Genomic DNA, 62,685 nt, shown 5'->3' with positions numbered 1-62,685 from the left:
AATTATTTATTTATTTTAATATACTTATGCAAACGAAAACTTCTTACCTACTGCGGACGAATTTTTTTTTTTTAATAAAATAGTTACCAGTTATCCATTCTTCAATAATTTAATTGGTTAATTAAACTTGCATGTTCAAGAAACCATAACAAAAGTTGACAAAGAAAAAACTAAAAAGAATCAACAAAAAATAAAAAAAATTAACTAAATACTACAATAGTACAATCTACTCACCAATTGCTAACTCCTAAAAGTACATAAATGATGAAACAACTACAACTTAAAATAGGGTTGAATCAAGTTAAATTTAAAATGAAGTTCTTTTGACCCTTTGTTTCTGTAGAAGTTTATTATGCAAAAAATTTTTTTATTTTGTCTCTAAAATCAGAAATAAATAGAGAAGGAAAGAAGAGAGTGAAGCCAGTATATATCCTGATTCGATTTCTAAGTATAATGAAATCTACATCAAGTCTTTTCACCACAACATTGATCTAGTATCTACCACTAAACTTTTTAACACAAAGCCTAGCAACTCAAGTGTTGTCCTAACTTGAAAAGGGAACCTAAACAGATTCAAACACACCAAGTACTTTTTCAACTTGCCAAGAAAAACTAGTCCTAGTTCAATAATTCAAATACACAAAATTTTCAGTGGCTTTTTTATGCATCTCTCTTATCTTTTTTCTCGTGACTTTTTCAACTCACATATTCATCCTTTTCTCAATTACAGAAGATGATACTAAATAGCCATGACACTAAAAGTATGAATGAAGCACAAAATGAAGGAAAATGTTTAAGCTTAGATGTTATGAGGTGATGCTCAAGTGTGACTCTATTTTTCTTCTTTTCAAATGTTGAAGTGAGGCCGGTCTTTATAAAGGCAGCTTGCTCTTTCAATTCTTTTTCATTGTCTCTTCTAATTTTTTGTACCTTCTTCCTGTTGAAACCGTCTCTATTGACATATAATCGTTTTTTCATTCTGTTCCACTAACTCTCTTTATTGAGGAGCTGCTCTACTACTTTTATTGTTTTTGGATTTGCTGTCTTTCTTAGCATGCATAGCATTTCTATTTTTGTGCCATTATTGTCGTTGTACATTGCTCTGCAATTTTGTTTTGCTCTACCACTTTCTAAACTTTGCTTTAACAATATCCTTAGAGTAGTGGAATTGTCCTTGTGTCTTTGCTACTTTACTAGAAGTACAACTGTCTCATAATATTACTAAATGTTACTTTACCTTTTTCTTCATTTGTTTAAACCATGAATATTCGGATTTCTCTCTTGGCTCATATGTTTTGATTTGTTTTTCCTTAACATGTAATGTGCCTGCATCACTTAGCACATACATTAAACATATTTGGGCTTTAACCCAAAAAATATTTATCATCATTTCATATATCCAATATCAAACTTAATTCAACAAGGAGAATAGTTAAAACCTATACTATAGTTTCTCCTAAAGTCATCTTATCCTACCCACAAAAAGAATTACAATTTTGTATCTTTATATAAAATATATAGTAAAATTTATATAATTTTTTTAGTTATTTATTTATATTAATTCATTTAATATATTTTTCTATACAAATAGAAACAATTATTCTTCTGCGCATATATAAAGTTATAAACTATTTTTTAGAATGACATAATAATGTGAATCAAACAAAGCCTATATAATCTTATTTAAAAATACTATTTGTTACGATAGGTAACCGGAGATTAGTCCAATGGATGGCGTTCGGCGGCCCAAGTGTATGATGGAGGAGGACTCCGTGTGGGTCCGCAACTCGGGAGGCTCCGTCCGACTTGTGCTCGCGTGTGAATGGGGGGTGGTACCTGCAAAGACACTCCGATGCCTAAGTTAGCAAGGGTGTGAGCAGGTCTTAGAGAGTATTGGACTTAGGAATACCTGAGGCGTGTCAGTGTACTTATAGTGGTGAGCCAATAACCACCGTTGGAGTAGTGCCGTATCTTTAGGATAATAACCGTCCCATTATCTTAGGGAGGTTAAGATATGGCTTTATGAAGTGGTTGGAGAGATTTCAGGGGCGGTTACTCATTTGAATGAGTATTTATCTGCCAGCTAATCTCGCAACCGACTTCTTCATACCAAGTCGGGGTTAACACCGACCTCTTGGATGGAGGTGGGTGCTTCGATAGGCTTAACCTAGTGGATCAGGCCTTTCGATTGGTCCTGGGCCCTTAACATTGGGCCAGGGTATGAACAGTGCCCTACTTGAGCCCAAATCTTTTAAAGTTTGGGTTCAAGTATTTAACTCGGGTTCGTAGTCGACTTGTTTGAAAGAACACGGATCTTGGAAACCGACGTGATTTTCGCAACTTTTGGTTTCTGACAGTTACGTCAATTCAAGCGTCGTGTCCGTTGAGGGATTATTTAGGGATTTGAGGGCTTTGGTAACGGTGCAGTCTCATTAATGACTGCCTCGTTTTTACCATTATGCCCCTTAGCCTTTTTTATAAATACTTTCCCTCTCTTTCCATTTTCCGTTTCTGCAATCTTTCAAACTTTCTCCTTATCTTGTTCGTACTGTATCCTTGTGTTCGAAGACTTCCGTTCTTCTCCAACCTCCATTTTCGGATAAAGGTTAGTTTTGTTTTATTCATGCCATGCTTTATGTTTGCATGTTTCGCGAGTAGATAGGTTGACCTGTAGATTCTAGTTTCGAATCTCTCTCTTTAGTGGCCGTAATTTTTGATTTTCTTTTCTTTTCCTTTTTGTAGGTTTTCTGCCACTTTCTTCTTTATAAAAAATGGCCTCTGTAGACATTCTTTCTCAGTGGGTTGACGATACGGTCCTTGGGGAGGAACCGTTGGTTGACGCTGAGTTTATCACCCACCTTTGTACTCACCATAGGCTCTGTACTTCGGACGAGGACGAGCCCAAATATGAATTGATAATCCCGGGTCCTGAAGACCGGGTCTGCTTTGGGAGAGTTGCTGAGGCGACCCCTCACTTTTTCTTTATGTATGAATGCATGATCACCCGTTTGGGTGTTTTTCTTCCTTTCTCGGATTTTGAGATATCCGTTCTGCACCACTGTAAGGTTGCCCCTACTCAACTCCACCCCAATTCCTGGGGTTTTTTGAAGATTTATCAGTTTATAAGCCACGCTCTGGACTTCCCGACTTCCTTGAGAATCTTCTTTTATCTTTTCCATATGACTAAGCCCTTTAGTGGGCTAAACAATAAACAACAATGGGTATCCTTCCGAGCCATTCAAGGTCGGAGGATTTTCACCCTTTTTGACGAATCTTTCCACGACTTCAAAAATTTCTTCTTGAAGGTTCAAGCCGTAGAGGGTCACCACCCCTTTTTTCTGGATGAGCATTCCTCCCCTCGCTTTCCCCTTTACTGGCTGCCAGCCACCCCTTGCGAAAAGATTGGTCTAGATGACCTAGACGAGGTGGAGGCGGCCATTGTAGGGTTTTTCCGAGAAGCGTGGGGGAAGTCCCCATACTTGGATACCAGGAAAATTCTTCAGGGTACACCGACCTTCATTCAATCTCAAATAGGTAGTGCATGCATTCTTTATTTCCGAGTTGTTTCCGCCGACTTACATTTTGCCGACGAGTTGTTGACTTACATTTTACCAACTTGTAACTCGGTTGTTTATTTGTTTTCTTTTGTAGATATGGCAAAAAAGAATGCTCAGGAGGCCTACCAAAGGGTCTGGGAGGCTAAGGCGAAGTCCCGGGCTAGGTCCGGGGTAGTCATCTCTCCTCCCCCTCCACCTCCTCCTCCTAAGAACACTGGCACTCCTACTCAACCTATTGTTCTCTCTTCCTCGAGCTTGCCCCGACCACCCCCCTCTGCCCAAATTCTCTCCGAACCCGAGAAGAAGAAGCGCAAGACTTCAGAGTCTGGCTCTTCTTCCTTCGATGGTGGGGTTAAGGCGGATGCTATGGCATTCGTCCGAAAGAACATCTATCCTTTTATACATATGGATGATGTTTCTGTTCGGAACCACCTTACCACCATGGCCGAGGAGAGTTTTAGGACGGCGGGTGTTTGCGGCAAGCTTTTGGACATTTTTGAGAAAGCTCCCCTTAGCTCCTTGGGTGCAACCTCGAGGGTTGAGGAGTTGGAGGGGAGACTTCGTATTTTTGAAAAACATGAAAAGGAGCTGAAAGAGGAGAGGGATAGGTTGAGGAAGGAGAGGGATCACCTGAAGGAGGAGGAGGGTAAGCTACGGGCCCAATGTACCTTGGAGGCTAATCTGAGGAAGACGGCGCAAGACAGCTACCACAGCTTATTTCAAGATATTGTGGCCGCGAGGAAGGATTTGCTGAATTCTCGGAACGCCTACGCCGAGTTGGAGGACTCTATCGCCGATGGTGCCGAGGAGTCTTGGAGAATTTTCTTGGAACAAGTCAGAGTTATTGCTCCCGACTTGGACCTTTCTCCACTACATCCTGACAAAGTAGTTATTGATGGCGCCATTGTTGATCCTCCTGTTCCCGAGGTCGTTTCCGAATCAGACCTGAAGACTCGGGGACAGAGGATTATTGAGTCTCCTCCTCGTCCCCAAGATGCTCCGAGTTCTTCAATCCTCACTCCGACTTCCTCTTTAGCTCCTCCTCCCGGTCCTGGTGGTGTTCCTCCTGGTGATTCCTCTACTCCGTCCAAGAAATGACTTCTTTTTATTTTGTGGCTATATGGGGGCCCGGCCTGTGGGTCCCCCTTTTTTAAACTTCTATTTATTTGCTGGTGGTTTGTGAACAATTTTCTTCTGGCCTTTTAAGGCCGTAAACAAAATATTCTGTTCGTTGCCCTTTTTTGGATAAGGGTTTTTAAACAAAATAAATGCCCTTTTTTGGATAAGGGTTTTCTAATCGGAGTAGGCGCCCCTTTTTTGGATAAGGGTTTAAGTTACTTTGCGCGTGCGCATGCTTTTTCCTATTTTGGTATGTTTGATCTTTTCGGAAAAACCTTTTGTTGGCTTGCATTGTTTTTTTGAGCCTTTTCCGTGCGAAGGCTTGTATGCAAACTTTAAACTTTCTCAGGTTCTCATATCTCTTTTGTTATCCTTTATACTCAACTTTTGCTTTAGTGAGTTTTTATGACTTAGGTTATTTTTGTGATGCGCTTTTCATCTACTCGGAACTCGGTTTCCTTTTACTCAGAGTTCTGTCGAGTTTGCGTTACTCGGGCTCCTTTCGACTTAAGAGTCGGATAATTCCCGAGTTTAATGCGATCAACTCGTATAACCTCTTTACACCGACTTGTACCTCGTCGTTTCATCCTGACGACCATGTTAGGTCGGTTCATGGGATTTTCACGCTTTGTCGAGCTTAAGTCGGTGCGTTTCGTAGAAAGACTTATGAATATAGAGAAGGATATTTAAGAGAACTATAGTAATGAAAAAGATCTTTATTAATCGGGAAGGTACCTTTGTGCTACTAAGGGTCTTGACAGTATATTTTCCCTTAGCCTCTACTATGATGCCTCGTTAAAAACCCCTCTCCAGAAAAAACCCTTCTTTGGGAAAAAATCACGAAGCTGGGAAAAGAGTACATCAGGGAGTAGAGTTCGCTTTTAACTGTAGTACCTTTTCATATTACAAGCATGCCACGACCTGGGTAACTCAGTGCCATCCAGGTCGGTTACTTTATAGTAACCTTTCCCTAACACTTCTTTGATTTTGTATGGCCCTTTCCAATTTGCGGCGAGCTTTCCTTCTCCCGACTTGTTGACTCCAATGTCGTTTCTGATTAGGACCAAGTCGTCTACAGCAAATGTTCTTCGAATGACTTTTTTGTTGTATCTGGTAGCCATTCTTTGCTTTAATGCTGCTTCTCTTATCTGGGCGTTCTCTCGGACTTCGGGGAGCAAGTCGAGCTCCTCTTTGTGCCCCTGTACATTTCCGACCTCTTTATGAAGAATTACCCTTGGGCTTTGCTCACTGATTTCTATAGGAATCATGGCTTCTACGCCGTAGACTAATCGGAAGGGTGTTTCTCCTGTGGCGGATTGGGGGGTCGTCCTATAAGCCCATAGCACTTGGGGGAGCTCTTCGGCCCAAGCTCCCTTTGCTTCCTGTAATCTTTTCTTCAAACCTGCCAGTATGACCTTGTTAGCTGCCTCGGCTTGCCCATTGGCTTGTGGGTGTTCTACCGAGGTGAATTGATGTTTGATTTTCATGCTGGCAACCAAACTTCTGAAGGTGGCGTCGGTGAACTGGGTCCCATTATCAGTGGTGATGGAATAAGGTATTCCATACCTTGTGATAATGTTTTTGTAGAGGAACCTGCGACTTCTTTGAGCTGTGATGGTGGCTAGTGGTTCTGCTTCTATCCACTTTGTGAAGTAATCTATTCCCACGATCAAGTATTTGACTTGTCCTGGTGCTTGGGGAAAAGGACCTAACAAGTCCATTCCCCATTTTGCGTAAGGCCAGGGGGAAGTTATACTGATGAGCTCTTCTGGTGGAGCCACGTGGAAATTCGCATGCATCTGGCATGGCTGGCATTTTTTCACAAAGTCTGTAGCATCTTTCTGCAAGGTCGGCCAATAGAATCCTGCTCGGATTACTTTCCTGGCCAACGATCTTGCTCCGAGATGATTTCCGCAGATTCCACTATGTACTTCCTCTAACACCTCGGTGGTTCTTGAGGTCGGTACGCACTTCAGTAATGGTGTTGATATCCCTCTTCTGTAAAGGACATTTTTCACCAACGTATAATGTTGTGCTTCCCTTCGGATCTTTTTAGCCTCTTTCTCCTCTTTAGGGAGGATGTCGAATTTCAGGTATTCGACTAAGGGATTCATCCATCCGAGGTTTAGGCCGACTACCTCAAGTACCTCTTGTTCATCTTCCGTTTTTGTTACCGAGGGTTCTTGGAGAGTTTCTTGAATCAGGCTTCTGTTGTTCCCTCCAGGTTTGGTACTTGCTAACTTGGATAGGGCGTCGGCTCTGCTATTTAGATCCCGAGTTATATGCTTGACCTCGCTTTCCGCAAAGTGCCCTAGGTGTTCCAAGGTTTTTTCCAAGTATTTCTTCATGTTGGGATCCTTCGCCTGATATTCTCCACTTATTTGGGAAGTCACCACTTGTGAGTCACTGTAGATCATCACCTTTGTAGCGCCAACTTCTTCTGCTAACTTTAATCCGGCAATCAAGGCTTCGTATTCTGCCTGATTGTTTGAAGCCGGAAATTCAAATTTTAAGGAGACCTCTATCTGGGTTCCTTTTCCGTCTACCAATATTATGCCTGCGCCGCTCCCTGTTTTATTGGAGGATCCGTCTACATAGAGTTCCCATGTAGTCGGTTTCTCCTCTTGTTCTCCTGCATACTCTGCAATAAAGTCGGCAAGGCACTGGGCTTTGATTGCTGTCCGAGTTTCATATTTCAAATCGAACTCGGAGAGTTCTATTGCCCATTGAACCATTCTCCCTGCAACATCCGTCTTTTGGAGGATTTGCTTCATGGGTTGGTTCGTACGGACTCTTATTGTATGAGCCTGAAAGTAAGGTCGTAGTCTTCGTGAGGCTATCACTAAGGAGTAGGCAAACTTCTCTAGTTTGTGGTACCTTAGCTCAGGGCCTTGTAGAACCTTACTGGTAAAATAGACCGGGTGTTGACCGACCTCGTCTTCTCGGACCAGGGCTGAGGAGACAGCCCTGTTTGCCACGGATAGGTATAGGACGAGGTCTTTTCCCGGTATTGGTCGGGTTAAGATAGGAGGTTGGCTTAAGAATTTTTTTGAACTCTTGGAACGCCTCCTCACATTCCGGAGTCCATTCAAACTGGCATCCCTTCCTTAACAAGGAGAATAATGGAAGGGATTTTAGTGCCGATCCTGCCAAAAATCTGGAGAGGGCTGCAAGTCGGCCATTGAGCTGTTGAACCTCTCTTAAACAAGTCGGGCTCTTCATTTCTAGGATGGCTCTGCATTTGTCGGGATTGGCCTCAATCCCTCTTTGTGTTAGCATGAAGCCTAGAAATTTCCCTGCTTCTACTGCGAAGGCGCATTTTGCGGGATTTAGTCTCATCCCATGCGACCTTATAGTGTTGAAGACTTGTGAGAGGTCGGTTAAGGGGTCGACTTCTTGCTTGGTTTTTACTAACATGTCGTCGACGTATACCTCCATTAACCGTTTTGTTTTTTGACTAGCACTACATTGGCTAGCCATGTTGGGTATTTGACCTCTCTGATGAAGCCGGCTTCCAGGAGCGCCTGTACTTGCTCTTCTACTATGGAGGCCCTCTCTGGGCCGAGTTTGCGTCTCCTTTGCTGTACAGGTCGGGACCCTGGGTAAACCGAGAGCCTATGAGACATGAGCTCGGGATCAATCCCGGGCATGTCGGAAGCCTTCCAGGCGAAGAGGTCGGAATTAGCTTTTAGGAGTTCACCCAACCTTTGTTTCAGGGTTTCCCCTAGGTTGGCTCCTATGTAAGTCGTTTTTCCTTCCTCTTTACCGACTTGTATCTCCTCGGTTTTTCCTCCCGGCTGGGGTCGTAGCTCTTCTCTTGTCCTTGTCCCACCTAACTCTATGGTGTGGACTTCTTTGCCCTTTCCTCTCAGATTCAGGCTTTCGTTGTAGCACTTCCTTGCCAATTTTTGGTCTCCCCTCACCGTTGCTATTCCTCCTGGAGTCGGGAATTTCATGCAGAGGTGAGGAGTTGACACTACTGCTCCAAGTCGATTAAGGGTAGTTCTGCCAATTAAGGCATTGTAGGCTGACCCTTCATCGATGACTATAAAGTCTATACTCAGAGTCCTTGATTTTTCCCCTTTTCCAAAGGTGGTGTGAAGGGGTAAAAATCCCAGTGGCTTTATTGGCGTATCCCCTAACCCATATAGAGTGTCGGGGTAAGCTCTCAGTTCTTTTTCATCTAACCCTAGTTTGTCGAAGGCGGGCTTGAAAAGGATGTCCGCCGAGCTTCCTTGGTCTACTAGGGTTCTGTGGAGATGGGCGTTGGCTAGGATCATAGTTATCACCACGGGGTCATCATGCCCGGGGATTATCTCTTGCCCATCTTCTTTCGTGAATGAGATAGTGGGGAGGTCGGGTGTCTCATCCCCGACCTGATAGACTCTTTTGAGATGTCTTTTGCGAGAAGATTTGGTGATCCCACCTCCCGCAAATCCTCCTGAGATCATGTGGATATGTCTCTCTGGGGTTTGTGGTGGCGGATCTCTCCTGTCCATGTCATCCCGCTTTCTCTTTCCATGGATGTCCGACCTCTCCATGAGATATCTATCAAGCCGGCCTTCTCTAGCCAGCTTTTCTATCACATTTTTGAGGTCGTAACAGTCGTTGGTGGAGTGACCATATATTTTATGGTACTCACAATACTCGCTGCGACTTCCCCCTTTTTTGTTTTTAATAGATCTTGGGGGTGGCAGCCTTTCAGTGTTGCATATCTCTCTGTATACATCCACTATAGAAGTCTTTAGAGGAGTATAAGAGTGATACTTTCTGGGCCTTTCGAGACCGGGTTCTTCCTTCTTCCTGACTTCCCTTTCCCTCTCCCTAGGGGAGGAAGTGGGTCCAGGTCGTGAACCTAGGTCTCTTAATTTGGCATTCTCTTCCATGTTGATGTACTTCTCGGCCCTTTCTTGTACATCACTTAGAGAGACGGGGTGTCTTTTAGATATGGACTGTGAGAAGGGACCTTCTCTAAGTCCATTGACTAACCCCATTATTACTGCCTCCGTGGGCAGGTCTTGGATTTCTAAACATGCTTTATTGAACCTTTCCATATAGGCTCGTAGAGATTCTCCGACCTCCTGTTTTATCCCCAGGAGGCTCGGTGCATGTTTTACCTTATCTTTTTGGATTGAGAACCTCATCAAGAATTTTCTTGAGAGGTCTTCAAAACTGGTGATGGATCTTGGGGGAAGGCTATCGAACCACTTCATCGCTGCTTTCGACAAAGTGGTCGGGAAAGCCTTGCATCTCGTAGCGTCGGAGGCGTCAGCTAGATACATCCGACTTTTGAAGTTGCTAAGATGATGCTTTGGATCCGTAGTTCCATCATAGAGGTCCATATCAGGGCTTTTGAAGTTCGTTGGAACTTTTGCCCTCATTATGTCCTTGCTGAAAGGATCTTCTCCGCCTGGGGGTTGATCTTCTCCTTCGTCGCGGGAGTTCTTGAGAGAGGATTCTAGCTGCAAGAGTTTTCTTTCCAACTCTCTTCGCCGTTCCATCTCTTCCTTAAGGTACCTTTCGGTTTCCTTTTGCCTCTCCCGCTCTTGTTCCAATTGCTCCAGGCGGCTATGGACTAGTCCCATCAATTCTGTTACGTGGGATGGTCCACCCTTTTCTGATTCACGTCCATCTGAGGAGTTTACCTTTGGATTCTTCATTCCAGAGGTACCCTCTCTGTGTTGGTCGTTATCTTGATGTTGGGCTGTGTCTTCATTGTCGTTGCCCAGGCCTAGATTCTCTTGCTCAGAATCTGTTTCAACATGGCCTTCTTCATGGGATCTTTCTGCCATCAAGGGATGATCTCTCGGGTCCCCGGCAACGACGCCAATGTTACGATGGGTAACCGGAGATTAGTCCAATGGATGGCGTTCGGCGGCCCAAGTGTATGATGGAGGAGGACTCCGTGTGGGTCCGCAACTCGGGAGGCTCCGTCCGACTTGTGCTCGCGTGTGAATGGGGGGTGGTACCTGCAAAGACACTCCGATGCCTAAGTTAGCAAGGGTGTGAGCAGGTCTTAGAGAGTATTGGACTTAGGAATACCTGAGGCGTGTCAGTGTACTTATAGTGGTGAGCCAATAACCACCGTTGGAGTAGTGCCGTATCTTTAGGATAATAACCGTCCCATTATCTTAGGGAGGTTAAGATATGGCTTTATGAAGTGGTTGGAGAGATTTCAGGGGCGGTTACTCATTTGAATGAGTATTTATCTGCCAGCTAATCTCGCAACCGACTTCTTCATACCAAGTCGGGGTTAACACCGACCTCTTGGATGGAGGTGGGTGCTTCGATAGGCTTAACCTAGTGGATCAGGCCTTTCGATTGGTCCTGGGCCCTTAACATTGGGCCAGGGTATGAACACTATTCATACATCAAAATTAGACACTAAAATCAGTCACTAATATATTTGTGTGTAATTTAATTTATTTTCAATATGTATTTATATTTTAATATGTATTTTATACCATGGTTGACTTTGATAACTGATTTTGGTATACACCTAGCAAAGTAATTCAAAAATATTATCGAGCTCTATTTTGTCTTATTAGATTGTTTTACTTTAAAAATATTTATTATTTATGTGGTTAGTTATAATTGTCAGTTATATATATTGCATTTTAGTTAGAATAACAGTTGGTAGTTTTAGTTAGTTAGCAGTGATTGACACGTGGAAATTGTAGTTCAGTTAGTTAGCCTAGTAGCTCTCTTGTATAGAAGCTTCTTTCCTCTCTCTTCCAATGGAGATTGAAGCTTCTAGTTCTATGTTATCAATGCATGAATAACAGAAACTCAAACTCTCCCTCCTCTGTTTCTTCTTTTTGTTCCTTACACCACAAGCTTCTTGCTTTTCTTCCTTTCCCTCAATCAATGCAGATACATTACCTATAAATACCACTCTTCACTCTTCACTTCGGTTCTCTCTACTTTCACTCTGCTCTTCTCTCTTTTCGATAACACGCTCTGTAAGTAACCGCGTCTTCTACAATCTTTACTCTCTCTCTCTCTTTTTTGATTCTTCAAGTTTTTATTTCTCTTAGTTATTCAATTTCATTGAAACGCGAGCTTTTTTGCGTTGATTGTATATAACCTGATGTTTTTCGTTTCTTCTAGGGTTTGATTACTTCATGTGATGATTGTGTTACTGTAATGCCTAATTAATAATCATCGGTTGGTTTTAAACTGGAAACTGCATGTGCATGGAGTTCATTTTGTATTGTTTGATTGAATATGTTATTATTTGGAAGGTTTGAAAGTTGAAATGGAGGAGAAGCGGATTGATTTTGCGCAAGAATGCAAGCAAAAGGTGAAAGGGATTCTCAAGCTTATATGGATCCTGGAAGGTTCACCTGAACCACCTTTCAATTCAGAGGAATATATGATGCTATACACGTATCCATTTCTTTCTTTCTCTTTTCCCCTCTGTCTTGTACGTGTTTATGTGTTAATACGTTGTTATTTATGTCAAGATTTTAATAGCGTTGTTTAATTCATATAGCTGATAAGACTTTGATGATGACGGAGTATGAGTTGCATAGTATTATTTGCAACTGTACCTTGAAAAATTTGGATTGCATTAGACATTTGTTTTGCAACTTTTTGCATTTGCCGCCGTTGAATCATCTAGCTTTAGCTCATCAATGTATTTTGGTACACCATGACTGAAATTGCTGCTGCATCAGTAATGGATTCTTGTAATATTACATAATTAGATTAGCAACTTGGATCACAGCTGCAATTTAAAACAACTGGCTTTGGTTCTTGTTGTGTTTAATTGATTAGTCTTTGATTCTAGTGTTTGCAGCTGCATCATCGTGGCAATGCTTGTGATCATGTGATGTCAATCCTATATTCTTGTTCAATTTTTGCATGATTGTTAGAATTGCAATCCAACTGTGGAGAATATAATGTTTTTCCCGCCCTTGATTTTTTTTTTGTTTATGAAAAGAACAAAAATGTTTTAGATATGAGAAAGTCTAGGGACCAGCAACTTTTGTGTTTTGTGACCAGCACTTAACCATCAAAAGAAAAGTGAGTGATCTCCTACCATTGGATATAATCTCACACCATTAAAAACATCATTGATGGCCAATTGATGGTTACAAAACACAAAAATTGCTGGCCCCCTAGCACTCTTCGATAGATATTCCTATGGCTTTCCTTAAGTTTGATTAATATAGAACAATATAATATGTGTATTGAGAGGGATCTACAGATTTATGTCAAGTACAAGAAGGTTCTTGAACTATATCTTGAAAACTTTGTAAGGAAGCATCACCCCCTCACCTGATATTTTTCATTTATCATGATTTTTCTTTTACTTTGATCATGTGACTAAGTTTGATAAAATTAGCTTCTATATGAATTTAATTGTTCTTGTTCTAAAGGCTCTGCGGGCTATAAAAAATAAGCACGATGAGTACATGTTGAAGTAGCTTGCCCAAAGATGGTCAAACCATAAGGTCATGGTCAGGTGGCTTTTTCTGTTCTTCTCTCGTCTCCATCGATGCTACATCACGAAATACAATCTCCCTGGATTCAATGAAGTTGGGATATCTTGTATAAAGCCCAAAAAGTGTTTCCATGAGCTGATGATTAATTTTCATCAGTCATACTATTGACTATTTGGTACCTTGGAAGACAATATGATGTTTTGAGCATGATTTATCATTGTTTATTAGGTATTGGAATTAAGAAAATTACCTTTTTAATAATATTTTTAATTGATCAAAATATTCTTAGTACAGCAATGTTATGTCAACAATTATAAATAATAACATCTATTAACAATTACGGGCCAGCTACACATACAAGCCTACAAGCAACCAAGTTGGCCCAGCCCAAACACGAATCACGCGCATCAAAGAGAGATAAGATGCCGCGTCCAAATCACGCGCTCAGCATTCGAACGGTTACGTATGGGAGACTCTTCCACTTCTTCCACTTCTTCCATTTCTCAAGGCACTTTCAAAACAACGAAACCCTCTCATTTTCGAGCGAAAATCAAGTTTCAAAATATAGAAATCGTAGTTCGAAAACTGCATCAAAACACCATCAACCTCTCTGTGAAGAATCTGAAGAAAAAACAAACCAAGAATACTCAACGTAAGTCCATTAAAATACTGTATATTTTACTTTTCTTCTACGTCGTTCTTCTAGGGTTTACTATAACTCTTGCTTCTTTGTTATACGTCTTTCTTCTAAGTTATACGTCGTTCTTCTAAGTTATACGTCGTTTTTCTAAGTTCTACGTCGTTCTACATTGTTATTCTAAATTCTCCTGCTATTTTTGTTGATTTTTGGGGGTTTATTACGTAGATTCGGGGGTGTAAACTGCTTAACCTTGTAATGTGGCTTTATATTGAAGCATGGTTGAGTGATATCTGTCTGATATCTATATGGATGTATATGAATAATATCTATGGGTGTTTCTCACTGTAATCAATGGGTGTATCTTGTTTGACATCTTTGGGTGTATCTGAATAATATCTATGGGTGTATCTCACTGTTATGAATGGTGTGTATCTTGCGAATATCTGGCTGTATCTGACTCATATATATGGGTGTATCTTACTGTTATCAATGGGTGTATCTTAATTGTTATCAATGGGTGTATCTGAGTCATATATATATGGGTGTATATTACTGATATCTTTGGGTGTATTTTTAGTTTCAGAGAAAATGGCAGCAAGAAACCAAACCAAAGACCTGAAATGTGCCACACATCTCCTGAATGATAAGTTCAGAAACATGACTGAGGAGAAGAAGGCAATTGTGAGGGATCTTGGATTCGGTGGGTTGATGCACATCCCACCACTGAGGGTGGATCACCAACTCTTAAGGGAGCTGGCAAAAAATTTCAAACTTGGGGAGAACAAACTGAAGACAGGATATGGTTCTTTCCATATAACCCCAAAAAAAATAGGTGATGCGCTTGGCATCAATGCAACAGGTAATTAGCTCAAAATTATAGATGTATATTAAGTTGTTGCTTGGGTGTATATTAACCTGATGCTTGGGTGTATTTGAACTGACTTGGATGCTTTGTTGTCTTCCTTTTTGTAGGAGATCTATTTCCTGAGAAAGTTGACTATAAGAAACTTTCTGATGATGACAAAATAATTTATAGAAGATTCCAGGGTAAGACCCTCAAAAGTCTTACCGATGAAATGATGGAAATCGGCGTTGGCAACGAAGAGGAACGCCTGATGTTCAAGAGGATATTCATCCTCTACATACAGATGGCGTTCCTTTTGCCAACGACGATAAACAAAATATCGCCCGTGCACCTGGTCCCGATTTTTAATATGGACGGCATAGAGGAGAGAAACTGGGGGGGGGCATGTTTTGACCTTCATGATCAGGGGCATAACAGACTACCAGGAGAAGAAGAAGAAGGCAATCAATGGCTGCCTCTTCGCCCTGATGATAATCTACTTTCACCTTTCAAAAAACAAACGCAAGAACAGGGGTGAAAGACCACCAAAGCCATGGATTGCCAACTGGACTAAGGAGCAGTTGGTGAAAAGAATGAATGAAGAGAGAGAGGAAATTTTGGTGAGTAATCATAATAAGTTGGTGTACTTTATTTACCCGAATGGTGCTAACTAAAATATCTCATGTTTCAGGGGATTCTGAATTTGGCAGAGACAAAAGAAAAAATGAGAAAAAAAGAAAAAAAAAACAAAAAGAACAAGAAATAAAAAAAACAAAAAAAGGAAGGCGAGCTCAACATCGTTTTCGGAGACAGAAACTACCGACAGTGACACTTCTACCTCTGAGTCTGAGGCTCAAGAAGACTCGGAGGATTCGGGAATTAAACACCCCGTCAAAAAGGGGAAAAAGTAAGTACCATACTTGGGTGTAATTTCTTTTTGGGTTTGGGTGTATTTTGTTTGTCCACGTTGGGTGTATGTAGTTTATTAAGCAGGGTGTGTTTCGTTTGCTGCGTTGGGTGTATATTGTATACTCAGTTGGGTGTGTCTTGTGAATTCAATTGGGTGTATTTTTAGTATGTTCTAAATGATGATTGTTTGCCTGCAGAATGGACTCAAGAAAAAGAAAGCAGAGGGAAGAGGAGTCAGATTCTGATTCAGAATCTGAATCTGAACCAAGTGACGAGTAATGTCCTGAAATTATTACTCCTTTCTTTTGGCTTCGTTATAAAGATTTCGTGTATTAACTGAAGCGTCTGTTATTGACTTATAGGAGCGAAGAATCATCTCCTGCGGAGAAGGAGAAGAAAAAGAAAGAAACAAAAACAACTCCAAAAGAGTAAGCACTTCTTTGGATAAAATTCTGTGATAAAATTAATTTTTTATTTCTGATTGGTACTGTTTTTTTTTTCCACCCAGAACACCACAAAAAAAGAAAAAAGTAGTTGTGGAGGATTCACCTCCTGAAGAAGATCAATACTTTTACGGGTACAGTACCTCGTAAGCTATCCTACGGTCTATCATCGTAATTATTTTTATTAACGTCTTATTTTATGAATGTAGTGAGACATATGAAATATCGAGTGACGAACTCGATGAATTGCTAGGGGAAAACGTTCATAAATCTGCTGCAGAGGGGTATGTCTTGCTGTGCTGTGTATTTGAGATTTTGGTGTCTTTTGTTTGCTAATAATTGTATCTTGTTTCGCAGGGACAACCAGGCTGACCTGCGATCGACAGAAGGTCGCTATGTGTCCTCTGAAACGTAAGAAGCTTTATTATTTAATAAAATCTTGTTATCGTGATTTGGATGTATTCTGTGAAACAATATGGGTGTATTTTGTGCATCAAGTTGGGTGTATCTTGTTCACTAAGTTGGATGTATATTTCTTTTGAATAACATGAAATCTGTTTAGACTACCGGCTGTCAACTTGGGAAGTGATGATAATTCCTCTCAAAGACGCACAGAACAGAGTAGTGTAAACCAGCCGTCTCAGAGCATGTAATTTCTCTTTCAAATAACCGTTACTTTTCTTCTTCTAATAACTTCTACTTCTAATTCTGTATATATTTTTTTAGAAAAAAAAGCCCTTTATTATTTTATTCAAGAAAAAAAAGGCAGCAAAAAAAAGCAAAAACTGCAACTATGTAAGTTCTCAAAAAACAAAGCCCGTCTTCTTTTTGAATTGTTCGGGTGTATTTGTTGACCTTCTTTGGGTGTATTTTAGGTTGACTCCGGATGATTCGAATATGATGGTTGTTAGGGAACAAACGCCGTCGGAAGCGCTTGCAATGTGAGTTATCCAAGAATATTTCAACCTTATAACCTTATTATTTTCAAATACGTTGTTAACCTTTCATTTTTATTCTTGTTTAGAGTCCCGATCCAGTTTTTTGTGCCGCCATCCCAGCAAACAACAACTGACGCAGATTCCGAACCAACCCCTATGCTACAGGTTGAAGGGGCTAGAGAAACGTAAGAAAATAGTATTGGGTGTATATTTGTTTAGGGTTTGGGTGTATATTTGCTAAGAGTTTGGGTGTATACTCTTCCTGATCGATTTTGTGTAACTGTGCAGCACTCCTGAAACCCCCAAACAACTTCAAGAAACAACACCCAAGCTTCCCCCAGCTCCAACAAAAATGTAAGTTAATTAGACTAGAATCAATCTTGGCTTGTATATTCTTATTCTTACTCTTATTCTTATACATAATGATGCAGTCATCCAGACGCCGAGGACGCTGCTGCCCTGTTGATGATGGCACGGACAGCAAGCTATGTTCCTAAAACAGATCCGGGGATGCCATCATTCAGCCTCGGATTGACAGATTCAAGCCAGGAGGGGGCGTCGACGCAGGAGACAGAAATGGAAAAATCTCCAGCAACTGCAACTATGCTAGAACAATTGGACAGTTTGGTCCAAAAGTTAGCAAAGGGAAAAGACGAAAGTCCACAAATTCAGAGGGAGACTGGGGGAGAAAGTTCTGCAAAGTTTGAAACCCCGGGGGTAATAAATCAAATTCCGGATGATATGAAAGAAAAGTGCTACATCTGGGGGACGAGACTGAAGGAAGATGCAAAGGGCAATACTGACGAGTTTGAGGAGATATGCACTCTGATTGGCCAAGGAGAATACATTTTGATGAGAACGCACCTTGCATCCCTCCAGGCAAAAAGTGATATAGAATGTCAGGTAATTTTAGGCTAACATTAATGATTTTACACCAAAGTCAATTGCAATGTTTATTAATTTAAAATTGATTTCTAGGTTGTATCTGCCGTCTGCCTCATCCTAAACCAGAAAAAGTAAAAGAGGTTTTCAGGCACAAATGTACTGTCTCCCCCCCGATATTGTGGTAAGTGTTACTTCTACGAACTTTGGGTGTATTTTATGCATTGATTTGGGTGTATTTTTTAGCTTACATTGGGTGTAAGTTGTGTATTTTCATGTTTTTATTTCTTGTATTGCAATTCTTGCAGAGCATGGCACTTTCGGATCACCCAAGGGGGGAATTCATATCTCCGAAAATGAACAGAGAATTCATGGTGGAAGCCTACCCCAGTTTCATTCCCTTCATAGATAGAAAAAAATTAAGTTCGCATCCATATGTAAGTTTTTGTTTCGTAAATTTGTTAGTACGCTTATTTACTTATATGCCAAATAAAATAACAGACTGTTGAAATGTGGCAATCCTTCAGATTTTTGCTCCTGTTTGCCACTCGGGACATTGGTGGTTATGGCTAATAAATACAAGAACGCGGAAATGTCAAATACTTGACCCGCTACACAAAAAAGCTCCAAGCCATGAGAGAAAGGACATTAATAAATTCACTGTAAGTTCCCTCTGTCTTCTTTACTTTAATAGATAGGTCTATTTTGAAATTTGAGTTGGGTGTATATTCCATATTCGATTGGGTGTATCTTGCCCATTCATTCGGGTGTATTACTGACTTGTTTTGGTATTTAAGGGATATGTATTTTCAAGATTGATAGCATATGCCGGCGGAAAACCTCTCGAGAAAGGCGAGAAGGAGAAGGAAATTAAAGCACCATATGTTAAAATTTCAGGCCAAAAAACAAGGTATAGATTTGTGACTCTGAACCTTAAACTTTCCTAAATGAGATTTGTAATTTATTTTCTTCGTTTTCAGCTATGACTGCGCTATCTACGTAATGAAGTGGCTTGAGTTAATAGAGCCGGAAAACATTAAAAAGGGAAAGTATGAATGGGATAATTGGACACAGGTAACTGTCTTTAGAACTATATAACTCTGTATTACTTTACTGAATTAATATTTCTGTTTAAACATAACATACTTTTTAATTGTAGGAGGAGGTGGACCACTATAGAGTGGAGTATGCTTCCCGGATACTATTCAGTGAGATGAATACACAGAGAGATCGGGCAATTAGAGAGAGTAGTGCTATAAGGCTGTCGAAGCCATCCTCTGTATTATTGAGTCCGTTTTGTCAGATTAATTCTGCTGATATAGAAACTGGGTAGTTTGTAAATTGAACAAATGATGTAAATATTTGCCATTTATCAACAACTTCTATTCCATGTATATTTTTTTCCATAGCTAAACTATCTGTGCTAGTAAACTGTCTGTGATGTATTCAAAAACTGTATTACAGGTGGTAAAACATAAAGCAAAAAATCAAGGCATACCCATATTATAAACTGTTACACCCAACGCACGTCTAATAATACACCCGAGGTTGAATAAAATATACACCCAATTGTCTGTGCTGTATTAAAATATACATGTACTAAAATATGAAAAAAAAACATCAACTGAAATATATGCCCATAACCTGTGAATTTTTACAGCTTTTGTTCTATATGTATCTATATATGTGTCTATATGTAAATTGTCAATTAACAAAAATACACCCAAAAGCAACAGTGATTTTACACCCATACTCTTTATAACTATACACCCAAAGAGTTATCCCCTGCTGCTGGTACCCTGAACTGATAATTTATAACTTGTCCCTGATATTGGCTGCAACTTGAATGCGCCGCTGATGCAGCATCAAACAGGTTTATCTGAATATAACACTCACGCATTAGCTAAACTATTAACTAGAAAAATAAACTCAATCGCCACAAATTTAAAGAACATTACATTTACCTCGCTTAAAACTTTCGTCTTCTTCTTCTTTGTGGCATTTGCAATCTGTTTCTCCAGCTTTGAACCTAGCCTGTTTTTTGGACGTCCTCTTGTTCGAATCCTTGGCGGGCTTTGAAGCTCGTTAACGGATTCCAAGTTGGCGTCTTCGTGGGATAAAGAAGATGTCCCCTTCCTTTTGGCTTTTAATGCTTCCATCTCGGCCATGACGTTATCGTACGCACGGTGCAGAATTGCAGTCAGCTCCTCTGATTCGGAGGCAAATTCGCAAATATTTTGCGAACGAAAAACCAGTTGGTCGAACCTCTTGCTTCTTGGCTCTATTAGTGGCTCGTCGTGGCTGCTCTTGATGTGTGTGTGTCGCCTCTTTACCTTCTTGCTCCATCGTTCCAGTATGTATCTAGGGGACACTTGGCTTACTTGTTCGAAGCTTAACACGCTTAGTGCGTGACGGCACAGTATCCCTCTCGACTCGAATAATAAGCATTGGCATTTTACCTCGGCTGCAACTGAGTCGTAGGTAACCGCGAACTTGTCCAATATTGAGCTGGAAACTTGTTCTCCGACTTCGTATACTGAATAGCCTAGAGCGGAATTCTTTAATCTGGTGATGCAATTCGCCTTTCCTCTGAATTGGGCTTGGACTTCCCTAAACTTTGCGTGGGTGTACGCATCTTGAAACTGAGCTTCGATGGAGGATTTGGTTGCACACGGTATGACCGTATGAAAATCTGCAGCATCTGATTCTCTCTCTGCTTGCTCCCTGCTTCCGAGGCAATTATCGTACTGTTTGACGAACTGAATGAGCGAGCTGTTCCGGGTGATGTACTTGTTAAAAAATGAATGCATGCTCTCGCTCCTTTGTGTGCTTCTCATCCCTGCCCAGAAGTGGTGGTCCAGATAGATAGGAACCCAAATGTGACGGTTTTCGTACAGATCTGCATAATACACCCAAACACACACAGTAAAATACACCCGATAGATCGTATAATTTACACCTCTGCTGCAGAATTTAAAAACACATTACCTGAGAGCCACTTGTTGTCCGCAAGACCAAAATTCACCAGAAAATCGTTCCAATTCCTATCGAATGAGTCTTTGCTGTGAGAGTTCCAAACAACATGGCTCATTTGTTGTTCGATATCGGCGTGTCCCTTGTACCCGTTTAATTTGCTTGGAATCTTCTTCATGATGTGCCAAATACACCAGCGGTGAACTGTTGTTGGCATACAGGCCTCTAAAGCCCTTTTCATTGATGCGCACTGATCGGTGAGAAACCCTTTCGGAGCGTTTCCTCCCATGCAACGAAGCCAGGATTGAAATAACTATTTGAATGATTCAATTTCTTCGTTCTTCATCAAAGAGCATCCGAGAAGTGTTGACTGACCGTGGTGATTCACCCCGACAAAAGAACCACAGACCAAATTATACCTGAAACGAATTACCATGATCCAGAATGCAAAATCATTAGGTACACCCCAACAAATGCTTAGAATACACCCAATGACACAGCCAATATACACCTCTGCTGCGGATTCGTAAAAATAAATTAATTTAGCATCATAAAAAGGGACAGTTTGTTACCTGTTTGTATTGTAGGTGGTGTCGAATGAAATGACGTCTCCGAAATACTCACAGGCGGCTCTGCTTCTTGCGTCGGCCAGAAGCATCGGCCCAAAAGGCCAGCTTAATCGATTGATCCTCCTCGAGTTCGAGCTCAAAAAAGAAATTCGGATTCTTCTCTTTCATCCTTAACAAATATTTCCCGAATTCCTTTGCATCTTCTTGTTCGGAAACATTCCGCACTTCCCTGGTAATGTAATTCCTCACGTTCTTTTCGATGAAATTTAACTCGCGGTGACCCCCGGCAGCCGCAACAAATGATTGGTAGGTTTTGCTTGGTCTGATACCGGCCTCGTCGTTATTCTCTATCGTACGACGAATGGACATGCTTAGTTCCCTGTGCTGTTTGGGCATCTCTGCTTTGCTTGGACAGCAGGGGTGTGAATGATCCAGCACAACCTTTGAAATGATCCAAGCACCGACATCCTTCAATGTGTGTATATAAATTCTTGCAGGACAGTTTAAACCGGCTGTCGGATTAGTCTTCTCAGTTGGAGATATTTTAGATTTCCATTTCCCTCTCTGCTACATGTAATCAGTTGATTCTTAATCTCGTTTCCCTTCCTATTTGTGCACCGAACTCTTGTAGAGAAACCTGCAGCCTTGGCGTAGTTCCTGTAAAATTTTTCGGCATCTTCAAGGGTCGTAAAGGTCATTCCGACCTTCGGAACAAGCTCGTCATCAACAACAGAGAGAGGCTGCATAATAAACCGTGTCAGAACTGTGAATACACCCATAGATATGATACAAATACACCCAATAATGTCTAATATGATACACCCGAACCGAAACAACTCAACTACAGAATGACCTTTAAAGCCATAAACTGTCAATACACATGCTGCAGAATACACCATGTCAAAAACTAAAAACACACCCAATCATGTCTGATATAATACACCCGAGCGTCTGCTATAAATTTCAGGTAATTAAACAATGTTCAGCAATTTTTAAACTACACAATGCTATACAAATTACTGTAAATCAAACCTCAGGAACTTCGTTAGATTCAAATTCATAATCCAAATCGCCTGGATTCAGCACAGAATCTGAGCTTGAAGGATCCATTATCTTCAAAACGAGTTCGAAATTTGATTTCAGAAAACAAAAAATCAAGAGAGAAAACGAAGCTCGAGTTGCAGAGAGAGAAAAAGAGAACGTAAACGAAGAACATACCAGTGAGAAAAGAAAAGGAAAAGATCGATGGAGAAGAATGAGGGAAGACGCGCGAGAAGAAGAACAACCAAATCTCAAAATAACGAAAACGAAGAAGGAAACAAATATTTTAAATTTGGAAGTTAGATATACGCGGCATATTATATAGCGCGTGTAATGAACGAAGGTGGAGGAGCGCGTATTTTAAATTTATCGTTTAATAAACTTGTAAAGCATACAAGCCCTAATGGCTTGTATGCAGAGCTTTTCCGTAACAATTATAAATTACACTCCTCCCACGAACTGCTGATTAGTTTTCATCACTCTTAGTCTTGGTTTGGTAAAATTTTTATTTTTCAAAAGTAGCTTATAAAAGCTGTCTTTTAAAAGTTGCAGCACTTGCGTTTGGTAAAATCACGTAAAAAATAGCTTTTAATAAGCACAAGCACTACAATTATGTTTGGTAAAACAGTTTTTAAAAATTAAAAAAATTATAATAAACATATTTATAACGAAGAATAATTTTTTTTAAATTTTAGAGACCAATAATTTAAATATTTATTTGATTTACTCTTTATATTAATATAAATAGAGTTATCATTAGTCAATACTCAATAATAAAACTTGTATGTAATCCAATGTTAGTACTGACATGTATATATATTGACTCACTTTTATAAATCACAAAAAATGGGACACATATCTCAAGTAAAATTATATATATATATATATATATATATATATATATATATATATGTTGTTATTATAATTTTGACTAATGTTTATCAAGTTGGTGTATAAAAATTTTATGATTGGTTTCCATAAATCAGGTCTCCTTCACGTTTTAAATAACAGAGAAAAACAAACATCTACTAAAAAATACAAAAATAACACACACAAAATAATATAAATAGATAGAAGTTCATATCTAATACGTGATAGAGATGTATTTGTGTTGAAATTGTGAAGATTAGGTTGAAAAATAAAAAATATATGAAGATCTTCTTATAATTTGTGAAGGTTAGGTTGAGAAATTAAAAATATATGAGTATTTCAATAACAATATAATGACGAAGAATATATGTGAAAAAATAAATAAAATCTGGTGTTAATAATTAATAATGGTAATTTTGAATATTTATTATATTAGATTTTTTTAATTTTGATAAGTATAAGTCAACTTTAAAAAGTTCTATCTTAGGTGCTTTCAAAAGCACCACTAATTTTTAAAAACCACAAGTAAAAACACTTGGACTTTTTAATTTAACAAACGTAAAATGAGGTACTTGTGCTTTCAGCACCTCTTCAAAAAGTTTTACCAAACCCAATCTTACTATTGACTTTGGTTCCTTGGAAGACAATATGATTTTTTGAACATTATTTAGTTTTGGATTCCACCCTAAAATCTATATTTTTTTTTCTTATAAAGTTCCAAAGTCTATAGTAGTGTTGTATGCATGATCCAAACTGGCTGTTGATGCAAGTCTCAGAAATAGGAAAATCATATGTAAACTAGGACAAGAAATAGGAAAGTCTCCGTATCGTACACATTTTCATCTTTGAAGTGTGCAATTTTTAAAAAATAATGGGGATCAAAGTGTAGTTTGAGCCTCCCAAGGGAGAAGAGAGTGTACCTAGACTTCGAAACAACTTTGTTTTACTATCTTATACCGGCAGCATCATTTCATTCATGAGCATCTGGTTGACCATTTTGATTTATGTGTAGGTGGAAGATCTCTCTAGAGTCTATAGGATTTCCCAGCAAATACCTAAATTCTTGAGACTTCTTGCCTTTTTATTCAACAAGGTTGGTTTCTTTGGTTTTATTGTTTGGGATCAAAGTCAACTATTTTTTCAGGGTCTTGTTGCAATGATAGCATTGTTGATTATGCTTCCATTGCAGCATATTACAGCTGAAGGTACGGTATTGATCCAACAGGAAGAAGAAGCTGCTAACAATCAGGTTTATATGCATTCCCTTTGTGTTGGCATACCTGCAGTAGTTATGCATCTTATTCTGACTTTAGTCAATGATTATCTAAATGCCGACAAAAAAATTTTTCTTCACTTCAGACTGCAAGAGAGTCTAGCATCCGTGGACATGTTAGTTTCCATGCCTTTTTCTTTCAATTTTTTGTAGTAATAGCTGTAAGGCTGTAAGTATAATCATGTCATGTAGCAGGTACTAATCAGAAAAATTATCGAGGCCCATGACAAGTATATGGCATATGTCAATGATTGCTTTATGATTGATACTAAGTTTCACAAGGTTTGAGGCAATTTTGATATTCTGTTAGTTTCTTTGAAGAACAAATACTCTAAATATCATAAGTTATTAAATGATATATTTGATTTTGGTTGTCTCAACAGGCACTGAAGGAAGCATTTGTGATATTTTGCAATAAAACTGTTGCAGGCTGTACCACTGCAGAACTATTAGCTGCATTTTGTGATAATATCCTAAAAAGGAGAGGGAGTGAGAGGCTGAGTGATGAAGCAATTGAAGAAAATCTTGACAAGGTACTTTTTATATTTTCTTCATCAGATTCCCATTGCTATGAATTGTGTTGACAAATTTGTTTAATCTCCTGCAGGTAGTCAAGTTGCTTGTTTATATCAATGATAAGGATCTTTTTGCAAAATATTGCAGGTCAAACTTTTATCATCGTAAATTTTTACATTTGTTTCAGCCTCCATATTGTAGTACAAGAACTATTTATTTATTTATTTATTTATGCATTCTATAATTGCAGGAAGAATCTTGCCTGCAGATTACTTTTTACCCCGGATGCTAATGAGGAGCAGGAGAGGATTCTTTTATCAATGCTAAAGCAACAGCTTGGGGGAAATTTCACATTGAACATGGAGAGAATGGTCAGTTGATTTCATTGCCAAACTAACTAAATTTTAGTACTATCTTCTTTTCTTGGTTTGATAATATAACGTCGTGGTAACATGGCATATACAACTGTCATGCATGCAGGTTAATGACATGATATTGGCCAGGGAATGTCAAAGTCAATTTTTGAAGTATCTTCATAATAAGGAAATTCAAAATCTTGGAATGGACATCACAGTTACTGTCCTTACTACAGGGTCTTGGCCAACTTACAAAACATTTGATCTCAATCTCCCTTCCATGATGGTAAGAACATAGTGAATTACTTCAAGTTTCCATCCTTACTGTATATTTTATTTTATTTTTGTCTTTTCACAGATTAAATGCATGGAAGTTTTCAAGAGCTTTTATGATTTAAGATACGGGAGAAAGACAAGAAGACTTAGGTGGATTTACTCATTGGGGACATGCAATGTCAATGGCAACTTTGAACCAAAAACCATTGAACTAATTGTATCCACAAGTCAGGTGATTTCCTTCCCAGCAACCCAAAAGAAAAGTCAGCACAATGGAAGTATTGTACATAACAATCATTGGTTCATTACTCATGTTTATGAATAGAAAATTTTGTACTTTACAGGCTGTTATCCTGCTGCTATTCAACAATGCAGATAGATTGAGCTATTCAGAGATTATGACTCGGCTGAACTTGAGCCACGAAGATGCCGGTAGATTACTCCACTCGCTGTCCTGTTCGAAGTATAAGATACTTAACAAGGAGCCCAACACAAAATCTATATCTCCAAATGACATCTTTCAGTACAACTCTAAATTTACTGACAAAATGAGGAGGATCAAGGTTTGTTCTTAGTTTTATCCATAGGCCACATTTGATTTGCAATCTCATAGCTAGTTTTCATTGTTTCAGTTTTCTTTGTTGTCAAAACATAACAAGACATGTTGTCTTTTTATTGTAGATCCCCATTACACAGCATGAGGACAAAAGGAAGATGGTTGAAGATCTCGACAAGGATAGGCAGTATACCATTGACGCTGCAATTGTGCGCATTATGAAGAGCGGGAAGGTTTTGGGCTATAAGCAACTGCTTTCGGAGTGTGTCAAGATGTTAAGCCCCTTGTTCAAGGTATAGCAATATGCATGCATCTCCTAATTTGAGTGAGTTTGTATTGGCTGAATTATTTTCTGGTTTCAAGTATTATCTTAATTTGCAAATGTTGGTATTTGATTTGCAGCCTGAAATCGAAACAATCAAGAAACGCATTGAACATCTCATTGCAACGGACTATTTGGAAAGGGACAGAGATAACCAAAATATATTCAAATATGTGGCATAATGGAAGCAACTAATGTGCAGTGGCCAATGTTTATTGTCTAGTAGTTAAATGTAGTTAAATGCATGATAGAATGATTGCTCCATGCTTCTTTGTCGATTGTTGTAGACAATAGAGGCTATAAATATTTGGAAAGGAAGAATTACTGAAAAGAAATTGTTAAAATACGTGTCTAGCAACATAAGATATAATACATTTTTTTCATCTTAGTCTATAAGGAATTTGGACAATCTGTTTTTAAAATTTTAACAAAATGACAAGGAGATCTCACATCAAGCGATATGTCATGCAAAGTCCGGAGAAGGGCAGTGGTGGAGCGGCGCCAAAGATTTCTGAATAGATAGAGCCATGGTGGAGCTGATGACATGTTTGATGTACCCTAGAAATCTGAAGAACATGTCCAATTAGATTAATATTATAGCTACCTCAAGAAAATAAATAAATGAATAAATAACAAACAACACTAAAAATGTAATTTGTATATGCTTAACGGTTAAGATACATGGTGGTTAAATCAGAGTTGATGCATCTACTCTCTACTCTAAAGTTGGCATTGACATTGACAGAGTGAAGGTACAAGTCCAATATATATAGCTCTAGAGACATTCATAATATATAACTACCAGAACGACCAAAATTCAGAGGTAACAGTGCCAATAAAATTAATCTTAGGAAACAGTTGCATGAAATGAAATCATGGTTTTAGTAGTATAATATGTAATCATCATGCAACAAAACAATAATTTAAGAACCCAACAAATTATACCCGAATAACTTTGATTAAAGTTATGACAATTAAATTAATTAAGCACCCCCAAGACATCATTATGTGATTGGAATTAAAATTTTATATTCCTAGAGTATATTTCTTCCATTTTATTTATATTTATACAAAGAAGGAAGCAATGATGTATATGTTAGTTCACATTACGAAGAAGAAAAATGAAGCAAATATGGATGCAATGAAAGGGTGAAAAGTTGCTTACAATTCTCAATGCAAGACCGGCGAAAAACAGTATGGATAACCAAAGAACAAGAGGAAGGTGGTCCAGGCAGCCCAAAAAGCTGTTACCACAACAAAAGCAAGAAAGTGATTAGGATTTAGGAATGTCTTGGAGCAAATCAAGAAAAATCACAAAATTGTCCACAAAATTAATTACCAATTATCAACTCCAGAGAATATCAAACAACTGTTCATGAGGAGATAGTTTCTGCAAAAAAGAGACCAAAAGTTATTTACTATTTTGTTATGCAATAGTCCAATGATGAGAAGAAGCTTAAAAAGTGGAAGTAACAGAGTGATAGCTCTACACCCTAGAAGATAGACCAATTGAATTATGAGTTATGATACACTAACAGCCACATAATGCTACTCAAAAGCGAAAAGTCAAATCTAAATTTGCCTTGACCAGTATGAAAAATGAATGTGATGTTAGAGAAGATGAAGTGGGTTTGGGATAGAAAGGGCAAAAGAGTTACCTGTTTTAAGATGTTGAGTCATTGCAAATCGATCTCCCATTAACAAAAATGTGGGGGGTGTGGGAAATGGATGGCCAAATGTTGGGATCCTTCCTCTCTATGCCTTCACCCAACAACCCACATTTAATAATGAAGAGTCGACTTAAAGAGGCAGGCAACCTTATGTTCTCCAGCTTAGAACATTCTTCAACCCGTAATTCTCGAAGGGACTGTGATTGTGACAGCTCCTCTAGAGATGTCAAATTTTCACGTCTTGCGATTATGAAGGACCTGAGATTTGGGAACGCTGACAATGGGAAGGATGTAAGTGAATCACAGCTGTTGTCTATTTCAAGACTCGTTAGTGACTCATGTTGTTGCTGTTGCATTGGGAATTCCACATTCTTGCAATCCTTGATTGATAGCTCTTGCAATGAAGGGGGCAGAGAATCCCCTGGAAATGATATGGCTGATGAGCAGTTTAAGATTCTTAACTCTGCGAGAGAGGTTGGTTGGGTGTGAGTCATGGCATCAAACACATACTCCACTGGCTGCCCTCCATCAACGGATAGAGTTTGCAACATCGAAAGTGGTAGCTCCCGAATTCTTGCTTCCTTTGTGCCGTATATTTGTAAATGGCATAACATGGGAGCTCTTGGCAGATAACTACCAAGCTCCTCGCATTCTTCAATCCAAAGTGATTTCAAAGACGGAAGGAAAGTGGGGAGATCTCCTCTTAACTTGGGACAGTTCACTATCGAAAGATGCTCAAGTTGAGGAAATGGTGCATCATCTTCGTCACATTCAAATGACTCCCATTCCTCCCAGCAAGGCATGTAAAAAAATGAGAGATGTTTAAGGGATCGGAAGGGTGTCTCCTGATGATGATGAGTTCCATCATCCTTATAGAATGAGCCACCAATCATCTTCAGCTTCTCACATCGTGAAATCTCCAATCTCTTTAGAGAGGGTAACTGTCCAAGTGAAGGAAGCACCCAACAATTCCTGCATCCCAACAGCTCCAACTTAGTCATGTTGTGGTACGAAGACTGCCCTACCCAATCCGGAAACATGGTACCTCTGTAACCCCATAAGCTTAGCCTCTTCAAGTCTTTGTGAGGTTCTAATTTGGCAAGTACATCTTTTTCGATTTGGGAATCAACAATATCACTATCTTCACCTGATGACCACTTCAAGAATAAATCAGTGATGTATTTCTTATCAACCATCCTTGCCTTCCAAGCTTTACTGCTATCAACCACATTCTCTAATTTCTCAATACTGAGTGACCGTTGAAGATTTACAAGTTCTCCCAATTCCTCTATCCCATTCTCTTCATGCTTTCCAACAATGTAGTGACATAAAATCCGCAAGTCTTTCAATTTGCTCATCGCTTTTGGCATCTCTTCTAAATTAGTATATTCAATATGGAGATGGCGTAGATTTATAAGATCTTGCATCCTGCTTGGAAGCTTTTTTAGTCCTTTACACCTGGTCAACTTCAGTGTACGTAAATTGTACAATTTGCTCAATGATTCGGGCAATACCAAAATAGGCGTATAAGAGACATCCAATTGACGCAAATTTACTAGACCCTGCATGTTGATTGGAAGCTTTTCTAGTCTTGTACAATTACTCAACTTCAATGTTTGTAAATTGTACAAGTTAGTCATTGAGTTGGGCAATGTCATGATAGGTGCACCAGAGAGATCCAAATAACGCAAATGGATCAAATCACCTATTGAATCAGGCAATGTATCAAGTGGAAAGAATTTAAATGACAAAACTCTTACATGCTTCAACTGTGCAAGTAAGCCACAAGGATCAAATTTCTCTGTGGAATCATGCCATTTATCAAATATCAGCAATGTCCTTGCATTTTTTAAGCTTTCACATGCTTCCAATATCTTTGAGAACAAAGCATTCATGCTACGATCATATGAAAGATGACGAGAACAAGCATCATGCATATATGCAGTTTTGAGTTCAATGGTTCTAGAAAAGAACTTCCCACCATAGAATATCGATAAATCATGCATGAGATCATGCATCACAAATGAATTTTCAAGAGAGTTAGAATGTTGAAAAAATGATCTTGAAGCCAAATCGTTAAAATATTTATAACCAACTTCTTCTAAAGTGCTGCCGCCCTTTGGTTGCTGCAAAAGACCTTCTGCCATCCATAATAACACCAGTTCATCTCTTTCGAATTCGTAGTCTTTTGGGAATAAAGAACAATAAACAAAGCAACGTTTTAAGTATGAAGGGAGGTAATGATAACTAATTTTTAAGGCAGGAAGAATGCTACTCTCATCTTCAGAAAACTCCCAAATTTTGCTATTCAAAACATCAATCCAATCCCTTTCATGATCTTTTGTTCTTAATAATCCCCCAAGTGTTTGAACAGCCAATGGTAACCCTTTACACTTTTCAACAATTTTTCTGCCAACAATTTCTAAAGCTGAACAGTCTCTAGATTCAGTAGAAAAAAATGCATGTTTTGCAAACACTAGCCAACAATCTTCCTCATGCAAGAAACTCAAATTGAGAGGTTGATTATGATTAGTTTTCACCATAGAAGCAACCGGATCAAGACGGGTTGTTACAAGGATATGACCTCCCTCACTTCCACATTCAAAAGGAGTTAAGAAACTTCCCCAACCCTCACGATTACTGCTCCATACATCATCTATAACAATCAAGAATTTCTTCCCTGCTAGCTCATCCTTCAAATGATTTTGGACTGTATCTAAATCACTTGAGTGACAAGAACTACCAGTTTTCTCTATCACAGTCTTTGTCATCTTAAGAACATCAAATTCTTCCTCACCAACACAAACCCATGCTTTAACATGAAATTTTTGCTTCACTTTGACATCATTATAAACCAATTTTGCCAGAGTAGTTTTGCCTATCCCACCCATGCCTACTATGGGAATCACAGACAAATCACCATTGTTAGTATCATCTAACAACAATTTCACTATAGCATCCCTCTCTTTGTCCCTCCCAACAAACATATCAGATTTTTTAACTAGTGAGGTTGATGGAATCCTCCCAGACATATTCTTGGCTGCAATCTTTTCTAGACCAAGGATATCTTTGTGTTTTGCAATATCCTCTAGTCTAGCAATGATTTCTTCAATCCTAGTAACAACCATATCCTTATCTTGTGAATTGAAGATACGAGACAGGAAGTTACCTGGATCCTCTTGAATGGCAGCTTTGGTGGTAATTTCATCCAACAAGTCATCAGCATCATAGACAGCATCTTGAAGATTTTGAAGCCACCTCTTCACAGCATTGACAGTGATCTGTTTCTTCTCAGCATCATTCAGCACAGCTTCAACCACGTTCAGAATTGTCTCCAACCTTCCTAGCAGATTCTGGTCAAGCTTCTTTCCTCGAATCCATTTGACAAACTTATCATCGGACAACCTGTCAAAAAGAACATTGAAGAAAGAAGAGAGAAAAGCTCCTCCAACAAGTTCTGCAACCATGTTCACAAGGAAGCGCTTTGTGTTTGCACTCAACTCAGATTTCTTACAAAGAAGGAAATAGTAGCAAGTAATGAATTCTTTGGTATGTTTACATTAAAGTCAATAATACCGGGCAAGTTTTCGCCATTGAAAAAAGGCCAGTTCTACTGTGACTGTAGTTTAGATGACTGCAAGTGTCTATAGTTTTCTCTACAAATCAGCAAATGCCACCTGGTTTAGTTTTGTAAGTGGTTGACCCTTTTAAATCACTCCTAACTGAATTTACCATAAGTGCTGAAAGTTGAAACTTCTAATTAGAAAAGAAAAATTTTAATAATTAATTTATTTGGCTTTGAATTATTGTTTGTGACTTTGTGGATCACTCCTTGAAGAACACGGTGGTTTATTCTTCGTGTCCTACCTTCTTCGTCCTCAACTATGTAGCTCGGTGCGAGATAGTAACAGTAATTGGCGCCCACGCAAGATCTGATCCGATCATCGTGCGCCCACCCTAACCACTCCTTCCCCCACTCCCTCGGATCTCGCTCACTCTCCACTTATGTTACTGCTCTTCAGTCTTAGTTGTTGCAGCAATAATCGTCGCCTTCCACCGAGCGAGTCGCACTCAAGATCTCCGACTCAGTGATGAGTTGACCTGGACGCGGAGCCAGTTGAAGAACATGAAAGTGGGAACGGTGTCGTTCCAGTGGCACAGCCTAGGAAAATGTGTTTTTTTTTTTTCAACAAGAATATATGAAAATGGTTAAGATTAATAACAAAGTTACTGTGATAAAAATTTGGAACTAAACCAATAAAGAGCCAACTAAAGGATCAAATTAGCTTTAGACTTTAGAGTCAAAATTTTTAGGCCAGCTGTCTTTAGCTGATTTGTCTTCTACATTGTAGCCAGTAGCCACCGTAGCCATTGAAATTGTAGCAACAGGATTGAAAAAAATTGGGTGTTAATTAATTATACTGAAATTTCTGTTTTTAAAACTTTAAATTAAGAGAGTCATTCAAATAAAGATACTTAAAACGTCTTCTTTTTAAGATATTTTTTAATAATTAAAATTTAATATATGTACTGTATTATTTTTTTATCAAAATTAAGCCAGATAAATTAATTTGATCGAAAAAATAGTGAATCAAATTTTGAATTAGTCTAAATTAAAATTATTTTTTATAAAAAATAACTAAAATACTTTTATTATATATATTAATTTTGAAAATTATAAATTCTAACTCTTTTCTTCTTGTCGTCATAGGATTAGGATTTAGAATTTTTAATATGTATATATAAAATATGAGTATTTAATTATTTTTTATAATAAAAATATTATAGTCATTTTTTATAAAAAATATTAATAAAAAATATATTAATCTAGGAAAATGCTCTCACAAATATTCTTGTAGGATCCAAAATAAAATTGAAATTAAAACTAACATTGGATATTCTCTTGGCTCTTCCAAACTTGAATATTTAGTTGGATTTTCTACTTTTCTTAATGGAATACAAAAAGTCTGTTTATTATTATATAAATAAACCTATAGAAGAATAATTGTTTAATTTGAGATTAGGAAATAAGTTAAACCATGTAATCATCCTTTATCTGTTTCTGGCTTCTAAGCTTCATTGAGATTGAAATATGGTTTCTAAAAATTTTCTTTTTGTCCTGGTTTGGTGACTCTAAAAGCTAAATGCATAAATTGAAGACATGTATCCCAACAACCTCAACAACATTTTCATGTAGTCTTCAATAATGGTTGCAATCCGATTTTCTTATTAAAAAAAATTGTTAATATAAACTACTTTTACCACTACAAGCCCACGTATTAAAAAGAGCTGGCACAAGGTCAACCACTCACCAAGACTACTAAACTTATCAGAACATTCACACAATTTTGAACAAGAAAATTTACAAAACAATCTCAAAAAAGTACTAGTATGTGACACAGTTTATAAGTTGTAATAATGCATTAATTAGTTTTCAATGACCTAACCACACAATAATGCAAACCAAATCCTTATCAGTATGACAGTAACTATATAGCACTATAAAATGTATGCATTTTGAGATAAATTTGGTATATCATATGGACTGAAATTATTCAATAATATATAAGTTTGAGCATAATTTTATAGCAATAATTTCAACTAAATTTAACCATCAATTATCTTGGTCCATCATGCAACTTAAGATGCTCATTTATTGGTACATACCTAGAAGTTTTAGCAAAACTTTTTTATTAGGATGATGTGACATATCACATATTCATTAGGATTATTCATTGGAAAAATACAGGATTACCAGAAAAAGCCATAAAGAAAGAGATATACCATTTCAGAAATGTATATAGGAGAGTTGCCAAAAAGGAACTTGAATTTACTCAATTAGTGCTATAAATCCCATGGTGTGACAGAGCACTGAATCAACCAAAGCCACTTAGTCATACAGAAAAGTAATCTACTTGGCAAAAAAAAAAAAGATAGAAAAACATGATTCTAAATCAAATGGCATAGAGTATCTCAGTAATGGACTCAGCTAAGCAGTCAAAATTATCATTTTTATGAACAAATCTGAATGTACAAAGTTTGTAGGTTATTCCCAACGTTCAAAAGAGAAAGAGAAAGGGCTGCTCAGTGGTTACACATCTCCTATTTCCTTCCATCCAAGTGGAATCTGAATTGATAGAGCCATATGGTGGAATTGATGACATGTTTGATGTACCCTAGCAACCTGAAGAACATGGCCACTTAGATTAAAATATTATTGCTACCACCAGAAAAAATAAATAAAATAACAAACAACACTAAGAATGTAATTTGCTACTTGTCATGTCCTTGTCCTCAACTACTATGTAATTTGCATATGCTTAGTGGTTAAGATACATGGTGGTTAAATCAATCAGAGTTGATGCATCTACTCTCAACTCTAAAGTTGCCATTGACATTGCTGCTCTATATCAATCATCACAGAGTGAAGGTACAAGTACAATATATATAGCTCCAGTGATATTCATAATATATAACTACCAGAACGACCAAAATTCAGAGGTAACAGTGCCAATAAAATTAATCTTAGGAAACCATGGTGTTAGAGTATAATATGCATCATGCAATGAAACAATGAGCAACTTAAGAACACAAAAAAATTTTTAAACGAATACCTTTGATAAAAGTATGCCAATTAATTAAGCATCTGAAGACATCATTATTTTAATGTTATTAAAATTTTATATACCTAGATCATATTTCCGCCATTTTAGCTATATTCAATTATTCTTAGAAAGAAGGCATTTTGTTTATTCCCATTACCGAAGAAGAAAAATGAAACAAATATGGATACAATGATTAATGAAAGGGTAAAAGTTGCTTACAATTCTCAATGCAAGACAGGCGAAAAGCAGTATGGATAAGCAAAGAGCAAGAGGAAGGTGGTCCAGGTAGCCCAAAAAGCTGTTATGGCAACCAAAGCAAGAAAGTGATTAGGATTTAGGATTGTGTTGGAGCAAATCAAGTACAGGAATATGTAGGTGGGGGCATAAATGTTTTTCTCTTACAATAGACATACCTTTTTATCATAAAATCACAAAATTGTCCACAAAATTACCAATTGTCAAGGGCAGAATCACGCATACTCCTTCTGAGGAGATGGTTCCTGTAAAAAGGAGAGCAAAAGTTGTTTACTATTTTGTTGTGCAATAGTCCAACTATGACAAGAAGCTTAAAAGGTGGAAGTAGCAGATTGATAGTGAAGATGGGCCAACTGAATTATGAGTTATGATACACTAACAGCATATAATGCTACACAAAAGTCAAAACTTGGTCAAAAGAAATGACTCAGAATTCCTTTCTGATATCATGACAAATAATTTTGTCTCGACCACGTACTGTAGTGGTGATTAAGAGTGTCATAACTGAGGACTGGGTTTTATATTTAGAGTAGAAGGACATGAGAGTATGAGACACATGATTTGAAACAGTATAGAGTAGATTTGATAAAAAAATAAAATGGATTGATGAAATTCAGTTAGAATAAAACTATCGTACTGATAATAGAATGAATATGATGTTGCTGAAGATGAAATGCATTTTTTTTTTTTTTTTTTTTGAGAGAGAGAGAGAGAGAAACAGTACCTGTTTTAAGATGTTGAGTCATTGCGAATCCGTTTCCCATCAACATAAATAATGGGGATGTGGGAAATGGATGGCCAAATGTGGGGGTCCTTCCTCTCTATGCCTTCACCCAACAACGGACATTTCTTGATGTCGACTTCCCTTAAAGAGGCAGGCAGCCTTATTATGTTCTCCATCTTAGGGCACTCTGAAATTAATAAGTATTGGAGGGGCTGTGTCTGTGACACCTCCAGAGATGTCAAATTTTCACGTCTTGTGATTGTGAGAGACTCGAGATTTGGGAACGGTGGCAATGCGAAGGATGTAAGCGAATCACAGCTGTTGTCTATTGTAAGACTCGTTAGTGACTCATGTTGTTGGTGTTGCATTGGCAATTCTACATTCTTGCAATCGAATATGCTCAAATCTTTCAACGAGGGAAGGAAAGTGGGCAAATCTCCTCTTAACTTAGGACAGTTGCATATTGAAAGATACTCAAGTTTCGGAAATGGTGCATCATCATCATCATCACATTCATATGACTCCCATTCCTCCCAGCAAGGCAGTTTTTCAATACTCAGATATTTAAGGGATCGGAAGGGTGTCTCCTGGTGCTGATGAGTTCCATCACCCTTATAGAATGACCCACCAATCTTCTTCACCTTGTCGAACTCTGAAATGATCAGCCTCTCCAGAGAGGGTAACTGTCCAAGTGAAGGAACCACCCAACAATTCCTGCATCCACTCAAATACAACTCAGTCATGTTGTGGTACGAAGACTGCCCTACCCAATCCGGAAACATCGTACCTCTGTAACACCTGATGGATAGCTCCTTCAAGTCTTTCTGAGGACGTAATTTGTCAAGTACATCTTTTTCACTTTGGGAATCAACAATATCACCATCTTCAGCAGATGTCCACTCCAAACTTAGATTATTGATGTGTTTCTTATCAGCCATCCTTGCTTTCCAAGCCTCACTGCTATTAACGACATTCTCTAATTGCACAATATGAAATGACCCTTGAAGATTTACAAGTTCTCCCAATTCCCCTACCCCATTCTCTTCATGCTCGCCAACAATATAGTAATGCAGATTCTGCAAATCTTTTAATTTGCTCATCCCTTTTGGCATCTCTTCTAAATTAGTACCTTCAATATAGAGATGGCGCAGATTTACAAGATCTTGCATCTTGCTTGGAAGCTTTTTTAGTTCTTCACAAGCACTCAAGTTTAATGTTTGTAAATTATACAATTTGCTCAATGACTCGGGTAATTCCACAATAAGCGTACCAGAGAGATCCAAATGACGTAAATTTACAAGATCCTGCATGTTGCTTGGAAGCTTTTCTAGACTATCACAATCATACAACTTCAGTGTTTGTAAATTATAAAATTTGCACATTGACTCTGGCAATGTCTTGATAGGTGAATGAGAGAGATCCAAATAACGCAAATGGATCAAATCACCTATTGAATCAAGTAATGAATCATGATCACCAAGAGGAAAGAATTTAAATGACAAAACCCTTAAGCGCTTCAACTGTGCAAATAAGCCACAAAGATCAATTTCCTCTGTGTAACCATTGCATGTTTCAAAACTGATATCCAGCAATGTCCTTGTATTTTTTAAACAATCACGTACTTCTGAGATCTCTGAGAATAATGAATCATCGATGACAAGACCATTTGAAAGATGACGAGGACAAGCATCTGCAGTTTTGAGTTTAAAGTTTCTCGAAAAGAACTTTCCACCGTAGAATATTGCCAAATCATGCATGAGATCGTGCATCACAAATAAATTTTCATCAGTGTTAGAATGTTGGAAAAATGATCTGGAAACCAAATCATTAAAATATTTAGAACCAACTTCTTCTAAAGTGTTGCCACTCTTTGGTTGCTGCAAAAGACCTTCTGCCATCCACAATAACACCAGTTCATCTCTTTTGAATTCATTGTCTTTTGGGAATAAAGAACAATAAACAAAGCAACGTTTTAAGTACGAGGGGAGGTAGTGATAACTGATTCTCAATGCAGGAAGAATCCCACTATCTTTTTTGGGAAGTTCCCAAATTTCACTCCTCAATATAAACTTCCAATCCGCTACTTCTTTTCTTGCTCTTAATAAACCTCCAAGTGTTTGAGCAGCCAAAGCTAACCCATTACACTTCTTGACAATTTTTCGACCAACTACTTCTAGATCAGAACGGCTATGGGATTCAGCCGAATTAAGACATGCATGATCTGCAAACACTGACCAGCAGTCATCATCACCCAAAAAACCCAAATGGAAAGTCGGAATAGTTTTCACCATATCGGCAATTGAATCATGACGGGTTGTTACAAGAATCTTAACACCCCCGTTACTAGATTTGAAAGGCTTTAAAAAACTTATCCAGGCATCATAATTGTAACTCCACATATCATCCAAAACAACCAACAACTTCTTCCCAGCTAGGACTTTCTTCAAGCTCTCCTGAATTGTGTTTAACTCAGTTGAGCTGCAAGAACTAGAAGTTGCTTCCATCACAGCCTTTGTCACCTTAAGAACGTCAAATTTCTCTTGCCCATCACAAACCCATGCCTTAACATCAAATTTTTGTTTCACTCGGTCATCATTGTAAACTATCTGAGCCAAAGTAGTCTTTCCTATTCCACCCAAGCCGACCATAGAAATCACGGATATTCCACCGTCATTGGTAACATCTAACAACAGTTTTACTATGGCCTCCCTATCTTGGTCCCTGCCATATATTTGATGCACACCAACCAGAGATGTTGAGGGGATCCTCCATGACATGTCCTCCACCGGTATCTCCTTCAAGCCAAGACCATCTTTCTCATTTACAATTGACTCTAATGCATCAATGATCTCTTCTATCTTGGTTACTATCTCACCATCACCATGCAAATTGACATAGCGAGACAGAGAGTTACCTTGAACCTTTTGAATGGCAGCTTTGGTGGTGACTTCATCAAGTATGTCTTCAGCGTCGTACACAGCATCCTTCAGCCTGTCCAGCCAGTGCTTCACAGCCTCCTCCTCGATCTGCCTCCGCTCGGCGTCATTGATCACAGCATGAGCAGCCTTCAGAACTGTCTCCAGCTTCTCAACCAGCTTCCGGTTAAGCTTCTTTCGCTGGATGAAGTTGACAAGTAAGGGTGAAATCAGCATGTCGTAGATAGTGCCAAGTGCAGAGTTGAGAAAAGCTTCTCCCACAAATCTTGCAGCCATGTTGATCTCAAGATTAGAAGAAAGAAAACAAGCAAAGTAGTGGATGATTGTTTGCAATGAAGGTAAAGGAAGTAGTAGCAGCAGGTTCAGAAAGTGATGGTTAATTGCTTATGTATTTTGTTTTCCTTGTAGCAAGAAGACATTGACTTCACACATGCTCATTGGTCTTTGGGACAAGTTCATATGATGCTTCCTTCTCTCTTCCTCGGAAAAAAAAAAGTCATATGTTTGAGTGCTTTCATAATTATATGTGTGGTCCGCACTGCATCCAATAGCCAATAGCATGATGGATTTGTCTTCCGCGGTGGAAGTTGGTTCTGATCCTTAAAGAACCTGACTAGAATATTCAATTCAAAATATGCGGCTAAAAATGGTGTGTACTGCTGAAAATAATTCTATGTTTGACTTTAGACTTCATGTAATTGCAAATCGGGTTAAAGAGATTTAGAAAAACTAGAATGTGATTTGCGGGATACACTGGACGTAAATTAATAATGGTATATAATAAATATTAAAAATTATTATATTTTATAAAATTAAATTAAATATGTATGAACTAAAGTTAAATTTAAAAGATATTTTATTTAAAATAATTTGTAATATAATAAATTTGGATGTTGGAATTATAAAATAATATTTTTATTTGATAGTTTAATTTTTGTATTTATTTTAGTTGATGAACTTAGTCTTTTTTATGTGGTTTTCATTCTCTTTTTTTTTATTAGTTGTTGTTAGAGTTATTACTTTTTTCTTTCTGCTGTAGATTCTTATGAAGTCCAATAGCCGGTGATATTTGCATCAATTTTTGAGTTGAAACTTTCAACACACTAACATTTTCCATTCTATTTATGGCCATCTAAATCATGAGGGCCTTCCTCCACCCAACATGATAACGAAATGTGGATAACAATTGATTGGTAACACATGACAAGAAGGATTTAACATGGTTAGACTCTCTACTTAGTAATAGATTACACGGATATGATGATTATTAATTTATTATACTAATAAATTACAGCAGGGATAATGAAGATTCCCTCGTAGTTGAAGCTGTTGCCAGAGTTATAGTGTTCAAGGTAACAAGGGAAAGTGTGTGTACATCTAGTAACATTGGCAAAATATAACCATACGTATCTTCAAAGTATTTGACATGACATGTATCTAATGGAAATACGGTGACTAGTTTGAAGTATCTATGCATCATAGGTTGATAGTGCTGCCACTAGTTAAATCTTAATTTAATCTACTAGTTTAGTTCAACATTAGGCTTTTTCCCCCAACCTTTGTTTATGAATCTGACATCTAGCATGATGAACAATGTTCGGAAAATATGTGATAGAGCTACACGTGAGTAATAATTTTTCAACCCAAAATAAAAATAAATAAATAAATAAAATAAAAGAATACTCTATTGTGATTTTATGCTTAAGCTATATTCTACCTTCATATATGCCACCTCCATGCCATGCATTTGTAAGCCAGAGCACCTCCAGCCATGTCTTTTTTAGTTTCATATTCGTGGGCACAAAACCTATCAAATAAAGAATATCAAAAAAAGGAACCACATTCACAAGGAAAGACAATTAACCCTTCAATAAGGTTCTTTATTTTTTTAAAAATAAATTAATAAATAAAAACTATCAACTTACTCGCACAATTTTGTTGTGCTACTGTAAATTTGGATAGACTGAATCATCTCATCTCGTTACTATCATTGTTGGTAGATTCTAATAGTGAGGCTCCATGAAGAAATTTAAGTGAAGCCTGGAAGCAAAGCTAGTTGAAAATGCTTACAATGCATGATTTTTTCTTGTTCTTTTATATACAAATTGCATTCTGCAGAAGCTCTATATCAGATTATTTATAGGAAGGTTTTATTTATAATACTCTCTCTACTATAATAATTCTCAAGATGATTTTATTTCTTCCTATTGAATTGTTTTAGAAGATGTTAAACTAGTAGGAATAACAATTAAAAATGAACATCGATTCAACCTGCATTGTAAACAGTACATAAACACCAGTATCTAATACTACACTAATAGATAAGCACATTCATTATCTGGTAAAATTAAGATTTTGATAAAATTCGCAATCTTGAAGTCAATCCAAAGTTAGCTTCTTGTCTAGCTCCATTCTCATCTCAGCACTGGAGGTGTCTCAAACAAACACCACATCCTCTGCCTTTGATGCTTAATGGAAGGTCAAAGATGGCAGTTGGAAGAAACAGCTTCTACCTTCAACGCTTCAATTTGATAGAAGTTAACAATAACTGCACTGATTCACTAGGATATACTAGGACTTTCTGACATTCTAGAAGAGATAAAATTAAGAATAAGTGTGCATTAGAGAAACAAGTTGAATTGCATGTGATGTAGAAAAGATTATACAAACTTGCCTTAGGTGGTAAACATATGCAAAGAAGATCTGTGGACCGCACCAGAAAGTCAAACAATTCAACTTCAATATTTGTAGACGACTCAGGTTATATCTTTATAGATGATTCAGAAAGATCCAAATAACACAAACTTATCAGTTTGTCTGTTGAATTGGCCAATGATCCAAGAGGAAACCATTCAAATGAAAAAACTCTTATGCTCTCCAGCTTTGATAGTAAAAGTCATACACAAGGGCTATTTCCTTTGAGGTTGTAATAATGGAAGGGCATCCCTTAACAATGTTCTTGCAAATTTAAAATTATCACATGCTTCCAAATTTTTTGAGACTGCAACATTACCGTCAACATCAAATGAAACATGACAAGTTTTACTATCAATCTCATCCCCACCCCCATGTTCAATACCAATCTCTCCATAAGTTAATGGCAAAAACACCAATGTAACACTTTGTTTAGACCAAGGTTAAGAACTCCACAAGAGGAAAGAGAGGCGGTACTCTCCAGTTTTTTTATTCAACATCAAAATTTGCTTTACAATGAGTTCAGCAAGCCTTCTAATACTAACTGTTTAGGCCACTACCCTTATTCCCATCAATTACATTCTCAATTCCATTATAGTAACTAACCCAACAACTACTCCTACTAACTGTCCTATCTTTACCTAAATGGCCTTAACAGCTTTCTAAAAAGAGCCTATTTTCCTCGTTACAATTGTCTACAGCTTTATCTAAATCCTAAGGATGACTAACAATCCACCGCCCCATCTTGGAGCTCCCAGGGATCTGAACGGCGCCAAAGAGTTCTGAATTGATAGAGCCATGGTGGAATTCATGACATGCTTGATGTACCCTATCAACCTGAAAAACATAGCAACATATATTAATATTATAGCTACCACAAGAAAAAATAAATAAATAACAAACATCACTAAGAATGTAATTTGTTGCTTGCAATGTCCTTGTCCTCAACTACTATGTAATTTGAATATGCTTAGTGATTAAGATACATGGTGGTTAAATCAATGAGAATTGATGCATCTACTCTCTACACTCTACAGTCATTGGTGCTCTATATGATAGAGTGAGGGTACAAGTCCAATATATATAGCCCTAGTGACATTCATAATATGTAACTACCAGAATGACCAAAATTCAGAGGTAACAGTGCCAATAAAATTAATCTTAGGAAAACATGGTTTTAGTAGTATAATATGCATCATGCAATGAAACAATGAGTAACTTAAAATTTTACCTGAATACCTTTGGTAAAATTACGAAAATTAATTAAGCTTCTCAAGGCATCATTATTTGACTAGAATTAAAATTGTATATTCCTAGATCATATTTTCTTCCATTTTATCTATATTTCATTATTCATACGAAGAAGGCAAGAAGGCATTAAGCAATAATGTACATGTTCGTTCACATTACAGAAGAAGAAAAATGAAACAAATATGGATGCAATGAAAAAGTGAAAAGTTGCTTACAACTCTCAAGGCAAGACCAGCAAAAGCAGTAAGAAACTCAACATTGAATTGGAAGGGGAGGAAATAGCAAAAGGAAGGTGGTCAAGGCAGCCCAAAAATGTTACTGCAACAAAAGTAAGGAAAATTAGGATTTAGGAAAGTGTAGCAAATCAAGTACAGGAAGTCAGGAATATATAGTTGGGGGGCATAAATGCTTTTTTTCTTACAAGGACATATCTTTTTATCCGAAAAATCACAAAATTATGAATTGTCAACTGCAGAGAATATCAGCCAAACTCTTTATCCGAGATGCTTCCTGCAAAAAAGAGACCAAATGTCTTACTATTTTGTTGTGCAACCGTCGAAGAGAAGCTTAAAAAGTGGAAGTAGACGAGTGATGGCGAAGATGGGCCAATTGAATTACGAGTTATGATACACTAACAACCATATAATGCAACTCAAAACTGAAAAGTCAAGTTTTGGTCAAAAGGCATGCCTCAGAATTCCTTTCTGTTATCATGATAACTAAATTTGCCCCGACCATGTGCTGTAGTGGTGATTAACAGTGTTATGACAGAGGATAAAGTTTTATACTAGTAGAAGGACATGAGACACATGATTTGAAACAGTGTAGAGTAGATTTGATAAACAAGCAGCATGACTTGTTAATACAAAAAAATAAAATGGGTTGATGAAATTCAGTAAGAATAAAATTATGTTAATGATAATATAATGTATGAAAGAATGAATTTGATGTTGGTGAAGATGAAGTGCCTTTGGGGAAGAGACAGCAAAAGAGTTACCTGTTTTAAGATGTTGAGTCACGGAGGATACTTGTGCCGTCAACATAAATACGGGGGATGTGGGAAATGGATGGCCAAATGTGGGGGTCCTTCCTCTCTATGCCTTCACCCAACAACGGACATAGAAAGATGGAGAGATAGTTTAAAGAGGCAGGCAGCCTTATTATCTTCTCCAGCTTAGGGCATTCTTCAATCCATAATTCTCGGAGGGACTGTGACTGTGACAGCTCCAGAGATGTCAAATTTTCACATCTTTGAATTCTCAGATCATTGAGATTCGGGAACGCTGGGAATGCGAAGGATGTAAGCGAATCACAGCTGTTGTTTATTGTAAGACTCCTTAGTGACTCATGTTGTTGGTGTTGCATTGGGAATTCTACATTCTTGCAATCGTATACGCGCAACTGTTTCAACGAAGGGGGCAAAGCATCCCCTGGAAATGATACCACTGATGAGCAATTTGAGATACTTAACTCCGTGAGAGAGGTTGGTTGGGTGTGGGTCATGGCCATGGCCTCAAACAGAGAATCCACAAGCTGCTTTCCTTCGATTCTTAGTAGTTGCAGTAAAAGTGGCAGGTCCCGCATTCTTGCTTCCTGGTTGCCAAATATTCTTAATTCGCGAATGATGGGAGCTCTTGGCAGATAACAACCAAGCTCCTCGCATCTTTCAATGAAAAGTTATTTCAAAGACGGAAGGAAAGTGGGCAAATCTCCTCTTAACTTAGGACAGTTATAAATACGGAGCTCCTCAAGTTGAAGAAATGGTGCATGATCATCATCATCACATTCATAAGACTCCCATTCCTCCCAGCAAGGCAGTTTTTGAATAGTCAGATATTTAAGGGATCGGAAGGGTGTCTCCTGATGCTGATGTGTTCCATCACCCTTATAGAATGACCCACCAATCTTCTTCAGCTTATCACATTCTGAAATATACAGTGTTATTAGAGAGGGTAATTGTCCAAGTGAAGGAAGCACTAAACAATTACAGCATCCAGTCAGATACAATGCAGTCATGTTATGGTACGAAGACTGTCCTACCCAATCCGGAAACACGGTACCCCTGTAACCCTTTATTTTTAGATATTTCAGGTCATTGTGAGGTTCTAATTTGCTAAGCACATCTTTTTCGATTTGGAAATCAACAATATCACTATCTTCACCTGATGACCACTTCAAGCATAAATGACTGATGTATTTCTTATCAACCATCCTTGCCTTCCAAGCTTCACTGCTATCAATCACATTCTCTAATTTCTTAATACCAAATAACCCTTGAAGATTTACAAGTCCTCCCAATTCCCCTATCCCGTTCTCTTCATGCTCGCCGACACTATAGTAACATAAAATCTGCAGGTCTTTTAATTTGCTCATCCCTTTCGGCATCTCTTCTATTTTAGTACCAGTAATATCGAGATGGTGCAAATTTATAAGATCTTGCAACTTGCTTGGAAGCTTTTTCAGATTTCCACACTCTCTCAACTTCAACGTTTCTAAATTATGCAATTTGCTCAATGACTCGGGCAATACCTCAATTGGCGTATAAGAGAGATCCAAATGAAGCAAATTTACAAGATCCTGCATGTTGCTTGGAAGCTTTTCTAGATATGCACAATCACTCAACTTCAGTGTTTGTAAATTATACAATTTGCTCATTGACTCTGGCAATGCCACCATAAATGAATGAGAGAGATCCAAATAACGCAAATGGATCAAATCACTTATTGAATCAAGCTCATCAAGAGGGAGGAATTGAAATGACAAAACCCTTAAGTGCTTCAACTGTGCAAGTAAGCGACAAGGATCATATTCCTCTGTGGGATCATCCCATGTTTCAAAATCGATATGCAGCAATGTCCTTGCATTTTTTAAACAATCACATACTTCCAAGATATCTGAGAATAACGAATCATCGATCCAATCACCATATGAAAGATGACGAGGACGAGGACAAGCATCATGCTTGTCTGCAGTTCCGTCTTCAAAGTTTCTAGAAAAGAACTTTCCACCATAGAATATTGATAAATCATGCATGAGATCGTGCATCACAAAATATCCTTCATCGGTCTTAGAATGTTGGAAAAATGATCTCGAAACCAAATCATTAAAATATTTAGAACCCACTTCTAAAGTGCTGCCACTCTTTAGTTGCTGCAAAAGACCTTCTGCCATCCACAATAACACCAGTTCATCTCTTTGGAATGGAAAGTCTTTTGGGAATAAAGAACAATAAACAAAGCAACGTTTTAAGTGTGAAGGGAGGTAGTCATAACTTATTCTCAATGCAGGAAGAATCCCACAATCTTTTTTGGGAAGTTCCCAAATTTCACTCCTCAATATAAACTCCCAATCCGCTACTTCTTTTCTTGCTCTTAATAAACCTCCAAGTGTTTGAGCAGCCAAAGCTAAGCCATTACACTTTTCGACAATTTTTCGACCAACTACTTCTAGATCAGAACGGCTATGGGATTCAGCCGAATTAAGACATGAATGATCTGCAAACACTGACCAGCAGTCATCATCACCCAACAAACTCAAATGGTAAGTTGGAACAGTTTTAACCATATCCGCAGTGGAATCAAGACGGGTTGTTACAAGAATCATAACAGCCCCGTTACTAGATTTAAAAGGCTTTAAAAAACTTATCCAGACATCATAATTGTTACTCCACATGTCGTCCAAAACAACCAACAACTTCTTCCCTGCTAGGACTTCCTTCAAACTCTCCTGAATTGTGTTTAACTCAGTTGAGTCGCAAGAACTAGAAGTTACTTTCTCCATCACTGTCTTTGTCGCCTTAAGAACATCAAATTCTTCTTGCCCATCACAAACCCATGCCTTAACATCAAATTTTTGTTTCACTCGGTCATCATTGTAAACCATCTGAGCCAAAGTAGTCTTTCCTATTCCACCCATGCCTACCATAGGAATCACTGATATTCCACCTTCACTGGTATCATCTAACAACAGTTTTACTATGGCCTCCCTATCTTTGTCCCTGCCATATATTTGATGCACACCAACCAGAGATGTTGAGGGGATCCTCCATGACATGCCCTCCACCGGTATCTCCTTCAAGCCAAGACCATCTTTCTCATTTACAATTAACTCTAATGCATCAATGATATTTTCTATCTTGGTTACTATCTCACCATCACTATGCAAATTGACATAGCGAGACAGAGAGTTACCTTGAACCTTTTGAATGGCAGCTTTGGTGGTGACTTCATCAAGTATGTCTTCAGCATCGTACACAGCATACTTCAGCCTGTCCAGCCAGTGCTTCACATCCTCCTCCTCGATCTGCCTCCGCTCGGCGTCATTGATCACAGCATGAGCAGCCTTCAGAACTGTCTCCAGCTTCTCAACCAGCTTCCGGTTAAGCTTCTTTCTCTGGATGAAGTTGACAAGTAAGGGTGAAATCAGCATGTCGTAGATAGTGCCAAGTGCAGAGTTGAGAAAAGCTTCCCCCACAAATCTTGCAGCCATGTTGATCTCAAGATTAGAAGAAAGAAAACAAAGGAAAGTAGTGGATGATTGTTTGCAATGAAAATGAAGGTAAAGGAAGTAGTAGCAGCAGGTTCAGAAAGGGATGCTTAATTGCTTATGAATTTTGTTTTCCTTGTAGCAAAAAGACATTGACTTCACACATGCTCATTGGTCTTTGGGACAAGTTCATATGATGCTTCCTTCTCTCTTCCTCGAAAAAAAAAAAGTGACATGTTTGAGTGCTTTCATAACTGTATATATGGTCCACACTGCATCCAGTAGCCAATAAGATGATATTTCCATGACATTCTTTCACACATTTCTTATTTTTTCTACTGTTTTTTTTTTTTCAAAAGATACTTTTATTTTTCCAAATGGAATCAAATTTATTCAGAAAAAGTTGAAAAAGCACATCAATAATAATTATGATGTTTTACATAATAGGCCTTCCTGCAGTAATCTGCATTATTGCGTTTGTCCTACTTGCCTAAATTATTGCATGAAAAAATTGTAATGTACTATCAGATCAAATGTAAACCCATGTGCCATGTACCTATTTCTAAGCTTCATTGTGAAAGAACCACAGTTCTAAATTAGGTACTGTTGAGCCTGTTTAGATTGATAACTCAAAATTTAGTAGGTATGTAAACTCAAATTCATTTGTCAGTTTAGGAACTACATTTCAGTTTAATATTGTTAAAAAGATAAAATGGAATAAATAAAACAATTGAATAGTATCACGTGTCAAGAAGGTTTTAACAAGGTTAAACTCTCTATTTAGTGATAGATTACAGAGATATAATGAAGATTCCCTCGTGTTCAAGGTAACAAGGGAAAGTGTTTAAGTTACTAAGTACCCATTCCCCTTCCCTTAGACCTGGAATATGAACATTCGTGATATGATCTTTCCAATCTATTGCCTTTACATCAAATCCAAATTCCCTTTTCTCTTCTTCAAACATGATTTCCATTTATCTTTCTTTGTTACTGTTGTCAAACCAGAAACAAAGTAATAACTATTAACTGGTCTTCGGTCTAGAAAAGACCAAAGAATACTACTATTCCCTTTGATTTTTCGCCTCTAAACTTGAATTATTAAGTATGGGATACTGCATGATATAATGCAGATATCAGGACATGACAATGTTTAAAAATTACAAGATACTACAATACGGCTTTAGTATAATATCTGATAAAATATAAAACAATTTTTTATCTAAGAGCATAATACTAATATCAGAATTAATACAAATCAGTTTAAACCCAAATTTGTTTGGTTTATTATTAATGAATATTACTTGTTTAGATATATAATTTATGAAAAGTAATAAATATCAAATATAACTAGAAGCATCTTCAAAGTATTTGACATGACATGTATCAAATGGAAATAGCGGAACTAGTTCGAAGTATCTATGCATCCTAGGTTATTAGTGCCGCCACTAGTTAAATCTAATTTAATCTACTATCCATATAAAAAACGAACATCATTCAATCAACTTTGTTGTGTGTACGTGTGTATAACATTTTTTATAATATAACAATACATGAATAATGTAACGATCTTATAATCCAACGAAGGTGTCGAGAAATAAAATCTATATTTCAAGCCAAGCATTTTCTTAGTGCTTTTATGACCATCAGCGTTATATTATATCTAATGTCTGTCTTAATCAGTAGAGCAACCTTGTTCATGAGATTTTATATCAGAAAAATTGATAATATTACAAACTGCAACTTAAAAAGTTAATTTCCTGCTGTACATGCTCCCACTGCCAATTGTTATTTATTGTCTTCTGTTCTCTATCAACTACCAATAGCCTTTTTTTATAACAAAAAGAAAAAAGATGAGGAAAGAAAGAAAAGAAAAAAAGAGGGGAAAAAAAAGTTTCGCCAGTGATCCTAAATTTGTACAAGGCAACCTGCATACAAGTTGAATAAGAATCAGAATGTGAAATGATTCTCTCAATCCAAAAATTCAGTTTTACTACTGATTGACCCAAGTGATAACCAATCAATGGTAAAATCAACATGGATTTTTCAATTGAGAGGATTTAGTAAAGGAAACCAAACTACAAGAGAAAAGGCTCACTTACATTCAACTCCCTTCAACTCCTTCCTTTGGAGTGATGATCCAAGAGTGACTCTATTTTCAACTGGAACATGGGTGACTACATTTGAATGCAAAGCTCTACAAAATCCCTTTCTCTAGCATATATAACTTTACATTTTTGGGTCGCAAAAAAAAAAAAAATAATAATACTCCCTCGAGAAAGAGAAGAGACCAAGCAATGGCAAGAATTTCAAAGGAGCTAAGAACTTGCTTTAAAGAAACTCCAACTCCAGAATTTTAATACCTCCATATTTTCTAGAGATTTACCACACTCTTCATTCTTGGTATCTGATCCCCATTTCTGTGTGTTTGCATCGCAGACATGTATATACACAAGATTTTATATGATAAACCGTGCCCTTCATAGTACGGTTCAGCCCATCATTTGTCTCAGCGAAGGCAGACTTAACCAACAAGCAATGCTTAACAGGCTAGATGATCTTGCAACTGCCTGGATGCTTCACCGAGCTATCGCCTCCATAGCAAGTCGAACCAATTGCAGTAAACCTTCTATATCCTGAAAGCTAAAGTCAAGAGCCTTCTTGATGGATGACAAACCCTCTGCATACTTACCCTCACCAAGGTTTGAATTAGCAGCTGCAAAAGCACTCTGTGATCTCCTTGAGGCTTCCATAGCAGAATTCATATCCTGAACCTGAAACATGACAAGTCACTTATATTCACATCCTATTGGATCCACCTGATCAAACAAGATTTTTAATTGGAAAAAAATAAAATAAAAAACATTCAAAGACAAGTATGAATGTAAATTAAGTAATGGCCTAGGAAAGAGAAGGTATTTTTATTTATTCATACTACCTGAATTGTGGAACAATGTCCCCATTTAGAACTATCTTAACCCTGTTTCCTTGATATTCTAATTCCCTTTGATTTGGTGTTCCAATCCTTCAACTCATTCAGATTAAAGACCTTGGATGTTTTAGACTTGAACAACTCTTTTGTTGCTATGTATTATTTACACTAGGATCTTACTACTATTCACAAGTTTTTAAATTCTCCTTGATCTGAATCCAAGAGAAAGGTCCCAAAAATGTATTTTTTAGCTAAGTTGTGCACCATGTTCATAACTTACTGTAATTTAATTTGCTGCATTTGTTAATATCTTACTAAATATAATAATCTAGGTTCCAATCCTAGTACTCCAAAATAAATAATTGAGATAAAGCCCAATTTGTCAGCACAATTTTCATGTGTATACTTACATAATTGAGCAGTCGCGCCATATTAGGACGATTTCTGGCAGCAATAACATGGGTTCCAGCAACTTGGGGGGAGCTGGTAATCTTGCACAAGGCAACCTTGTCTGCTGTTATAGAGTTGTTAACATTATCAACATCAGATGCAGACGATGAAGGTGACTCGCCTAACAAATGTGACAAGGAGCTAATCAAAATAGTGATATAATGATGATAATATAGAGAAAAAGATATAGGGGTTAAAAAAGGGGAATTAGACATACATCTACTCCCATTTCACCAACAATATTCTCACAGTTAATGGTGCTGGTGAGGAAGCGAAGAATGGGTACATAATAAAAGGACAAAAATACAAATAATCTTAAACTTGCTATCATCTAGCAAATTGGCCATATCTACCTGTCCTTATTCTATCACCATCGCTTTCTTAATTATACACCAACTGATGAGATCTGTAATTATGATTCTTTTTGGTCTAAACCACCAATATCTGAAGTCTACTGGACTTCAACTAGTCTAGCTCAACATTAGTTTTTTTTTTTTTCCAACCTGTGTTTATGAATCTGACATCTAGCCTGATGAACAATGTTTGGAAAACATGTGATAGAACTACATGAGACACAATAATTTTTGAAACCCAAAATCAAAAATTAAAAATAAAAATAAAATAAAAGAATACTCTACCGTGATTTCATGCTTAAGCTATATTTTACTAGTTATTTACCAAAAGGGACTGGTATGCGGTAGGATCTCGAGCACAAATTTAAATGGTAAGTGAGAACTCCAGTAAGAAAGAAATGATAGCATCACTCAAACACCAAAATCTGGTAAAATAATTCATTACCAAGAGGAACCATTTGCATAGCTGTCTGCAGCTCATGCCGATCTCTGCTTGCATTAGTGCTTGAGGAATATACAACCCTCATATATGCCACCTCCATGCATTTGTAAGCCAGAGCAGCTCCAGCCATGTCTTTCAATTTCTCATATTCATGGGCACAAAACCTATCAAATAGAGAATATCAAAAAAGGAATTAAATAAAAAACTTGAGGCTACGATATGCCACCCAAAAGTAAAAATAAAGCTCAGCTAAAATCCATCAATTTTATGTAGTACCACCAACATGGACAAACTACAAATATGAAATAAGTTATAAACATGTATAACAGTTACATAGAGTGAGAAGGGTCTATTGAACTTTTCACAAACATTTGTGGTACAATGTTTATCGTTTTAATAGATTGTATGTACCAAATTCACAAGGAAAGACAATTAACCCTTCAATAAGGTTGTGTGTTTTTTAAGAAATAAATTAATTAAAAAAAACTATCAACTTACTCGCACAATTTTGCTGTGCTACTATAAATTTGGATATACTGAATCATCTCATTCTTGTTACTATCATTGTTGCTAGATTCTAATAGAGAGGCTCCATGAAGAAACTTCAGTGCAGCCCGTAAGTAAATCCCCGTGCTCTCGAGAGTGGATTCTAAATTCTGCATGATAAACCCAAAATCTTTAAAATAAGTACCAATGAGAATTAAAAAGAATTAATCCAGAAGTGATTGTATGAAAAAAACCTTAAGACGATCAGCCAGATGCTTTAGGTCTTTAGCTTCTTTCAAAGCATTGCTAGCCGAATGGCTATTAGAATCTCTTCTGTTTGGAGTAGGGTTGTCAAGCTCCCTGGATTTGTGTCCATTAATCGTGGGATGTCTGGAATTAACTTGCTGTGTTCCATTTTGATATTCACCCTTTCGAATTTGTTTCTTTTGCAACTTCGATTCATCATCTACTTGGGGAAGATCACCTGCTACATCTCCAGAGGGTGGCAATGACAACTTACCTTTTCCAATTACTCCTTTGTCATTTCTTTCTGAAAGAGGCCTTTTTGAAGATCTTTCAATATCACATTCTGTCAACTGGCTCTGACTAGTAGCAGGCAATGCCTCCTGCTTGCAAATGCCATTTGTACGGACTTCTTGAAAGTTGTGCTCTTTATTTAATCCATTCTGTATTTTCCTAATATCATTTTCTGTATAATCTTTCTTCCCAACAAGTATATTCTCGCTTTTGTCAAGCTTTGACCCAACATTCTCTTGCAGCTTTACATTGCCTTCCTTACGCTGTTTTGCCTCTGATGGAGGAGATTCATCTTGCAGTTGGATAGAACTTTTGAACTTTTCGGCAATAGACTCAGACTTATAGCTGCCACCATTATCCTTCAAAAGTGATCCTTTGCCAATCTTCCTTGGATGAGTCACATTAGCATGATAAACGCCAGTGCTGTCTTCACCATGACATCGATCTTTAACTTGCTCAGTTGCACTACCCACAGCAGCAGCATCATGAAATCCATCTTTCACCGTCAGTTCCCTATTTGTAAATTTATCTGCATTTAAAATTCTCATAGGTGATGAAGAAACTGATTCCACTGGCGAGCCTTTCAATTCCTGGAAGCTAGCTTTGGTTTGATGTGAGCCAGAAACCTTTGACGAGCTTGAAGTAGTGGCAGCAGCAGAAGCCCTCAGAGGCCCCAAATCTACCTTTGAACTCTCCATACCACCCACACTCCGTTGTGATGGCGCACTCCCTGGATTTTGCCTGAATTTGTGGTTCTTAGTATGACTACCTTTTTTGTCTGTCCTGCCACTTCCTTTACTGGAACTTGATTCTCTACCTTCAGATTTTGAATTTCTTGGCTTCTTTTCCCTCCGAGAGTCACTAAACTCCACATGACTCTCCTGTAATTGAGCATCCTGATATTCCTTCAGTTTCCTCTTTTTAAGAGCACCATTGGAATCATAATTCCCAAAATTCAGGGATCCCTCATCCATGGAACCCTGACCCTTATCTTTTGCTATCTCAGCTGAAGGCAGTAGCCTGTCATTACCATTGTATTTAGAGTCCCTTGAAGAGGAGCGATCTTTTGGTCTAAGTGGATCTTTGCCAACTGAAGTAGTTGGAACATTACTATTCGAGCTGTATCCCCCCTTCCTAGCAGGCCCATTCTGCGGCATCCACTCTTCATCATTACCATCAATCTTACTTTTCTTGTATGGTCTAGAACTATCTTGATCAGTGTCCTTCCTGATTTTTGCTTTCACATTCTTTGTATCACCTACCAACAAATTTTGATAAACAGACATAAACACCAGTTGCTAATACTACACTAATAGATAAGCACATTCATTATCTGGTAAAATAAATTACCTCCATCAGGATCCTGCTCCAGCATTTGCTGCTTAGTTTTGCGTTTCTTCACCAAAACATCAGGGTTACTCAAAGCAGGAGATTTATTTACATCATTTAAGCTCCTACTTTTCACTGATGAGGGCAAGCTTTTCTTCATAGAAGATGAAAATTGAGAAGAGCCATCTTTATTGGCAGAGTTCAATGTCTTTTTCATAGGTTTTTTCTTCCCTCCAGGCATTGCAAACAGATCATTGTTTTGCTGGGTAGTTGGTACAATTCCTGCTACCATAACACTTGCAGGGACATTTTGCACGTTGCTTTGACCATTATGAGGAGGCACTTGATATAATGTAATAAGGGCTTTTGTGGTATCATCCTCACTAACATTACAGCGATTCATATCAGGCCTGCACATTATGCAAATTTTGTAAGGTTTGAACAAAGAAACATTTATGTAATTGACTTAGTTTGCTATCCAAATAATCCACAATTCAACATAAACAGATGTCATTATATGTTACCAAGCAAGCTCAAGATTCCTAACTATTTATTTTAATAAGGACTTTTGGATAAAAAATGGGCAAATATCTTCTAAATATTTAATCACAGGACTAGAACTTACAGCCAATCAAGCATACTACACAACCACTTTTCAGGCAGGCTATCAGGATTAGTGCCGACTGGAAGAAGGCGCCACTTATGACACCGGTCACACTGCACCCAATTATCTTCCATCACAACTGGAGCCAGTGATACAGGATCTCCTTTTCCAATATCCGCCGCAGCACCATTCACATTAGTGTACTGGACATTTGTGGCTCTTTTAGGATCTTCATCAGATATTAATGACTTATCAACCTTCTCAGCACCACCTAATCTCTCCTTTATTCCACGAGTAATTTCAGGTGTGCGCCTCTTGACAGCCTCGGTTTCCTTCAGTTTACCCCCATATGAGGTTTCTGGCGAGGCCATTCTGTCCTCCTCTTCATCTAGTTCCCCAAAGAAGTCTCTGTATGTATCTCTAGCCTTTCCAGGGCCTTTTTGTACCCTGGCCTCTTCAGTTTCATTTTTTGACATTGAACTACCATCAAAACTCTTCTTTACTTTAGGCACCAAAGAGGTGCCAGACTTTAACTTCTGCTTTTGTATCACAGCAGTGACAGTGCCATGGCTTCCTTTTGAATTCTTAGGAGTATTTGGCTCACCCCACACTGAATCACAAATTTTAACTCTCCCAGGATTGTCTTTTTCTGTACAAGCCAATGAATCATTTAGAGAAACCTTCTCTCCCACAAATTTCCTCCCTAAACCTCCCTTTGTCTTACCATTCACTTCAGAAGTTGTTGGCTCCACCAGGCTCCTTTGTGCTGGATCACCTGAACCTCCCTTTATTCTTTCAACATAACCATTTTCGGTAGATGTTGACTCCACTAAACCCTTTTGTCCATGATCAGAAAATGTCTTCTCCCTCACTATACCCTTGTTAACTTCCACAGCCTTTACTGAATCATCACGCAAAGAATATGAACTGGATAGAAGTGGAAGCTTCGGGGTTTTCGAAAGCCGCTCCTCAGTATTCACTGCATTTATACCCTGTTCCTTCCGTGACAGAACATTCTTCTTACTGTCGCTCTTCATGTCCATTGAGGACTCATAACCGTCTAGAGACTTAATTTTCTTCCTTCCTGACGATTTTTTGTTGCCTTTGCCTCTTAGAGTGTTAGATTCTTGCGGTAACATCCCAGAACTTTCTGGCTTATTAATATAAACAGGGACAGGTGTGCTCTCTCTGGCACATGTTTCCCTTTCTATTAACTGAATGAGATCATCAGTTAGAGGTGACAGCAGCATAGGGAGGTCCGTCATAATCTGTTTCAAGACACCATAAGAGAAAACATTTTCCAGTCTCTTCAAGCACAATATGGAGATAGCACAGAATCAAATTGGAAACAGAAAGTTCACCTTAAGGATACAAGATGGAGATTCAAAAGGAGCATCTTGACGCTCATGAGAAATTCCTTCACTTTCTGAGGGGCTGTCATCAAGTGATGATGATGGAGACACATCAAGACCAAGTCCACTATAGATAGCAGCATTTCTCCGTGTTGGTAAATTGTCAGCACCCATCTTGATTCGAAATTTCAGGGTCTTCTGGTCTGATGTGCTTCTAGGCTTTATGCTTAGAGAACCATTTTCTTGAGTGAGAGTGTCATTAGAAGTGAACACCTCAGCACCAGCAGTTGTCATGCCATTTTCTTGAGTGATAGCATCATTAACAGAAGGTGCCTTAACAGCAGGCAGCCTTGAGTAGCCAGCAGAACCTGGGCCAGGTCTCAATGACTGATTTCCATTTGAAAATTGTACAGCATCCCCTTGCCCACCCTGTTTAGATGTACAATAGATTAATTTGGAATAACAAAACCTAAAGCCATGATCAATTTGATAAATGTACATATACATATTTGGCCCCATATTAATGTAAGAAATTTACCTCTGGTTGCAACTTAGGGGAAGATTTGGATGTATTTTGACTATGAGCTTTTGATGGAGTCCTTGGATGACCCCATCCAGGAGACCGCTGACTGGAAGGTAAAAATGATCCATAACCACCAAATTTAGCCCCTGTAATGATGAAGTGTTCCCCAATGCCGTTAGAACACTAGAACGGGAACTGATAACTATTCAGCACTGCACTTGAATCTTGGTTATAAGATGTAACAACTTACCAAGATTCTCTGCACACACCCCACCCTCAAAATCCTTCTGAAAGTGTCCCAGAACATCTTGAAGTTTTGCATCCTTTGAAAAATAAAATTCCAAAAGGCATAAACCATACAGTAGAGAAATGTAAGGATGAATCTTTAGGATGCATTAACAGCCATCACACACTCAGTCAGCTCAATTTCCAAATTAAATAAGTTTCTCCAATTCACACAAACTTCCCAAAATGTGAGCTCTATGAACTGAAATAATTCAAAAAAGAACAAACAAAACACTCTTATATCTTTCAGTACATGGTTGACATTATATGTAATCCTATCCTATCAAAGGATAAAAGTTATAGAACTATAAGCAGGTATGTGAGAAGCATCAACAACAAATCTACACCAACAAAGGGTAGGAGAAAAGAAACCCTTTACACTATCAGCTACATTAAAGCACCACCTTTATCACCGTCTAAACATACATTCTGAGCAAAAGTTTCTTCAATCATCTAATGCATCAAGTTGAGGACCAAATGCCACCAAAATTAAGGATTTTTTTATCACACACTTTATGTGAAACATCACATAAAATAAAATACATTCCAAATGTTCAATTCAGTCCTAATAAAGCGCAATTCTCTAATACACAACTCCAAATAAATTGCACAAACTAGAGAAACACATAGTTAAGAGCTAAGGCATTGAATCCAGGATAGTAAAACAAGCAAAAAAGAAGTCGTAAAATACAGGAATTTCAAAAGCACAATTTGAGTACAAGACCCTAAACATCTATAATTAAAGGAACACAAAAACAGCACTTACAATGTAAGAGAGATCAACATCAGGATCGATGCTAGCATCATCAAGATCCTCCTCGTGGTTCTGGAATGAGCATGCCTCTCCCTCTTCAAGTTCAGACTCCTCCATTCTGCTCCTTCCACCACCACCAAACCCTAACCCTAACCCCTTTCTCGCATCCCTAATTTCCACAAAATTCATCAAAAAATAAAATTAAAAATTACACAGAAAACAATCCCTGCAACTTAAAACCTCCGCATTCAAAAGTCCCAAATTTTCCACCAAACCATTCATCAGAAATAAAAAGCACACTTAAAAAACTTCACCCACACGATCGAGTTACGAATCATAACCTCAAATTGCAACTTTTTCTTCACAATCTAAATTATAATTTAAACTGAAAAAAAAAAAAAAAAAAACTAAAAGCACTAGCCTTGTTCGACAATCGGTGGAAGTAAACGAGTCCCTAATCTTAACGAAACCCTTCTTAGGTTTCGAACGTTATTCCAATGATCAACACACAAAGAAGTTCTCCTTTTTGTTTGTGTTTTTTTTTTTTTTTTCTGCCTCTCTTCTCTGGTTTTTGATGAATACAGAAACTCAAGCCGCTTTTTTTTTCCTCTTAATTATATTTACTTTTATTTAATACTATTTTCATTTCTTCCTTGGGAGGTTAAAAAATAAAAATAAAATGTTTTTCTTAATCCCATAAACTCAAAGAGAGAGAAACTTAAGATGAATTTGTTGTTTTGTTATTTTTATTTTTTCCGGTAGAGAGAAAGAAAGAAAGTTTGGCAAAGTAATTCATGAGATTATTTAGGTTATTTTATTGATAAGGTTGTGTTAATAATTATAAAATATATTTTTTAAAATTTTTATATTTGAAGAATAATATTTAATTATTTTTAATTGTTATTATTAAAATTTTGTTATTAATTAAATAAAATACAATTAAGTTATTGTGAAATCTATGTGTTTTTCTTAACATCTTTCTTTTTTTTTAATCAAAATTTTTTCAAAAAAAATTATCATGATAAAGAAGAAGAAAACAAGTACATTTGGAAACATTAGTATAACAACTAGTTGTATGATGCGTTTGGAAAGGATTAATAGCTCCTGAAAAGAAATTTATTCAATTTAGTGATTTTTTTTTCAATTGATTGAATTAAACTGTAGATGCAATGATTTATTTCATCGGATGAAATTTTTGGTTCAAAGTCTAAGATGGCTCAGATGCGTCAAGAAAAAGAATAAAAGACAAACTCTTTTATACATGTTTTACTTGGTTGGAGAAGATATAACTTAGTTGGTAGAACTCCGCTCTTACAATTAGGTCATTGCAATTACGAGTTAGATGTCTAATTGTCTAGGTGGTAATGATAGTTTCTTGTACCTGAATTGGTGGCTTACTTTTTCTAAGTAATAGAAAAGAGAACTAAAACATGCATATTAAAAGATTCTACTGAGACAAAAATGAACTCTTAAGAACGTATATGAGGTAAAATAGATAGTTGATGACAATAGTTGAAGTCTGGCGACTCTTCTAAGGTTTCATTATTTGGGATCTAGGGGAAGAGGATCAAGTTGGCCCTTACAAATAATTTGATTCACTATCTTCCTTCAACCTTTGAATGAAAAAGGTATGGTATCATATGCTTCAATAGCAATCAAATTGCTCCACATGTACTTCAGGACGGAAAATTTTAAGCGCGCAAACCAAATATTTGAAATATTGAAGGCAAGGGTAAAATAAGGTGTGTTTTTCATAAGACTGAGATCAATAAAAGATATAATCAAATCAAACCATCTATGTAACAAGTAAATGCACATGGAATTATCTTTTTTTTAATTAAAAAAATGGTAGACTAATGATAGAAAGGGGCACTCTACTATACAGATTGAAATGGTATAGAAAGAGATAATAAATTCTTTTTATAGTTATTTTTTATTATTTTATTGCTATTCAAAGTGTGGTCCTATCTTTTTTAATCTCTCTTTCATCCCATAAAAAGAAAAATTTGTAAATTTACATCTTTATCATATAATTTACCTGATAGAAATATCAGTTAATAAAAAAGTCAAATACAAAAAAAAACCATGTTGAGTTTTTTAAATAATCAAAATTATTTTTTTTAATAAGCAATTTGATTTGCTTTAATATTATTTTTATTTCTTCTTTGGGAGGTTAACAAATAAAAAAAATATTTTTTTAATCCTATTAATAAAGAGAAACTTAGAATGAATGAGTTTTTTTTAATTATTTTTGTGGGTAAAATGAAAGAAAAAAACTTTCGGAAAGTATTTCATGAAATTGTTACGGTCATTTTATTAATAAGATTCAGTTAATAATTAAAAAATATTTTCCTTTTAAATTTTTAGATTTGCAGAATGACATTTAATTACTTTCAATCTTAATTATTAAAATTTATTGTTAATTAAATAAAATACAATTAAGTTATTGTTATATATATATATGTATTTCTCTTAATGTCTTCTTTTTTTTCTTCTCATCGAAATTTTTTAGCAAAGATTTGTTATGGTAAGAAAAATGGAAGAACAAGCATATTTGGAGAGCGCAGTATAGCAAATAGTTGTATGCTACGTTCCAAAAGGATGAATAGCTCCCAAAAAGGAATCTATTGATTCTCTCCCAATTGATTGGATTGGATCATAGGTGTGATGATTTATTTCACGAGCAAGGTTTCTGGTTCAAGTCCATTATGGCCGAACTGCGCCAAGGAAAACAACAAAAGAGTGACTCCTTCATGTATCCTCCACTTGGTCCGGAAGGATATAGCTCTGTTAGTAGAATTTTGCTCTTGCAATTGGGTCGTTGTTATTACGAGTTGGATGTCTAATTGTCCAGGCGGTAATGATAGTTTTGTGTACATGAACGTGACTCACTTTTTCTAAGTAATGGAAAAGAGGACCGAAAAATGCCACTAAAAAACTCTACTCAGACAAAGATAGACTGTCAATAACATAGAGGAGGTAGGATAGATAGTTGGTCAAATCTAGTAGATATCGTACATGAACAATAGTTGGAGTCGGCAGCTCTTCTAGGGTTTTCTTATTTGGGATCCTGGGAAAGAGGATCAAGTTGGTCCTTGCGAATAGTTTGATTCACTATCTCTGTTCAACCCTTTTAACAAAAAAGGAATGGAAGCATATGCTTCAGCAGCAACCAAATTGCTCCAGATGTTCTGAAAGGTGCGAAATTTTGAACGCGAAAACCAAACATTTGAAATTTTGAAGGGCCAATGCTTTTAACCAAACGTAAAATAATGTGTCTTTTTCATAAAATTGAAATTGGTAAAAAGATATAATCAAATCGTATCATTTCTATAATAAGAAAAAGCACAGAAAATCACCCTTTTGTTCTTTTTGTCAAGAAAAAATATGACAGGCTAATTTATCGAAATATTATTTATTGAAAAAGTCCAATGCAATGAAAAAGTGTATATTGAGTTTTTTAAACAATTCAAAATATTTATCTAATAAGCAGTTTGGTATTTTTAATATTATTTTTATTTCTTCTCTAAAAATTTTAAAAATAAAATAAAATATTTTTCTTAGTCCCACGAGGAAAGAGAACCTTAGAATGAATGATTTTTTATTTTTATGGTTTTCAGTAGAAAGAAACAAAGAAAATTTGACAAAGCATTTCATGAGATTGTTAAGGCTATTTTATCATAAGGTTGTGTTAATAATTATAAAATACTTTTCTTTTAAATTTTAATATTTGAAAAATGACATTTAGTTACTTTCAATTTTAATTATTAAATTTTGTTGTTAATTAAATAAAATACATTTAAGTTATTATTAAATACATGTTTTTCTATTAACATCTTCATTTTTCTTCACATCAGAATATTTTTACAAAAATCTATCATGGAAAAAAAAAATTGGCTGAACAAGCACATTTGGACGGTGCAGTACAATGTATGATTGTATGCTGCGTTTGGAAAGGATTAATAGCTCCTAAAAAGAAATTTATTGATTCTCTCCCAATTGATTAGATTGGACCGTAGTTGCAATGATTTACTTCACCAGCGAGGTCTCTAGTTCAAGTCTAGGATGGTCCAGCTACGCCAAGAAAAAGAACAGAAGACTGACTCTTTCATGCATGCTCCACTTGACTCGGGAGGATATAACTCAGTTGGTAGAATTTCGCTCTTGCAATTGGATCGTTGTAATTAAGAGTTAGATGTCTAATTATCCCAGCGATAATGATAGTTTCTTGTATATGAACTGTTGGCTCACTTTGTCTAAGTGATAGAAAAAAGCACCGAAAGATGCCACTAAAAGACTAGTAGTTAGTCAAATCTAGTAGTGATCGTTCATGGACGATAGTTGGAGTCGGCAGCTCGTCTAGGGTTTCCTCATCTAGGATACTGGAAAAGAGTATCAAATTGGCCCTTGGGAATAATTTGATTCACTATCTTCCTTCAACCCTTTAAACGAAAAAAGTATGGAACCAGATACTTCAACAATACCCGAAATTTTCCACATGTACTGCAAGGTCGAAAAAATTTAGCATACAAACCAAACATTTGAAGTCTTGAAATCCCAATGCTTCCAACCAAACATAAAATAATGTTTCTTTTTCATAAAATTGAGATTGATAAAGAGATATAATTAAATCGCACCATTTTTGTAATAAGTAATGCACAGGAAATCATCGTTTTGTTATCAGTTAATGAAAAAGTCTAATGCAAAAAAAATGCATGTTGAATTTTTTAAACAATTCAAATTATTTTTTAAATAAGTAGTTTGATTTGTTTTAATACTATTTGTATTTCTCTTTGGCAGACTAAACAATAAAAATAAAATGTTTTTTTTAATCCCGTGTGGAGAGAGAAACTTAGAATGACTCAGTTTTCTTATTATTGTTATTTTTTTCGATAGAATGAAACAAAGAAAGTTTGGTAAAATATTTCATGAGATTATTAAGACTATTTTATCGATAAGGTTGTATTAATAATTATAAAAAAATTTTCTTTTAAACTTTAATATTTGAAAAATGACATTTAAATTACTTTTAATTTTAATTATTAAATTTTGTTGTTAATTAAAAAAAACACAATTAAATTATTTTTAAATCTATGTTTTCCTCTTAATGCTTTCCTTTCTCTTTTTATTAACATTTTTTTACAAAGATTTGTCATAGTAAAGAAAAAGGAAAACAAGTACACTTGGAGAGAGCAGTACAGCTAATAGTTGTATGCTGCGTTCGAAAAGGATGAATAGCTCTCGAAAAAGAATCTTTTGATTCTCTCCCAATTGGTTGGATTGGATCGTAGGTGCGATGATTTACTTCACTAACGAGGTCTCTGGTTCAAGTCCAAGATAGCCTAGCTGCACTAAGAAAAAGACCAGAAGGCTGACTCTTTCATGCATACTCCACTTAGCTCGGGAGGATATAGCTTAGTTGGTAGAGCTCCGCTCTTGCAATTGGGTCGTTCCGATTACGAATTAGATGTCAGCCTCACGTTTTCT

The 62,685-nt window shown here is 37.2% G+C and overlaps 5 protein-coding genes and 1 long non-coding RNA gene across 11 annotated transcripts; 2 read left to right on the top strand and 4 right to left on the bottom strand.

The window, feature by feature from the left end:
* Positions 1–16,170: 16,170 nt before the first annotated feature.
* LOC130961335 (uncharacterized) lies at positions 16,171–16,545 on the top strand. Its single transcript, XR_009079511.1, has 3 exons — positions 16,171–16,246; positions 16,320–16,373; positions 16,525–16,545. It is a non-coding gene; the product is annotated as an uncharacterized LOC130961335 (long non-coding RNA).
* Positions 16,546–16,859: 314 nt separating this feature from the next.
* Positions 16,860–26,851, top strand: LOC130963537 (cullin-1-like). The gene is made up of 20 exons (XM_057889638.1): positions 16,860–16,903; positions 16,987–17,085; positions 17,189–17,254; positions 17,332–17,803; positions 18,091–18,219; positions 18,580–18,692; positions 18,763–18,856; positions 18,942–19,061; positions 24,248–24,328; positions 24,425–24,484; positions 24,595–24,624; positions 24,701–24,790; positions 24,892–25,041; positions 25,116–25,171; positions 25,275–25,395; positions 25,505–25,666; positions 25,739–25,888; positions 26,001–26,219; positions 26,338–26,505; positions 26,615–26,851. Exons 1-20 carry the CDS (start codon positions 16,860–16,862, stop codon positions 26,714–26,716), a joined length of 2,526 nt encoding a protein of 841 aa, XP_057745621.1. The 3' UTR covers positions 26,717–26,851.
* On the bottom strand, positions 26,374–32,441 carry LOC130961333 (putative disease resistance RPP13-like protein 1). Of its 4 annotated transcripts, none has more exons than XM_057887160.1 (5): positions 28,193–32,441; positions 27,874–27,924; positions 27,700–27,778; positions 26,985–27,100; positions 26,374–26,615 (listed from the first exon to the last, which is right to left on the bottom strand). In XM_057887160.1, the coding sequence occupies exon 1, from the start codon at positions 31,669–31,671 to the stop codon at positions 28,198–28,200; it is 3,474 nt and encodes a 1,157-aa protein (XP_057743143.1). In that variant the 5' UTR covers positions 31,672–32,441; the 3' UTR covers positions 26,374–26,615; positions 26,985–27,100; positions 27,700–27,778; positions 27,874–27,924; positions 28,193–28,197. The 4 variants fall into 4 exon arrangements, with proteins under 4 accessions (XP_057743143.1, XP_057743144.1, XP_057743145.1 ...); XM_057887161.1 differs by lacking the exon at positions 26,374–26,615 and having other exon boundaries at positions 26,847–27,100; positions 28,193–31,860; positions 32,072–32,441; XM_057887162.1 differs by lacking the exon at positions 26,374–26,615 and having other exon boundaries at positions 26,847–27,100; positions 28,193–31,609; positions 32,072–32,441.
* A 1,450-nt stretch (positions 32,442–33,891) lies between these two features.
* LOC130961377 (putative disease resistance RPP13-like protein 1) lies at positions 33,892–39,195 on the bottom strand. Of its 2 annotated transcripts, XM_057887230.1 has the most exons (4): positions 35,789–39,195; positions 35,223–35,309; positions 35,029–35,107; positions 33,892–34,388 (listed from the first exon to the last, which is right to left on the bottom strand). In XM_057887230.1, exon 1 carries the CDS (start codon positions 38,998–39,000, stop codon positions 35,794–35,796), a length of 3,207 nt encoding a protein of 1,068 aa, XP_057743213.1. In that variant the 5' UTR covers positions 39,001–39,195; the 3' UTR covers positions 33,892–34,388; positions 35,029–35,107; positions 35,223–35,309; positions 35,789–35,793. The 2 variants fall into 2 exon arrangements, with proteins under 2 accessions (XP_057743213.1, XP_057743214.1); XM_057887231.1 differs by lacking the exons at positions 33,892–34,388; positions 35,029–35,107; positions 35,223–35,309 and having other exon boundaries at positions 36,213–36,502; positions 36,576–39,195.
* Positions 39,196–41,351: 2,156 nt separating this feature from the next.
* Positions 41,352–47,311, bottom strand: LOC130961755 (putative disease resistance RPP13-like protein 1). Of its 2 annotated transcripts, XM_057887751.1 has the most exons (5): positions 46,860–47,040; positions 43,667–46,740; positions 43,091–43,179; positions 42,885–42,987; positions 41,352–42,255 (listed from the first exon to the last, which is right to left on the bottom strand). In XM_057887751.1, the coding sequence occupies exons 1-2, from the start codon at positions 46,926–46,928 to the stop codon at positions 44,347–44,349; spliced, it is 2,463 nt and encodes an 820-aa protein (XP_057743734.1). In that variant the 5' UTR covers positions 46,929–47,040; the 3' UTR covers positions 41,352–42,255; positions 42,885–42,987; positions 43,091–43,179; positions 43,667–44,346. The 2 variants fall into 2 exon arrangements, with proteins under 2 accessions (XP_057743734.1, XP_057743733.1); XM_057887750.1 differs by having other exon boundaries at positions 43,667–47,311.
* Positions 47,312–48,834: 1,523 nt separating this feature from the next.
* Positions 48,835–57,758, bottom strand: LOC130961034 (cysteine-tryptophan domain-containing zinc finger protein 3-like). Its single transcript, XM_057886651.1, has 13 exons — positions 57,620–57,758; positions 57,211–57,367; positions 56,410–56,482; positions 56,175–56,305; positions 55,646–56,065; positions 54,306–55,552; positions 53,702–54,090; positions 52,069–53,609; positions 51,827–51,984; positions 51,332–51,492; positions 50,494–50,654; positions 49,254–49,925; positions 48,835–49,079 (listed from the first exon to the last, which is right to left on the bottom strand). The coding sequence occupies exons 2-12, from the start codon at positions 57,313–57,315 to the stop codon at positions 49,731–49,733; spliced, it is 4,581 nt and encodes a 1,526-aa protein (XP_057742634.1). The 5' UTR covers positions 57,316–57,367; positions 57,620–57,758; the 3' UTR covers positions 48,835–49,079; positions 49,254–49,730.
* Positions 57,759–62,685: the final 4,927 nt, after the last annotated feature.

The sequence above is a fragment of the Arachis stenosperma genome, chromosome 2, assembly GCF_014773155.1.
Source record: "Arachis stenosperma cultivar V10309 chromosome 2, arast.V10309.gnm1.PFL2, whole genome shotgun sequence".
NCBI lineage: Eukaryota > Viridiplantae > Streptophyta > Magnoliopsida > Fabales > Fabaceae > Arachis > Arachis stenosperma.
This window is presented reverse-complemented; position numbering and strand designations above follow the sequence as displayed.

Excerpts from the sequence above, each read along its gene's own strand:
- LOC130963537 (XM_057889638.1), top strand. The coding sequence starts at position 16,860 with ATGATGGTTGTTAGGGAACAAACGCCGTCGGAAGCGCTTGCAAT. Across the intron at positions 18,220-18,579 it reads AATTAAGTTCGCATCCATAT|GGATATGTATTTTCAAGATT; the intron begins GTAAGTTTTTGT and ends TTGGTATTTAAG. Across the intron at positions 25,396-25,504 it reads CATTGAACATGGAGAGAATG|GTTAATGACATGATATTGGC; the intron begins GTCAGTTGATTT and ends TCATGCATGCAG.
- LOC130961333 (XM_057887160.1), bottom strand. The coding sequence starts at position 31,671 with ATGGTTGCAGAACTTGTTGGAGGAGCTTTTCTCTCTTCTTTCTTCAAT.
- LOC130961377 (XM_057887230.1), bottom strand. The coding sequence starts at position 39,000 with ATGGCTGCAAGATTTGTGGGAGAAGCTTTTCTCAACTCTGCACTTGGC.
- LOC130961755 (XM_057887750.1), bottom strand. The coding sequence starts at position 47,157 with ATGGCTGCAAGATTTGTGGGGGAAGCTTTTCTCAACTCTGCACTTGGC.
- LOC130961034 (XM_057886651.1), bottom strand. The coding sequence starts at position 57,315 with ATGGAGGAGTCTGAACTTGAAGAGGGAGAGGCATGCTCATTCCAGAAC. Across the intron at positions 50,655-51,331 it reads TATGCAAATGGTTCCTCTTG|GCGAGTCACCTTCATCGTCT; the intron begins GTAATGAATTAT and ends CACATTTGTTAG. Across the intron at positions 49,926-50,493 it reads TGGCGCGACTGCTCAATTAT|GTTCAGGATATGAATTCTGC; the intron begins GTAAGTATACAC and ends GTCATGTTTCAG.